Source organism: Alnus glutinosa, chromosome 6 (genome assembly GCF_958979055.1).
Source record: "Alnus glutinosa chromosome 6, dhAlnGlut1.1, whole genome shotgun sequence".
Taxonomy (NCBI): Eukaryota; Viridiplantae; Streptophyta; class Magnoliopsida; order Fagales; family Betulaceae; genus Alnus; species Alnus glutinosa.
Genome location: NC_084891.1, coordinates 17,435,134 through 17,507,222, shown reverse-complemented (window position 1 = coordinate 17,507,222; position 72,089 = coordinate 17,435,134). Strand labels below are relative to the sequence as shown.

Below are 72,089 nucleotides of genomic sequence, written 5' to 3'. Positions count from 1 at the left end.
ACTGGTACGTCGAGTCTAGACGACTCCGTACGTGGATTTTAAATTTATATGAGTTTACCACTCGCAATAGTACGAATCAATTGTACTATAGTAAGAGTTATCGAACCACAACGATTGGGGGGTTGTTTTGCGTAACGGGATACTTAAAGAATGTATTTAACTTAACTTGCAAATAAAAACAAATGTAAAGTTGTAGAGTTGAAGCTACAACAAATCAAGTGATAAAAACAAGAAAATGAAGGCAAACTTAAAAGAAAACTTAGGGTAATGATCTTATCAAATCCTCAACCAATGGAATGCTTCATGTCTATATGGATCTTCCTAATATGCATGATATGAGAGCGTAATGGGCATCAACCATTATGACGACCTCAACATGAAAACACTTTCATTAAGACGTAATAATAAAGCACCTAGTTTCACATTAAACAACTCCACGTAAAAATTTAAACTATAATTGAAAAACGTTTTAAACTACCAACGGTGTGAAGTGATTAATGCTCCCTAGCTTGCTACTCTATAAAACATCCTAATAAGCATACACAATACATGAAAACCCTAATTAGGCCACAATGATAAGGTATCTAATTTCACACCGATCTATTTCACATAAAAATTACACTACAATTGAAAAACGTTTTAAACTACCAAAGGTGTGAAGTGACCGGTGCTCTCTAGCATACCCTATAAGGTGACTCTAATAGGTAAACACACATCATGTCAAATAGAACCATTGCAAAAGACATCGTTCCCTTTCAAGAACGTTGATTTTACTCAAGAAATCTAAGAAAACTCATAGACAAGTTAACTATTTTTTTAAGAATAAATGGATTGGAATATTGAAGACAAAACCTTTTAGCATGGGTTTTGCAATCCTCTAGCCCTTCAAAATCATCAAACACATCTAGAAAATCCTAAGAACATCAAGAACACTCCATGGTTTCGGAAAAGATTTTGATCAAAACCCTAAGGAAAGGCTTTAGCTAGACATGAAATAAACTAATCTAAGCATGAATTCTTTGAAAAACAGTAAAGAAATAAGCTTAAAACAAATAACAACAACTATATTAAACTATGTAAAATTCGGATTACAAAAGAAAGAAAAGGAAATACAAAACTTAAGCTTTGACTTGAAATTTAAAGAAGAAATACAAAGGAAACAAACTCTCTGGAATTAAGCCCAGAAAGCGTGCATCAAAGGAAACTAAAAACACAAGAAATTAAGTGATACACCTGAGAAAATTCAAAACCCCCAAAAGATGAATAAAATAACCTTAAAACATAATCTCATATATATAGAGATTTAATTTACAAAAGGGGACATCAAAGATCAATTTTTGGCCGCACAAGATAGTGTCGACATCCTCTGTGAACCACTCAAATTGGATTAATTTCATCCACACAAAACTTGTCGGCATCCGAAGATTTTCTTGAAAAATATCCAGGTTCGATCGATCGACTTCGTGGTTGTGAAAATAATCGATCGATCGATTGATTTTGGATCGATCGATTTTCTTCGACTGATAATGCGATCGATCGATTTCTTTACTGAAGAAATAATCGATCGATCAATTTGCCTTGGCCGATTTTTCTTATTTTCATGATCAACTTTGAACTCTGGGAATGACCAAATTGCCCTTGATGTATTTTCAAGTCTAATTCAACTGTTTGAACTAGATTTCAACTAAAACCTAAAAATAAGACATAACACAAAACTACAACAAAATGTTATATATATAACATAAACTAGGTCTAACAAATACAAATTAAGGGGTCTTGAATCGAATAATTCAAGGCTTATCACACCCCCAAACTTACATAATGCTAGTCCCTAGCATTACAACTTAAAATTAAAATACAAACAAATAATCTACATTCTCTTTCGTGGGAAACGCGATTGCAATGAGCACATGCAACAAGCCTTTTAAACCCTTAGTCTACCCTGGTGGACGAGTGAAGTCTCGTGAAGGTTTAGCAGAAATGCTACCTACAAACATTCTTTACAAAATATACATGTTACCTAATAAAAAGAAGTATCATCACAACAAGGGTTCAAAATTTATGAACAACTTTAAACTAATAAACTCCATCTTCACATAGTTCAGAAAATCATAATCTACTCACTTATAGATGGCCGACTAAGATCTCACATGTTAGAAATGATGCAGTTTGATATTAACATATAGTTATGGAGCTTTCAAAGAATATAACCTACATACATGCTCCAATGTCTCAAAATTCTTTATATCTCTCACTAGATGAAATAACTAAGGCATAGGCAGAATTTAATATTTATAACTTATTATGGTTGTGCAATGTTTAACTCCTTTAATCTTCTAAATGAACTATGTACCAAGTGTTAGGCCAGTGACTCCTAAACCATATGGCTTCAGGGCACTAGATGTAGAATATCCCTAAGGGCTTAATAACTCAAGTAAAAAAGAACTACGAAGTCAAACTAACCATTTATTATTTACTACTTACATTTTTTGATGCGAACTCTCAATGCTTAATGAGGCAAAAGGTCCAGTTACTCAATGAAGCTCTTATTCCTTCTTCTTCTTTTTTAACTATGCGCACGTCATCCATCTCACAAGTCACTTAATTTTTATCCGAGACACTCAAAACAAATATGAAAGGTATTAATTTAAGCACATACCCCAAAAACAATATGCCAATGTACATCATGATTTTTTTTTATTTTTTTTTTCAAATTTCTACATGTGAAATTCATAGCCAAAAGTAATTAAGAAGACTTAGACTCTCTAATTGTGTGATCATGTGTTCAAAATTTTTAAATTGTCAATGAAAAGCAAATCACAATTATAAATCAACTAATTTCTACAAAACAACATAGATTTTCACAAAGAAATTTGAAAATATTTTTGTACAAAATTCGAATTAAGTGTGCTTCTACACCCCCAAACTTAAAATAACACATTGCCCCTAATGTGTACAATACGAAATTGGTTAAGGGATAAAGAAAACCTGAATGGGGAGGTATGGCTCATAGCATACCCCCAAACTTAGAGGTAAAAACACTTAACCTAAAAAACAAAACTAAAAAGAAAGTGAAAGATAACAAATATTAACAAGCATGAAATATAAACAATGAAACAAAATGAATGGGGTGCCTCCTAGGAGCGCTAAGTTTAACGTCTTCAGCCAGACCCGTCAAAACTCACTGCTAATGAATGGAATTGTGTCTGGCAGTGGTTGGGCAAAATTTATCGTTTCGTGGCCATTCCAATTAGAATCCTTGAGACATAGTGGATATGGCACTTCAGGTTTAAAATGTGTCTCAAGAAACGGTGTGGTGGAGTGTGGTGGTTCGATAAACACTCCCTTACCTTTGGCAAGTTTTGTCCTTTCTAATTGCCTAATTGGTTTAGTCTTTGTCTCTCCCACCTGTGGTTTAATGACTATCCCTCCACTCCTAGGATTAGTAACAGATTGACTAGAACACTTCCCTATCTCTCTCTCATTAAGGGACTTAGCTAGTTGTCCGAGTTGGACTTCTAGCTTTTCTATAGACTGAGAATGGGAATTCAGAATCTGAGTCTGTGACTCAAATTTACTGAGGATGGTCAACACCTTTTCCCTCAAATGTAGAATTTCTAGGAGGTGGAGGGGCTAATTGCTATTGTGGGTTAGGAGGACAACTATTAGGTGGCAGCTGGTAAAATTGATTATTGGACTGCTGATAAGCTTGGTTTTGCAGTCCATTGTATTGTGGAACATTAGGCCACCACATATTACTATTGTTTCTCAAACCTGGGTTATAAGAATTATTAAAATGATCACCACCCGGTCTAGAGAAAGCTGCGTTCATTTGCTCAGTTGGAGGCTCAGAAAACTGTCCAACAATAGGACAATTTTTGGCCTGATGTGATGGGTCGGAGCAAAATGAACATGCATTGTGTGGGTGTGTGTATATGAGATACGGTCGTAGGAACAAAACCAAATGCAAGTAATTGATCTAACTTTCTAGACAAAGCATCTACATTGGCATTCAAGTCCAAAGGTTGGGATACCTCATAGAGAGTTTGGCTCTTAGCGTTTGTCCTACGACCGGATGATGAATGGTGTAAAGATTTTCCGACAAATTTTTAAAAAGTATTCATGCATCATCCTCACTCTTTAACATAAACGTGCCTCCACACGAGGCATCTACCATCTGTCTATGAGGCTTAGTCAAGCCATCATAGAAACCCTGCACTAATTGCCACTTGGGAATAGCATGATGTGGACACTTTCGTAAAAGGTCCTTCATCCTCTCCCAAGTCTCATGAAATGGTTCTTCCTCTATTTGCGAAAAACCAGTTATGACTTTTCGTATTTGATTTGTTTTCCCTATGGTAAAATACTTCTTAAGGAACTCGTGTTGCATCTAAGCCCAAGAAGTAATGGAATTAGTCTCTAGGGAATTCAACCAAAACTTAGCTTTATCTTTCAGAGAGAACGGAAATAGGCACATCCTCTAAAAAATTATGCAACCTTATGGTGGAGCAGATTTCAATAAATTCATCTAAATGCTTATGAGGGTCCTCGGTACTAAGTCCGTAAAATAATGGAAGCATTTGAATGAATAAGGACTTAATTTCAAAATGAGCTGCCGTAATGTCCGGCAACTGAAGGCTTGAAGTAGGTGTGTATGTCGAGGGAACATAGTGGTCCCTCAACAACACAGGCTTTGGTTCTTTAGCCATTGGGTCTTTAGAACGGGCTATTAGACGTGAGTTCTGTTTGGATCTACTTCGTCTAGAAATCCGCTCTAAATTTGGGTCATATGGAAAAATAGGCAATGATAATGAACGATGACCAAACATGCACCAACAAAAATTAATCTATATATACAAGGTGAAATGAAAAAGGCAGAAAAACTAATCGGTTCTACAGTGAGGCAGTGCAGTAGCAGCTGGAGTGCTACTGTAGGAAAAGTCGCTCGATCGACTTTTTTGTCGATCGATCGATTATATAATCGCTCGATCAATTCTCTGCAGAAAAGAAAAATGCAAGAGAAATGTAGAAAAATAAATCTAAACAAAATTAAAGACTAAATATGAAAATTACAGTAAGAAATTCAATGTAGGTTCGGTCTAGAGACAGCGGAAAAGTAGTGCTACTCAAAACAGAAGTTGATCGATCGGATTCTATGTCGATCGATCAAAAATTTTTAGTTCACTGAAATCGATCAATCGATATTTTCTGTAGAAACAGAACTTTGCATAAAACAGGTAGAACCGAATTCAAACACTAAAAAATGCAAAAAATAGTTCACAACAGAAATAAAACCGCTTATGGACAGAATTTACAATATGTACTAAATCATACTAAATACAATCTTAAATATCCCATAAACAACTGTTACAAATCCCCAGCAACAGCACCAAAAATTGGTACGTCGAGTTTAGACGACTCCGTACGTGGATTTTAAATTTATATGAGTTTACCACTCGCAATAGTATGAATAAATTGTACTATAGTAAGGGTTATCGAACCACAGAGATTGGGGGGTTGTTTTGCGCAAAGGGATACTTAAAGAACATATTTAACTTAACTTGCAAATAAAAACAAATGTAAAGTTGTAGAGTTGAAGCTACAACGAATCAAGTGATAAAAACAAGAAAATGAAGGCAAACTTAAAAGAAAACTTAGGGTAATGATCTTATCAAATCCTCAACCAATAGAATGCTTCACGTCTATATGGATCTTCATAATATGCATGATATGAGCACGTAATGAGCATTAACCATTACGACGACCTCGACATGAAAACACTTTCATTAAGACGTAATAATAAAGCACCTAGTTTCACATTAAACAACTCCACGTAAAAATTTAAACTATAATTAAAAAACGTTTTAAACTACCAACGGTGTGAAGTGATTAATGCTCCCTAGCTTGCTACTCTATAAAACATCCTAATAAGCATACACAATACATGAAAACCTAATTAGGCCACAATGATAAGGTATCTAGTTTCTCACCGATCTATTCCACATAAAAATTACACTACGATTGAAAAACGTTTTAAACTACCAAAGGTGTGAAACGACCGGTGCTCTCTAGCATACCCTATAAGGTGAATCTACTAGGTAAACACACATCATGTCAAATAGAACCATTGCAAAAGACATCGTTCCCTTTGAAGAACGTTGATTTTACTCAAGAAATCTATGAAAACTCATAGACAAGTTAACTCTTTTTTTATGAATAAATGGATTGGAATATTGAAGACAAAACCTTTTAGCATGGGCTTTGCAATCCTCTAGCCTTCACAATCATCAAACACATCTAGAAAATCTTAAGAACATCAAGAACACTCCATGGTTTTGGAAAAGATTTTGATCAAAACCCTAAGGAAGGGCTTTAGCTAGACATGAAATAAACTAATCTAAGCATGAATTCTATGAAAACCAGTAAAGAAATAAGCTTAAAACAAAGAACAACAACTATATTAAACTATGTAAAATTCGAATTACAAAAGAAATAAAAGGAAATACAAAACCTAAGCTATAACTTGAAATTTAAATAAGAAAGAAATGCAAAGGAAACAAACTCTCTGAAATTAAGCCCAGAAAACGTGCATCAAAGGAAACTAAAAACACAAGAAATTAAGTGATACACCTGAGAAAATTCGAAACCCCCAAAAGATGCATAAAATAACCCTAAAACCTAATCTCATATATATAGAGATTTAGTTTACAAAAGGGGACATCAAAATATCAATTTTTAGCCGCACAAGATAGTGTCGACATCCTCTGTGAACCATTCAAATTGGATTAATTTCATCCACACAAAACATGTCGACATCCGAAGATTTCCTTGGAAAATATCCAGGTTCGATATATCGACTTCGTGGCTGTGTAAATAATCGATCGATCGATTTCTTTACTAAAGAAATAATCGATCGATCGATCGATTTGCCTTGGCTTATTTTTCTTCTTTTCAAGATCAACTTTGAACTTTGGAAATGACCAAATTGCCCTTGATGTATTTTCAAGTCTAATTCTAGTGTTTTGAACTAGATTTCAACTAAGACCTGAAAATAAGACATAACACAAAACTACAACAAAACTTTATATATACAATATAAACTAGGTCTAACAAATGCAAATTAAGGGGTCTTGAATCAAATAATTCAAGACTTATCAGTTATTTGAAGAAAATTATGATATTGAGATCTCTAAAGTTTTTGTTAAATTGGATAAAATGGTTTCTCCAAAAGAGCTCAAAAAGGTGAAGCAAGAAAAAGAGTCTCTGATTATACAATTATCTTAGTCACATGTTTTGATTGACTCTTTGAAATTTAAGAATACCATGTTGCTTAATATTATTGATGCACTTGAGAATAAATTGGAAAAAATCTCTAGTGATAATTTGAAGACCATGCTTTGTATTCACTCAGATGTTTCTAACAAGCCTGATTTAACTGTTGATGATTTAAGTACTTATACTTCACATGCTTCTGATTCTGAATTAGATATTAAGCATGCTGTAATACCTCGTATTTTAAGATATTGAATAAAATATCTTAACATATGATTTATGACCAAATAATAGGGCAAAAGAATAAATACGAATATTTATGAAAATAAATATTCATTTATTAAGAAGCGTTTTAGTTTAATAAAAGTTTGAATGAACATTAAACTTTGGAATAACAAAAATAGGGTCAAACGAACTTCGTTTTAGTTGATTTAAAAACTAGGAAACTCTATTCGAAGTCGTCTAGCTACCCTCCCAATTTCATAATTTCTAGACTCCGTTAGGGTACAAAACACCCAAGAAAAATACTACTGTTTTGAACGAAAATTTAACATTAATTTTTATGGGCCCATTTTAATTCTTCATGAACCCAGCCCATAAAACTTAGCCTACACAATTGATACCCAACCTAGTCCACATGCATTAAGGCATTGAAGCTTGGTCTTGCTACTGTACCATACACACAAGAACCGGCCCAGCAGAGAAGACAAGAAAAACAAGAAACTAAAGAGAACTCAGTTAGAGGAAAGTTAGAAACTAAAGACCCGTTAGAAGTTGATATGAGAATCTTATCAATTGCATATTTTATTCTACCTACAAACTAGCTCGTAGGACACTTGCCATTACCCCAACCTTTGATCAAGAGCCACCCAGTGGAAATCCAGTCGTCCAAGCAAGGTGCAGCCCCCCTTCTACGTTCCTCTCTCTCTCTCTTTGATTTTCGTTCCTCTCTAAGACAAGTCACCGCCCAGGTGAGATGAATCTTTCCCCAGCCATTGATCACAATCTGCTCAAGTGATCTTGACCATCCAAATAGGTATAAATTGAGGAGAGCAGCCCACTTTCTTCTTCACATTTTCTCTTCTCTTCTTTTCTCGGTTTCCCTCTATTTTTCTCTCTTTATTTCCTTATATCTCTCGATTTTTTTTGGGTGCAAAACAGAAGTAAAGAAAGATAGAAATTAGACTAATACCTACTCAGCCAACCTGTACAAAAAAATAGGAGAAGGAATACCTTTCTTCTCTAATTTTGTGCATCACCGAAAAACAGGGGACTAGCCCGTTATTCTTTGTTGTTTTTCTTCTAAAAACCAGCACTGTACTCTTCCTCTTGACCGAACCAATGGTGACTTCCAGCCCTTGAAAAGCCCTTTAATCTCCTTCAAACTTTGGTCAAAATCATCTCTCACTTTCGGGCTCCTTGAAACAAAAACAGTAAGTTGATCATCTCTCTTCCTCTTATTCGGTTGTTTTTTCTTAGGTTGGTGGTGTTCCTTTAAAACTTATACACTGCCTTTCCAACGTGTTCGGCTGCCATTGAGATAAAAAGAGAAAAAGGAAGCACAAATTAAAGCATAAAGAGAGAACAAGGGTCGGCCCCTGTTTTGCATTCAGTAAAGAAACCAAAAAAAAAATGTTGTAGAACTCTCCCGATGATGGCTTAAGTCTTTCCTTCTTCTTTGTCTCTAGAGAGTTTGGTTACTTAACTTAAGAAAAGACAAATTTAAAAGCTTTAGCTTTTTGTTTCTTTTTAATATGTAGGTCCTTGTCAACCAAATTGGAAAAGAAGAAATTTAAACTTCTTCTAGAAGTTTTCGGTAAACTCCTATACTCTTGGTCCATGTTTTTAAGTCTGTAAGTTTAATATATATATATATATATTAAAAGTATATTTTAAAAAAATGATATATTTTGTGATATACCTTAGTTATTATGATTTTCAAGTTAAAATATTCTAATGTCTTAAGTTGTGTTTTAACAAGGTATTCCAAGTGGCGTCTTTAAATAATAAATCACGTCGTTGTGATACCCAAGTAAAAAGTAATGTTTTACAAAAGTGTTGTTATGCCACCCATAATTCTAAAAGTATTTTTAGGCATTAGTAACACTAATGCCGTTATTCCACCCAAATTTTATAAGATTAAAATAAGGATTATTTATATTGTACCACTTGTGTACTTTTAAAATATAAAACACATTAATTATATTAATGGAGTCACTATGTTGATTTGGTACAAAAATAGATAAGCTTTTATAATGCCGTTTTACTTAAAGGGTATTGTAGATATTAATTAATAAATGATGTAATAATGTTCGCATAAAATATGTGGTAATATAATTACCTATTTTGTGCCGTTATAATATTTGAACGACATTAGAAATTGGGATAAGTGATTTAGAAGTCAAAAGTGATAAACGTGATAAAATAGGTTTCTTAGCAATTTCGTACTAACACACTATCACATGTACAAAATTGTATTGCAATGAGCACTTGTGTGAATATTGTCTAAAGCAGGATAGAACGGTAAGTATTTATTACTTACTGAGGGTGATGCTAAATTTCCATAATGTTATAATTTTTGTTTTATTTAATTGTTTGCACTTGTGAAATTTTCATATTTTGTTATTTTAATTAATGAATTTAATTATAGCAAAGTTGGGAGTGACGTCTGCCAACAGATCAGGGAGTGACATTTGCCTGAGCCAAGGATATTAATAAATAAATGAGTTAGGAGTTACGTCTACCTACGGAACAGGGAGTGACATCTGCCTGTGCCAAAAAGATAACAAATTATTAGAGGAGTGATGTTTCCTTAGAACTCGCTAAACGGGAGTTATGTCTCCTATAACTTGATAAACGGGAGTTACGTCTCCTATAACACGTTCGACATGAGTTACGTCTCCTAGATTCTATTAACTGGAGTGACATCTCCTTGAATCTATTTGTTAGAGTTACGTCTCTATAAGGTGAATGCTAGTAGATAATGGTTATTTAAATAAATAAGATTGTGCATATAAAACTGTCATTGCAATGTGTTCTTTATTTCAAATAAATCAGCAATCATATCATTATTGAAAATAGTGGACTCACTAGGTATTTTTGTATTATTGTTTCTCTTTGTATTATATATTAATACAGGTTATGAAGAAGATAAGTATCAGGATTGTCCAAACCTTAGGTGATCTTGATAGCAGTGTCTGAGGCTAGGATGACTCACATTTTTGTGGACTACTATGTCTAGTCCATTATTATTATTATATTCGAAAAATAATATTTATATTTCTGTTGGTATATAATAATATTATTATGAGTGTTTTGGTTGTAAATTATCCGTGCCATGTGGCACAAATACTATTTTTAATGTGTAATTATTCAATTACACTATTTCTATATATTTTGAAGTATTTTTGTTAAAAGCTCTGATGTGTTATCATTGAAAAAAATATATTCTGCTGCCAATTTATAAATCTGATAATGTCGTAATGTCACGTGAAAATCGAGATTTTCACTTACGCCTTTTTGTAAAAGGCGGGGCGTTACACCTGTGATAGAATATACAACTTGTTTAGATAATTCTTGCTTAACTAATCATGTGATGCTTAACTCCAAAGATTCAAGAACATAAGGTAAGGTTATTCCTATTTGTCATAATTGTGGGAAGATTGGTCGTATTAGACCAAATTGTTATTTGTTGAAATCCCACAGGCCTTGGATTAACCAGGATGCTCTGAGGAAAAGTAAAGTTGAAAATTCTTCCTCATCTAAATATGTCCTTCCTCATTGGAGACATATAAAAGCTGAGGGCAATATTGTGTGTAAGAATGCTAACCATATTTCTGCAGAGAATGTCAAGCAGCATTCTAACAAAAGAAGCCTGCCCACCTGTCATAACTAAGGCATCACCGGTCACATCCTACCCAAATGTCCACATCTCCAGGCTCAGAAGTCGAAGGTTCAAAGGGAGCTACCAGCAAGAGCTACATCAGGCACTCTACCTCCGACAGCACATCAAGCTCCACGACATCAGCAGCAGTTTGTTCCTGCCAATCAAAGTGGCAAACCAAAGAAGAACAAATCAAGTCTCTACAAGAGAAAGCCGCAGAAGCCCATTAGCTACCATGACTATGAAGGGTTTCTGAGTCTGATGCAAAGTATGCTAAGGAGTATGGCCAACATGGACATGACCCGCAAACCTTCTCTACGGGTCAAGGAAGTATGGGTCAAGAATGATGAGACCATTCACCCCTTGAGGAGGAATGGACTCACCTAGTAAAGGTGAAGTCTCACCATGTCTAGGACTTTGGTTCCTAAATCCTAGTGCATGTCAGGTATGTTTGCATTGCATTGTTTATCATATCATATCTTTTTCACGCCTTGCATTCTGTTTGAGGAACCATTTATTCTATCCCCATATTTTCTCTTGTTATCTTGAGAAACTTCTGCAGATATTTTTTTAGTGATGACAATTAAAAGCACGTAAGGCGGCAGTTTTTCTGTCTTTGTATTTCTAAACCTCTCCCCCTGAGGACAGGTTTGATTTTACCTTACATGCTGGGACTAGATGTCATTTCCTTTTCCATAAGTATGTCTTTGTTGTTTTTTTGTTTATTAGTTTTCAACAAAAAAAAAAAAAAAAATTGGGGGAGAAGATGTGGAATTTTTATTTTTTCTTTTGATAGCTTTTCAGATATTGTCTATGTTTTTGCTTGATATCTCAGTTCATTGTGCATTAATTGAATATGCTTATATATGATTGAGAGTTTATGTTTGATATCTGCTAAGTTTTCCTGTTGCATCTTAATGATAGATAGTTACTTTCCTCATGCAATGAAAATGTGCACTATCGAAGGCTCCCCAAAGGTACATCATTTTTCTCTCTGACTTCTTGCTTTTGAAAATTTTAATGAAAGAGATGTTTTTAATTAGATGGTCAAATTGACCAATATGCTAGTTGAACCTAGAGCCTAACAATTCTAGCATTCTCTCTAGGTTGTAGCACCAAAAAACAAGCAGTAATTTTTCTGTTCTTTGTGTTATATACTATATTCACTGCTTTTGTGCTGAATTAGCTTTATGCCTTGTCCTTCATGGTGTAAGTAAAATTTTACCTTGTCCTTCATGGTATAAGTAAAACAATTAGGTGCTATATCTTAGGGGGAGTGTATCAGATGAGGGTGGCTAGGCCCTAATACTTCATAAGGTTTGACTTTTGACTGATCTTTCATTGATTTTCTCTCTTGTCTAGAAAATCTGGTTGTTTTTTGTCATATCAATGAAATTCATACCTTTTAAGAAAGTCTTCACATACACACGCAATGCATGAGTTGAGTAATCTATTTAAATTTTCTATCTACAGGAAAATTTAGTGCTGATTGCACTCTGAACTCTCTTTTATATCTCTGCATAGTTTTGAGATGCTATTTCATTACTTTATCAGTTGATTATACATGCGTGTTCTGAAGCTGACATTAGGAAAAATATTTTCTGCACATTTTCCTTCAGTTTCTGTCTTTTCAGTGTGAAGTGTCCGAACGGGTTGGCTCAGACGGCCGGATTGTAATGTTACACGTTCGTACGCGTGCGGCTCAAATGGTCGGACGGTAAGGTTACACGTCCGGACGCGCGCAGCCTATCGCATGCTTATGTGGCAACGCGCGTTCGAACGGGTTAGTGAGCCGTCCGGACGGGGACCCCACAGGTTTTAAAAACCCTTGCAGCCGCATCTCAAGCATACCCCACTCGTTTTTCTCTTAAAATTTTGTCTTTTTGTGCATTTTTATCGTGGGTTAGTGCAAAATCTCGGGTTATTTTGTCCTCTTGTGCTAATTTCTCTCCATTCCAAGTATCTTTTTCACTCCTCTTTATTATTTTCAGTGTTTTGCTAACTGTTAGAATATTGACTTTTTTGGGAATATGTTTTGAGAATATGAATTGCATATTTGTGATATCTGCTGTGTTGGGACTTTGTGTTTTGATATCATTTTGGACTGTATTGTGACATTTGTTGATTGTAACTTTTGGAAAAGTCCTTTTTACTACCGTTATAATGCTGAATTTTTCTTTGAAACTAACAAGAATCTAATCTTTTTTAGAATATTTTTTTGGAAAATCTTGTTGGTCATTTTTGCAAAATCATGTCTGTTGGCAATCCACAACATAAAGTCTAACAGAGGACAGAAGGAGATAAGGCAACCCTTAGAGCTAAAATTATGGACAAACCAATCATTGCCGAGAGAAATGTGGTTCGTTTAGACATCATGGTGGCTCCTCTGGACAGTATCCACGACATTATCCAGACCTACCACTGGGGTTATCTGCACAACTGTGCATGTGTTGTGTTCACCAGGCTTGTCAGATTATTCTATGCAAACCTCAAGGTTATTCAGACTGATGATCATGGAGTAGTTCTACAGTCTTCTGTGGACCGATATATTATCACTTTTGATCCTCAGATCATTAGTCAGTTCATCGGGGTGCCAGTACTCTAGATTTCTGCCAGTCCATATAATGAAGTAGTTTTGCCTCCTTCTCTGGATGATCTCAGAGAATTCTTTCATGTTGTCCCTCAGGGAGAGGAACATGCCACTTCTATCAGGATTGGTGCCCTGACTACTCCACATCATATGCTTGCCAAGATTGTTCAGCACAACCTCTAGCCTGTTGTTAGGCGCGGTGATTTGATCTTGAAGAGGGCCCAGTTTGTCTATGCCATATGCCTTCGCTTGCCCTTCTGCCTGTGCAAGCATATTTTGGGAGTTATCCTGGAAGCCCGTGATGAGGGCAATACCGATCTCCCGTTTGGCTACCTACTCACACATATTATTTTACAGTCAGGCATCGGTGTAGCTGATGAACCGAAGATGAAGATCCAGGATCCCATCAGCAAACTAACTCTGATGAAGTCCAATGCCCAGCTGCAGCGAGTCGATCCGGATGATGATGTGCCACCACCCCCTCCTATTCCTGTAGCAGTACCTGATATGGCATCATCTTTTCAGACTACTCCGCCACCTCAACAGGATATCAGTTATGCTCAGATTTTGGAGGCATTGGCATCCATACAGGGGGGTATGAGTTCCATGCAGCTAACCATGTCATCTATGCAGCAGTTCATCTTTACCATGCAGTAGGAGGTTCACTCTATTAACCTTCGTGTAGAGTGTCTCAAGTACCATCACCCATCCAGTAGTGATGATGAGGATGATGCGCCTATGGCCGAGGCTGCTTGATTTTTATGTTGTGCTTGGTTTTTATTTTTTTTAAGACAATTTTTTTTTTTTGGATAATTTGTTTAAAAATGTTTAACTCCTAGATATTATTACTTTGTTTACTCTAGTTCTTCTAAGACATTTAGGGGGAGTAATTGTTGTGTGGTTTTTCTCTTTACTCTGTTTTACCCTTTGTCCCTTTGTGACAAAAAGGGGGAGTAATTTTTATTTGGACCGGGATTGTATTTTTAAAACCGGTCAAGTATTTTTGTCCCAGAATGGCCAAAGGGAGAGTTTGTTAGTTTGTGATTGGCTACATTCTGTTGGACAAAATCACTTCTATGTAATGATGCATTTAAACAGGGATTCAGCTATTCAGAGGTCTTCTAGAAGATTCTGAACAGTCTACAAACCAGTGAAATCGGATCCCTTGTAGCCGTCCGGACACTCAACTGTCCAAGCATCATCCATCCGGATGACAAGAACTTTCCGTCCGGACCTTCCTCTATGTTTAGAAGCTTCGAACTGCTCCAGCTTGCATCCATCTGGACGTTACTCAGTGTTTGACCAGCTATGAGATTTTTTTCCAAAACACAGATATGGGAAGACAGTTGCAACTGTCTGGACGATGTGGATTCTCGTCCAGACACGCTCATCCATAAGGTAAGTTGTGCATTCAAAATCAAGACTTCTGAACGCCAGTCTTCATGGTTCGGACGCGCGAGATACGTATATGGAAATTGTGTGCATCAGATCAACCATCCGGACGACATGTTCTATGGTCCACGAAGCCTTGATATGGAAATTGCGTCCAGCTAAGGTGCGACCGTTCGGACGACAGGGCAACACCGTCCGGACGCGGCTTAATTCAGGAAAGAATTTCTGCGAAATTTTGGAAAGTCGATTGCACAGTTGTTTCTTTTGGACGCCTTAGTCTACCGTCTAGGTGGCGCCTAGGCTTGTCAAGTCAAACGTTCATTTGAACCTACAGCCTATAAATAGAGGTACATAGGCTTGAGAACTGCAAGAATTCAGTATTGAATTTTGTAGAGCTTAAAGAGTTATATCTTAGAGTTGTTGTGCTGAGTTGATCTCTTTCAAGCCGTTGCCAAGTGCTGTTGTTGTGCTAAAACTGAAGTCTATCTTGGGGGTTGGCCCTAAGGTAAATGATTCCATTAAAGACCCCTTCAAGTAGGTGACTTGGTTGGGAGGCGTTCATGTTGGGTTACACATTAGAGTTCAAGGTACGACCATTACATAAGGGTATGTGAGTGCTACTGCTTTGTAACTAGCTTTGTCTTCTGAATAATGGATATCCTGAGTTTGGCTGCCTCGGAGTGGTTTTTCTCTTAATTGAGTTTTCACTTCGTCAACAAAATATCTATCTCTTTATTTTCCGCGTTGTGATATTTTGTTGCACACTATTGCACACACTTGATAAATTAGAAGTCATTTATTTTTCACAAAACATCATTTTCATCATCTTATTAATTCATCCCTCATTTTCACGAAGCAGAGTTTACAGTTGCTTAAAGGTATTTCATGTGAGTTGTAAATATGCATGTCTGATATATAAAAAATAATCATACTTATCCAAAAAATATAATACCAAGTATTCATGTAGGTTTAACTCACTTGTATCATAAGGCTCCTCCACAAAATCTTCTTGAGGCTCCACAACCTCGAAATCTGTAAAAAGATCTATCATTAGTCCTAATCCTGAGCCAAAACTAGTCCTAAGTTCTAATATGCTCAAAATAGGTCTTTTGCCTGACCATTGAACGTTCGGGCCAAGAGGATCAAATGTTCGGCCACGACTTCCAATGTTTGGTCAGGGAGGGTTAAACGTTTGGTGTTGGGCAAAAACCTATTTTCAAACCACAACTCAACCAAATCACTTCTAGGCAAGTCCTAAGGTCTTAATATGATACCGAACAAAGTCTAAAGCCACAATAATGCCTCCATGCAAAACTTCGAATGTCAAACCTCATCAAGTCACTAATATTCCATCTTTAAGCTAATTTTAAGGCCAAAACCAAGCAAAAATGTAAAACTAGCTAGAGCAATTATCAAAACAGTAAGTAAACAACATAACAACTCTACTAAAATGAACTAAGCTAAGAAAGTCACTTCCTTGGTGTGAACAAAGCTCATTCCTCCTTTAAAGCACTCTCGCACACTCATAAGGAATACACGAGAAAGAGAGGGTGGAAATAGGCTGAAGGGGCTTAAGGGGTGGGGTATTTATAGGCCTGGAAGTCTGAAAATAAGGAAAAGTTATTCTTACACAATTTTGCCAAATGTCGAACGTTCGGCTTCTTATGGTCGAACATCCGGTGTACCTTTCGACACAAAGCTTGCAGCATGATCAATGACATACGATATAAGATCGAACGTTCATGATGTAAGCCTCGAAAGTTCGATGTACTATTTTATTGAACATTCAGCATCCCTCGTCAAACATTAGAAAATAAAAAATAACTTCCTTAACCAACCCTAATACCTTATTATCATTAATTAAGGCTTTTTTAACACTAATTAATAGTCGGAGTATTACAACAATCGCATAGATCATATGGTTGATGCAAGTACTGAGGACATCGATGAGGATCCAGTTGCCTTATACTTAGGCTTCTACAACTGAGGCCTTGGATGTCGAGTATTTTGTTTAGGCTATAATTCTAGCCTATCTTTTGTAGTTGTAAATCATTATGTTATGTACATGAATACTTATGATGTATATGGCATTGTGTCGCAACAACACTTTTGTATAGCCATTCTTTTGTATGTGGTAGTTACAATGTTTAAGCTTTTAAAAATATAGATGTTGATGTCAGCTCTGTGTGATCTGCAAGGATATTGTTTAAATGTTTCTGCTGCAATGTTATTTCTATGATATGATATGCTTATGTTACAAAATGCTATTAGGTATGCACAAGTTATTGTGATGATTTTTTATTAAAAAAAAATAGGAAAAAATGCAGGGAATTTTATTTTCTCTTTTCTTGGCATGTCAGATATTGTTTGTATTTTTGCCTGATATCTCAGTTCATTGTGCATTAATTGCCTATATTTAGATATGATTGAGAGTTTATGTCTGTATTTTCCAAGTTTTTCCTATGCATGTAAAAGCTGGATAGTTACTTTCCTCATGCGATGAAAATGTGCACTATCCAAGGCTTCTCTAAGGTACATCATTTTCCTCTCTGACTTATTGCTTCTGGAAATTCTTATGAGAGAGATGTTTTTGATAAAATGGTCAAATTGACCAATATGCTAGTTGAACCTAGAGCCTAAAAATTCTAGCATTCTCTCTAGGTTTCAGCACCAAAAAGAAAAAAGTAGTTATTCTTCTGAATTTCTTGTTATATGCTTATATTCACTACTTCTGTGCTGAGTTATCTTTATATCTTGTCCTTCATGGTGCAAGTAAAATTTTATCTTGTCCTTCATGGTACAAGTAAAACAATTAGGTGTTGTATCTTAGAGGGAGTGCATCAGATGAGGGTGGCTAGGCTCCAGTAAGGTTTGACTTTTGATTGATCTTTCCTTGAATTTATCTCTTGTTTTAGAAAATTTGGTTGCTTTTTGTCATATCAGTGAACTTCATACCTTATTGAGAAAGTCTTCAGACACACACGCATTGCATGAGTTGAGTAATCTATTTGATATTTCTGTCTGCAGGAAATTTTAGTGCTGATTGAACTCTAAAACTCTCTTTTATATCTCTGCATATTTTTTAGATGCTTTTTGACTGCTTTATCAGTTGATTATACATGCGTGTTCTGAATTTGACATTAGGGAAAATATTTTTTCTACAAATTTTCCTTCAATTTTTGTTTTTTCAGTGTGAAGCGTCCAGACGGTCTCTCCTTGCGTCCGGACGGGTGTGGCTCAGGCGGCCAGACAGTATGGTTACACATCCGAGCACGCGCGGCTTGTCGCATGCTTATGTGGCAACGCGCGTCAAGACGGGGACCCCACAGGGTTATAGCATCGCTTTCTCACCTAGCCGCCATATCCCTTTTCTTTATCTCTTAGTTTTTGTCTCATTTGGGTGCATTTTTCTCAAGTTTTCTCACGATTTCTCTGTGATTTTTGTCCTCTTGTGCATTTTTCTCTCCATTCCATGTACTTTTCTTGTTCTTTTTATTCTTTTCAGTGTTTTATTAACTGTTAGAATATTAAAATCTTTTGGGGAATATGTTTGAACTTATGAATGCAAATTTGTGATATCTGTTGTGTTGGGATTATCTGTTTTGGCATTCTTTTGGACTATATTTGGTTATTTGCTAGTTGTAATTTTTGGAAAAGTTCATTTTACAACCGTTATAATGCCAGATTTTTTTGGGAACTAACAAGAATCTAATATTTTTGAAATATTCTTGGCATATCTTGTTGGTTATTTTTGTAGAATCATGTCTGCTAGCAGTCCACAACGCAGGCTGGGTCAAAGGACAAAAGAAGATGTTGCAGCCCTTAGAGCCAAAATTATGATCAGGCCCGTTATTGCAGAGCGAAATGTTGTTTAAGCATACATTATGGTGGCTCTACTGGATAGTATTCATGAGATTATACAGACATATGGATGGGGCTATCTCCACAACTGCGCCTGCATTGTACTTACCAGGCTGGTCCGAGAGTTTTATGCTCATCTCGAGGTAGTTCAGGTTGATGACCACGTGATTGTTCTTCAGTCCTCCTTTGCAGGGCTTGTTATCACTGTTGATCCTCAGATCATCAGTCAGTTCATCGGGGTGCTTGTGCTCCAGATTTCTGCCAGCCCATACAATGAGGTTATATTGCCTCCTTATCTAGATAAGCTCAGAGAATTTTTCCATGATGCCCCTCAGGGTGAGGAGCATGCCACTACCATCAAGATCGGTGCCTTGTCTGCCCCGCACCGCATGCTTGCCAAGATCATCCAGCATAATCTCTGGCCTGTGGTTAGGCGCAGTGATCTCATTTTGAAGAGGGCACAGTTTGTTTATGCCATTTGTCTGCGCTTGCCTTTTTGCTTATGCAAGCATATTATGGGAGTGATGTTGGAGGCTCGTTATGAGAATAATACCGGTCTTCCCTTCGGCTGCCTACTTATTTAGATTATCTTGCAGTCAGGAGTTAGTGTGACTGGAGAGCCGAAGATGAAGATTCAGGATCCCATTAGCAAGCAAACACTGATGAAGTCCAATGCCTAGCTGAGGCGAGATGATCAGGATGATGCTCTACAGCCCCCTCCTATTCATGTTGAGGTTTCTGACATAGCATCTTCCTCCCAGACTACTCCGCCGCCTCCACAGCAGGATGCCGGTTATGCTTAGATTTTGGAGGCTTTAGCATCTCTACAAGGGGGCATGAGCTCTATGCAGCTGGCGATTTCATCATTGCAGCAAGGGTTTACATCTATGCAGCAGGAGGTTTACTCTATTAACCTCCATGTGGAGCAGAGTCAGTTAGACATCTAGGAATGTCTCAAGCACCACCATCCGTCCAGCAGTGATGATGCACCTATGGCTAAGGCTGCTTGATCTTTTTTGCATGCTTGGTTTTTATTTATTTTGAGACATTTTATCGTTCTATTTTTGGATAATTTGTTAAACATTTTAACTCTTGGATATTTATGACGCTAGTTACCCTTGTCCTGCTGAGACATTTAGGGGGAGTAATTGTTTTGTGGTTTTTCTAATACTCTGTTTTACCCTTTGTCCTTTTGTGACAAAAATGGAGAGTATTTTTTGATTTGGACTGGGGTTGTATTTTTAACCGGTCAAGTGTTTTTTTCCCAGAATAGCCAAAAGGGGAGTTTGTTGGTTTGTAATTGGCTGCATTCTGTTGGACAAAATCACTTTCATGTAATGATGCTGTTTATTAGGGATTCAATCTTTTTCAGAAGTCTTCTTATTCAGAGTTATGGTTCTAGAAGATTCTGCTCAGATTCCAAGTCAGAGAAATCGGATCCCTTGCATCCATCCGAACGGCATGATATTCCATCCGGACGCTTAACTGTCCAAGCATCATCCGTCCAGATGACGAGAACTTTTCGTTCGGACCTTCCTCTGTGCCAAGAAGCTTCAACTGTTCCAAGTTGCATCCGTCTGGACGTCTCAGCAATACGTCTGGACGCCGTTCAGTGTTCAACTAGCTATGGGATTTCTTTCCAAAACACAGATATGGGAAGATAGCTGCAAACGTCCAGACGATGTGTGTTCCAGTCTGGATGCTTTCCTTCATAAGGCAAGTCGTGCATTCAAAGTTCAACCGTTCCGACACCAAACTTTATGGTCCGGATGCTCAAGCTTCATATATGGAAATTGTGTGCATCAATTTAACCGTCCGGACGACAGTCTTCATGGTCCGGATGCTCCAAGCCTTGATATAGAAATTGCGTGCAGCTAAAGTGCAACTGTCCAGACGCTAGGGCAACACCGTCCGAACGCGACTCTATTCAGGAAAGAATATCGTGTTAATTTGGAAAGCCAGTTGCACAGTTGTCCGCCCGGGCGTCTTATGTCTACCGTCCCGACGACGCCTAGGTAATTCAAGTCAGACACGAATTTGGATTCCTTAGCCTATAAATAGAGGCCCCCAAGCATGTTGTTTGTAAGAATTCGGTAGTGAATTCTATAGAAGCTTAGAGAGTTTATTGTGAGAATTATTGTGCTGTAGCGGTCTCTCTCAAGCCGTTGCCAAGTGCTGTTGCTATGCTAAACTGAAGTCTATCTTAGGGGTTGGCCCTAAGGTAAAGAATTCCATTGAAGACCCCTTCAAGTAGATGACTTGGTTGGGAAGCATTCATGTTTGGTTACACGTTAGAGTGCTAGATACGATCGCTGCATCGGGTATGTGAGTGTTACTGTCTATGTACTAGCTTTGTCTTCTGAATAGTGGATATCCTAGGTATGGCTGCCCCGAAGTGGTTTTCCTCTTAATTGAGTTTCCACTTCATCAACAAAATATCTGTCTCCTTATTTTCCGCATTGTGATATTTTATTGCACACTATTACACACATTTGTTAAATTAGAAGTCCTTTAATTTTCACTAGCCTATCTTTTGTAGTTGTAAATCATTCTGTTATGTACATGAATACTTATGATGTATATGGCATTGTGTCGTTGCAACACTTTTGTATAGCCATTCTTTTATATGTAATAGTTACAATGTTTAAGCTTTTAAAAATATAGATGTTGATGTCAGCTCTGTGTGATATGTAAGGATATTGTTTAAATGTTTCTGCTGCGATGTTATTTCTCTGATATGATATGCTCATGTTACAAAATGCTATTAGGTATTCACAAGTTATTGTGATGATTTTTTATTAAAAAAAAAAAAACAAAAAACCGAAATAAGTATTCAACCGGATTGTCATAATAATTCTACACTTACAACTCTTTTACAACTTGATGACACATATCATTATGCGATTATAGTCGCGCAAGGATGGAACTAGCATTTTAGGTTTGGAGGGTAAAACTAAAAAAATAAAAAAATAAAAAATGGGGGGGGGGGGGGGGTAAAAATTTAATTTTAAAAGGATTGTAAGGGAATTTTTTTTTTTTTTTGTTAAAAAAAAAAAAAAAAAAAAAATTAGGGAAGGCATCGTGGCTTGGGGGGGAGGAGGCACCAAAAGCCCCCAAGCCACTATTATAAAGTCCAAGATATTAAATTAGTGTTTAAAACACAAATTAGATTAATTAATTGAGTAATTAGGTTAAGAATGAAGAAGAACACTTAGAAAATTGCTCAAGTATGAATTTCTGGGGTGTGTGTCTGGACAGGGCAATCTCTGTGTTCGGCCAGACCAATTAGTAGGTCTCATGTTCCCTCTGTGTTCTGACGGCTTGCGGCGGAATAGACGGTAGGTTTAGGTCTGTTGGTGTGTCTAGGCAGACTTCGCAGTAGGTTGTGTGTCCCCTCCGTGTTTGGATGGGGTGTGGACAAGCGATTTCACACTTAGCGTGTCTAGACGGCTTACTAACCTGTCCAGACATGCCTGGATATAAATTGAGTTGGACGCATTTTCGACTCATTTTTCCCTTCCTTCCTCTTCTAAATTTCAAAAATCTCTCTTCTCTCTCTTAGGGTTTGCGCCTAAATCTTATATCCAAGCATTTTTTAGCTTCTAAACTCAAATCTGACATCGAAAACGCAATTATTGGCACGAAAATCGTTGTTTTCGCCGATTAGTCTAAGGTAAATCTACAAATCCTAGGTTTTCTTATATTTTGTGTTAATCCTTAGAGTTTAAACTTAATCTCTCAAATTTCTCTAGGTATTTTGTGTTTAGAGGTGTTCTAGACAACTTCCAAACACCGGGTTCATCTTTGGTGAAAAAAATCAAGGTAAGACCTAAACCCTAGATTTTGTGTAAGTATTGTAAATTGATGATTTTGGTGTCTAACCCTAAGATTTTCTTATGGGTTAGTGTTATTAGTTATAGGATTGTCAAATGGAACCCTAGAAATTTTATGGGTTTCCATGGGTTATGGATCTTGAAGCAAATCAAGAACCTAAGTGGAATTTAGAGTTAGAAATATTTTGGGTTAGTTGTAATGTGTTATTGCAATGTGTAATGCAGTGGTACATTGCAAGGCTTATGTTGGAAATTTCTTCTTAAGTCGGCAATCAAGCAGCCAAGTGAGTATTTAACTCACTGAGAAAAGATATCATGTTTTCATGGTTTTCTGTTAATACAAAAATGTTATAAATGTCTGAATTCGAATCAACAATATTTTGTGATGATATATGCTTTACGAATGCTTTCAATACCTTGAATTATGTTGAGATGTGATTTGACGATGGTTTATGAGTTTTAAAGTATGTCCTATAGAAATTGAGAATTGAGATATGTTTTATGGGCTTTATGATGAGTTAAGGATTTCATGATGTGCTAGAAAATGTTATGAAAAGCATATAATGTTAAATGATGCATAGGTGTATGATAGCATGATCATGATGAATATGTGGCATTATGGCATGAATATGGAACAAAATCATGAACGCTGAATGTAAGACTGAGGGTTAGAGTCCCGTCGGCATCACAAGTGTAATACTAGGGGTTAGAGTCCCATCGACATCAGCAACAAGACTGGGTGTTAGAGTCCCACTAGCACCATGCAACTTAAGACCGGGGGTTAGAGTCCCGAAAGCATCAACAACAAAACAAGGAAAACGGATGAAAGACAAACATGACATGATGATGATGTGTGACATGTTTTATTATGGATTTCATGCTAGATGTATCAATATGTATATGAGTTTGAATGGAAAAGAACTTATATATATTGTTACAGCTAAATTACATAGAATGATTTATGTAGTATTTCATGTTAGACGTATCAATATACTTATGAGTTTGAATGGAACAAAAGATATGTATATTATAACGATTGGATTGCATATGATAATTTATAAGGCTTCATGCTTAGACATGCATATTTGTGTTTTTCGAATGATTGGAAAGCTTCCATATGAGTATAGTTGAGTATGATGTTGTTTGCTTCTTGCTTAGACATATGTGTATGCTTGTATTTCCCAAAAGTTTGGAAAGCTAGTATACATGTATAGCTGAGTCGCATCATATATTTATATATATAGTATGATGTAGATGAGTTTGTAAGTGCGTGCTTTTAAACGGGGGATTGGAACATGTGTTTATAAAGACGTGTACTTGTGGATAGTCCTCTTTCGCATAGTTTTGTATTTTGCAATGTGTCGCATGTGACACATCTTTTTGTATGACCATTCTTTTGATATGTAAACAATATTTGATCAAACCTTAAACAAATAGACAACTAAATGAATATGATGTTATAATTACTCTATTCTAGTTAATGTTAGAAGTTCTCATGCTACAAGTTTATTCTCTAATATGTTATGCATATGTTATGAGATGTGTTGTGTCGATGTTGACTTATGACTAATCGTCATACCACTTATCCATTTTATAAAAATAAAAATAAAAATGAGTCCTCACAACTATGCAGTTCGTTTTTAAGACCCACTGGCCATTAGACTAATTTAATAAAAAATAACGCTAAAGAAAGCCATATTACAAAGGACACCTTATAACGGATAATTAAATATGCAAATCAGTGTCATTTATTAGGCAGTACATGATTTTTTTTAATTTTTTTTTTTTTGGGGCAAAAAGGGGCAATTCCTGAATCCATGGAGAAAGCAGAGTCTAGAGTTTAGACCCTCTGTGAAAGCCCCACAATTTGGCAGGCATGCTGGTGCAGGCCAAGTCTCTCCCACTCGCCCTACGTCCCCCACGGTTAGCTCTTGACCAACGACCAAACAAAGAATATCCCATTTAAAAGAAAGGGTATCTCAGAGCCAGAGGGTGTGCTGGAAATGGAATATTATCAGGTTTCTCAAATTCTTTTCGAGTATAATAATATATAAATGTGTAAAATAGAATAATAAGAAGGAAAAATAAAAAAGCGAAGATGGAGGGGTCCACAAAAACTCAATTCTATACTTTTTAGTCCCAAAAAGAAGCCCCACCTTAGGCTTTATGGCAATCCATGAATGATGGGCGGTGACCGACCATTCCTCACTGTCACAGCATCTCTCTCCTTTTCCCCAAAATCCAAACCTCACAAACCGGAAGTCAGCCCTCGCCCTCGCCCTCGCCCTCGCCACCAACCATATACCTTTCTTCTCTCGACTTAGTTTTTTTTTTTTTTTTTTTTTTTTTTTTTTTTAAATAAAATAAAAAATCTAAATAAAATACTTCTAAAAGAAAGAATCGCAATCTCACAAAATACCAAAAAAAAAAAAAAAAAAAAAAGAAAAAGAAAAAAGAAAAGACAGAACAAAATGTACCTGTAAAGGTACCCCAACCTTTTCAGTAACTCCCTTTTTACTGTTATTCTCATTTTTCACCTTCAAATTTGAAAGAAGAAGAAGAAGAACCAACACATTTCACCTGAGAGAGGATTAGGATTGGGATTAGGGTTGGGATTAGGATTGGGATTGGGATTGGGATTTTAACGCGAGGCGGCTGAAAATGGTGTTGCAGTTGCCATGGAAATAAGCAATGGCAGAGGCCTAAAATCATTGCTAAAACCAGCAAGAAAAAGGCTATAAATAATAGGAATTAAATAGCCCAAAAAAAGAAAATAACAGTTAATGAGTTGAGGTGGTGAGCTGGGAACTTTAGCTGTTGTTATTGCCGTTAGTGATAAGCACGCCTGGCACTCCCATCATCATCATCATTCCCTCCAACTCCTTTCATTTCTCTCTCTCCTTTTTCTTTCTCTCTCTCTACAATTCTTCCTCTTCTCCAGCCCCACTTTTTTTTTCTTTTCTTTTCTCTCTCTCTCTCTCTCTCTCTCTCTCACTTTCTTTCTTCTCCTCTCCCAAGCTTTTTTCTCTGCTCTCATCCGCCAAAATTTTCGTTCTTTTATTTTCCTTCCTTAGACTGGATCTGGGTGGCTGCTTCTTTCCCATTTTCCTCTTCATTTCCAGGTACTCTCATCTCAACATTCGGATTTTTCAAGTTTTTTTTTTTTTTTTTTTTTTTTATTTTTATGAAAAAAGATTATTGGGTTTGTGAATGTTATCTTTTTGATTTCCTAAATCCAATGTATTAAACCCATTCGTATGCCAGAACGTGTGAATTTTTTTTTTTTTGCCTGCGAATTGTTATCGAAACTAGCGAAAATTGATGTCTTTTGCATTGTTTTATTTGTTATTAGTGGTGGCCGGTGGGTTTGATCTGATTCTTGGATTTGTCTGCTATGGTTGGATTTTACTGATCTGGGTTGAATTTGCTGGCTCTGTTGCCTGATTTGCTCAAAGTACACAGCAGTGGGGTAAATGATTAAGCTGAAGGTGTTTGAATTTCTGTGAAATATAGTGCTTCGCAAACCACACGGTGTCCAAGTTCGGAATTTTGGTATTCGTAATATGTTATAAGAACTTGGGTTTTCGAGATCAGCTTAATTTTGGAATCCGTGACATGTTATTATTGAAATTTGGTGTTTTCTGTAAACCTTAATATCTGTGACATGTTGTTAGAATGTTATTGGTGACCGTGATAAGTGCTTACTTGTAAGAATATGGTCTTCGATGCCTTATATTTTTTTTTTTTTTTTTTTTTATTTTGTTTCCAATGGGATATCTATTAGTAATGTGGGTGCTATGTAGTGGGTGCGCGCTGAATTTCCTTATGTGGATTTGGTCTCTGTTCGTGTCTCTTATTTTTAACTTGCACTGCTGGCATGTTGACTTCTGTGGTTAAACGTAGAAGGAAGACACGACCCCTCTGAAATAAAATTCAAGTCCTATATTATTTGAGCTGTGTTTCTATATTATTTGAACTTTTCTCTTAAATAACTCTGCGTCCACCTCCTTTGCTGCAAGCAATTCCTTGCTTCTGTTGTTATAAATAGATGAACTTTTTTATGTTACTTCATTTTTATATATTTTCAATGTCGCAGACTCCAGTTATCCTTGATTTTTTTGGATAGTCATATATCTTTAAAGAACTACGACAGTGTATGCATTTATTCCGATGTGTATAAGTACTGTGGCTTACATATTTCATGTTTTGATTTGGATGGTCAGCTGGGTAGTTAGCTTATTTCAGATGAGCTGAAGAAGTTGGTGGGTGGTGGTTGGCATTTCTTTTGAATCTATGTTGCGATAGTGCTCTTGCATGTTATGCCTAATTACCAAAGGTGCAGTTCTAAAAGTTGAACTGTAGCTTTTTTAAGTTTGTTGCTTAATGTGTTCAGCTGACCCGAGCACTTCCTCATAGCTGTTGAAACTAAGCACTTTAGGAAGAAACCAAAGGCCGAGAAGAAACAGAAGGCATTTGAGGTCACTTGAAAACATGTTGGGTTACGATTTTCCAATCTCTAGGTAGCTGCAAGGTTTGAATGGTAATTTGTTGATTATTTTTCTAGAGGCTCCTTACCAAATTTCTTTTAGCTAGCCTTTTATGCCTTCTTTGCAAATACACTATAATAAGTTGGTTAAGTATCAAAGGATATGAACCAAAATAAAATTCCAACCAAAACATAGTTCTTGGAGAGATCTTGGGAAATATAAGTTCAAACTGCAGCAACAAAACAGTTACATGGGATGAGAAATTGGTCTTGAGACTACTTTGTATCTTCTGGTGAATCATGATGAGAAACTTTTATTGGTGATTATGATGGATATTGTGTCAAAAAATTTGTGAATTAATAAGATAGTATATAAAAGCCCAGATGCGATGGCTTTCTACTTAAATCTGATGAAAACATTAGAGTAAATCTCATGGAAACACTTCCCATGTAGCGTATGACATTATTGGAGCTATCTGATGGTAAGAGATGAGTTTAATCATTTAATTTGTATTCTAACACTCCTCATCACGTGTGAGTTCAAACTCTCACTTAATAAGTGATATCCAACATATAGAATATTTTAATTGAAATGAGAGGTGAATTGACGGAGACAAAGTTTAAACTCAGGACCTTTGCTCTTGTATCAAGTAGAAAAAAAGAACGAAGGAGGAGAGGAAGAGAAAATAGTATTATTCGATGATGATCCTTCATACGAGTTACATAGGTTTAAATAAGAGAGAATACAGAGCTTATAGAAAGCAAATATTAGGAGATTAAAATCAGAATAAATCAGGGAGAGAATAAAATAGTTTCCATCTTCAACATCATTCAGTGTTGGTTGAAGATTTACTGTGAGCATGTGTATTGTTTCTTTGTAATTATGCTAATATGTTGCAAAATTATATGGTGGTAAGCTTGTGTATTCGCGTGCACTGCTAAGAAACTTCATGTCTACCTGAAAGAAAGTTAAGTGCTATTCAAATTTTCCCGCCATAAATAAGTTCATGACACATGTACCATGGCCAAATCCATGGTGGGATTTTTTGCTCCTCCGTTGTTTAATTTATTTTGGAAGTTCATGTTTGCCTTGTTTAAAGTATTGATAAATTTCATTCAGTTTGTTCACCTCTTCATGGTGATAGTATGAAATTTCTGCTGCCATGCTATCTCCTGTGAAAGAGTAGTTACCCGAAATATTTGGTTGTTTCTGTTTCTTTTAGTAATTTGTCAATTTTGTTTACCTTTCCCTACTCATTGCAAGTTGTGAATCATGTCTCAGGTTATTCTGTTTCTATCTTCAAACCAAAAGTGTGAAACCAAATATTTAAAGCTGCAAAAACAGTATGTCTGTTTCCATGAGAGATCTGGATCCAGCTTTTCAGGGAGCTGGACAAAAGGCGTATCCTTTATCTTATGAATACTTTACATTTTAAGATTTATAATCTGCAATTTCCAATTCTATACTAAACTTAGTTGCAAGTTTGGATAAACATGTGAAAATTTTAAAAAGACAACTGTTATGGCTGGTGCTGTTGCTTGTGCTACTGCTATTCTTTTTATCTTGGATATGGGTGTTGAATTTGATCTCTTCCTTTGGAAGGTTTCCATGTTATTCTCCTTGACAGTACATAGTGGACTTGAAATATGGCGCATTGAAAACTTTCGTCCTGTTCCCGTGCCAAAGTCTGCTTATGGTAAATTTTTTACGGGCGACTCCTATGTGATCTTGAAGGTAAGCAGTGACTGGATTCTGATCCAAATTCAGAACTCATGTATTATATTATTTACCTAGCACAATATGACCTATAATACTTCTTAGTCAGTTATTTTTGTTATTCTGATGGGGTGGAATATTTCTTCCTTTATCATTGTGGTACGCCTAGTCATTTTCCTGAACAACCTTACTTGTGACTGGCTGAAACAAATTATGCAACATGGGCATATTATGGGATATTTGCTCAATCTCAATCTCAATCATCTTTACTATTTTGGTTGAAGTTCATGGTAGATCTTGTATGTGCTCAGATCCTCAAATACTTCCAATATCAATGGGGTTCTCTAAAATGGTTAGAAGTGATATTTCCTTGCATATCTTTATAGTGCTAGTTAAACGACTACATTTTGACTTTTACATGATGCTGTTATTGCTTTAGATAACAGTTGCATCATTTTGTTTTGTTGGTTATCATTTATGAAATGCATATATAGATAGCTTCAACTTGTGAGCCTAAGTTATTAAATCCGAATTGGACCTTGACCTGGTGAGGATTTTGGGTTATCAGGTTGGTAGTTCAACTAGTGGGTGACGCGTTGGAGTGAAATGTCATTTAAATATTAATTTGGGAAAACTACATTTAAGCCCCCTAAACTATCAGCCGTTTTTGAATTAACCCCCTAAACTACCAACCCTCGTACTATAGCCCCCCAAACTATCAAAAAGTGCCATAAAGACCCAATTTGTCAATATAGTCCTATGATACCCATGGCCACGTGTTATATTTTCAATTAAAAAATAAAAAAAATTAAATTTAAAAATCAAAGAAAAAAACTAAATATGGAGGTGGTCGGCCACCCCCATATATATATTTTTTTAATATTATTTTTAAATTTAATTTTTATTATCTTTTAATTGAAAATATGACATGTGGCAAGGGTGTTATAGGAATATTTCGACAAATGGGGTCTTTTTAGCACTTTTTGGTAGTTAGGGGGCCATAGTGCGATGGTTGGTAGTTTAGAGGACTGCTTAAAAAACGGCTGGTAGTTTGGGAGGCTTAAATATAGGTTTTCCTATTAATTGAAAATTAATCATATTTATAAAAATAGAAAAAACTAAAAAATAAACTTATAATTATAAAACAATTTTATATAACATATATGAAATAACAATATATAAACACATAATATCATACTTCATACAATATTAATTATTAAGCTTGCTTTATGCAAGATAAACATAAAAGGAGCTTAATTAAATATTTAATAATCAAATATTTAAATCATTGTTGAGTATACATGTGTGAGTCTAAACTCATAGGCTTAAACTTTTGGGTTGAGTAGTGTCAAAATATGCTATATTATGGTCTCACTAGAAGACTCCTCCAGATGCTAATTTTCCCCCGCAAGTGGTATCAAAGTTGATGGTGGTGTGCAATTTGTGGATGTGGTACGAACGAGTGTTTCTGGAGTAAGGGGAAAGGAGCATGATGCGGGCAAGCCCGCATAGCACACAAATGATTTTGCAGATGACCCATAAGATTGATAAAGGATCTATTTGAGGGAGACTGTAGTGATGTGGTGATGGATTCAAACTTGAGGGGGAGATTGTTGAATATACACGTGTGAGTGTAAAATTGTTAAGTCCCACATAGGAAAGATGTTACAAGTATAAATGGTCAATATAGCATGGTTCAAGGCTTTTGGATTAATGGTGTTCCATTATACTATATTATGGTTTCACTAGAAGAATTCTCAATGTATCAATCTCCCTAACAATTACAATATAAAAATAGTATGAAGTCTGTGTACAAATATACATATAAGTGGTGAGTCATAAAGGAAATTGGGTTTAGCTTATTAAAGAAATAAATCAAAAGATACAATCATAAAAAAGAAATGTCAGGCATATATCAAGAAAGTCAATGCAATAAAAAAAAAAAAAAAAAAAGTGAAATTCATATAAGCAAAAAAATTATGAAACAATGTCAACATTTTTGAAATGGGAGCTATCAAACCATTTTCCAATTTTTATGATTTTTCTTTGTAATTATTTTACACAAATCTAGAACTACTATAATTGGAAGAATTAATAATAAATCATGGAAGATGTTGTGTTTCTTGATTTCTTTCTTTAATATAGCCTTTTACCTTTATCAAAGGACCAAAATGCCAAACTTATTACAAAAACACATTTAAAGAATTAAATAGATTTGCAATTTGGAGTAAACGAAAAAAGGTGGTTCTGCAATACTGGCTGGGTTGCAAGGGTGTCTCGAAAATCCCAGCGGGCTTGGTCAAGTCATACACGCTTAATTAAATGATCTAATTAAAGACCCAAATCAGTCTAGTCACTGGTTCACTGGCCCAACCAGTGTGTAACCACCACCCCCCCCCACCCCCCCTTTTTTTTTGACAAATGATTCGCACCTCTACTGACCTGGGTCTTCATATTGCTAGTTTTATTAATCAGATATATCTAGTTTTGATCATGTGCCTCTGCCCAGTACCTGCACAAAATTAATACAGAAGCATTCTAGCCTTCTTTTTCCTCTCTCTGGTACTGATTTGGCTTTCTTTAATCATTATGTGGAGCCAGAGGATTATTCCTGAGTATTTGAACTTTGAATGGCTGCATAATAATTCAAGTGTTGTCTGCAGTTTTCCTTTTTTGTTTTCACGGTGTGTGTCCTATGTAATTGAAACATTTTTATTAATGGGTGCTTGAAAGTTCATTTGTCTTTGCTGTTAACTTACTAGCTGTCTAAGAATCAAGCTATGCAGTGTTATCGTTTTCTTTTGTACTTGTCTGCAGAAAAACACCTTAAAAAGTGTTGTCTCGCATCATGATGTCAATAAGTCCATATGCTAATTTATTAACTTTTGAAACCAATACACTTTTCTGTGCAGACAACTGCTTTAAAAAGTGGTGCCTTGCGTAATGATATCCATTATTGGCTTGGTAAAGATACCTCGCAGGTAAGCTATTGTCACATAGTTCTGTTTCATGTCCATCCTCTATTCCCAGGGTACAATTTTTTATTTGGTGACCACAACATTGTTAAAAAAGGACGAAGCTGGTACGGCAGCCATCAAGACAGTTGAACTTGATGCAGCTCTTGGAGGGCGTGCTGTTCAGTATCGTGAAGTACAGGGCCATGAAACTGAAAGGTTCCTATCCTATTTTAAGCCATGTATTATACCTCAAGAAGGTGGAGTTTCATCAGGATTCAAACATGCTGAGCCTGAAGAGCACAAGACACGGTTATATGTATGCAAAGGAAAACATGTTGTCCATGTAAAAGAGGTGAGTCTAAGGACAACTCTGTTGATGAGAGATTAGTCTTAGCATCTGATTGGTGTATCTACACACATAAGTATGTTTGTGTGTATGTATACAATTTAATGTAATATAATGTATCTTTTCTCCTTGTTGAGTTGTTTTTGTCGGTGATAGGTTCCCTTTGCTCGAGCTTCACTCAACCATGATGACATTTTTATTCTGGATACCAAATCAAAGATCTTCCAATTTAATGGTTCCAACTCATCCATTCAAGAGAGGGCTAAAGCATTAGAAGTTGTTCAGTACATTAAAGATTCTTATCATGATGGGAAATGTGAGGTAGCTGCCATTGGTAGGTGGAGTATTACATTCGAAAGTTCAAAGATGATGGTTGATTAATATCACTTGTTTGAGTCAATGTACTTATCTTTCCATGCAGAGGATGGAAAATTGATGGCTGATGCTGAAACTGGAGAATTTTGGGGTTTCTTTGGTGGCTTTGCTCCACTTCCTAGGAAAACAGTTAGCGACGAGGATAAAACTGTTGATTCTCATCCTACTAAGCTACTCTGGTAATATGATTTTAGGATCTCTACCACAAGTGCATCCCATTATTTCTATATCGACCCAACATATTTTTATTTTAGCAACTCATACAAGTACATTGTGCATGTATTCCTTTTATTTTTAATTTTTTTTTTTTGGATAGGTAAGTGCACAACTCATGCACCCACAGAAATTTTTTTGATAAGTTTTTCTATTTTTGATAAGTAGAAAATTGAGCCTGTTACTTCACTAGAGCCTCTTACGTATGGGGGAGGAGATGCCATCTGGTATAAGAACCTGGCATATGTGTGAATGCTTCCTCTACATTTTTTTTAAACAACTTTTCAAACTTTTCTGAAATTTTCCAAAATAAAATGACGATTACAGAACTAGTTCAATTTTTTTAAGTGAAAAATAATCTATGATCATAACCATTTCATACAATAAGATGAAGTTTCATTTTTTAGTAAAAATTATGGCATCCAATGATATTGTAGTTCTATACTTAGGGGTGCCTTATGCTTTCAATGAAATTAGTTTTTTACTAATCAAAAAAATTATATTGTAGTTCTGACAGATACATATTTATCTTTGAAGCATTGAAAAGGGGCAGGCAGAACCTGTTGAGGCTGATTCTTTGGCGAGGGACTTGCTAGACACAAATAAATGCTATCTACTAGATTGTGGGATAGAAGTGTTTGTATGGATGGGGAGAAACACCTCTCTTGATGAAAGAAAGAGTGCAAGCAGAGCTGCAGAAGTAATGCTCAATGCTTTTTCTTATCCAATATAAGCTATGCACTTTTGATGAAGGATTTCGATGATACTAATACTTTTTTTTATTGCACCAATCAGGAGCTAGTCCATGGCTCAGATCGACCAAAGTCTCACATTATTCGTGTAATTGAGGGATTTGAGACAGTGATGTTCCGGTCCAAGTTTGATTCATGGCCTCAGACAACTGATGTAGCTGTGTCAGAGGATGGTAGAGGCAAAGTTGCAGGTCAGTTATTTTTTTTGATAAGTAATAAATCCAATCTCAGTCAATTAAATGTTTTCTGGATGAATTTTCCCTTTCCATAGTTTATCCTTCCGTAAGAGCATGATATTATCATGATTACAGCAGCAGTCTCAGCATTATAATCATCACCTTATGAAATTCTTATTTTTTCTCTTTCGCAATGATTTTGTAGCACTGCTAAAACGCCAAGGGGTTAACGTGAAGGGTTTGTTGAAAGCTGATACAGTTAAAGAAGAACCCCAACCATACATCGACTGCACTGGGAATCTACAGGTTCTGTATCAATATCTTCACCTATATCTATAATAGTCAACCAGAATGGCTGTTAGGTCAGGATCTTGAAATTGGAAGTGGTGTTCTCGTTTTCTCGTTTTCATTGCCAAGTAAACGTACTGTTTCTTTTTGGATGAATTAGTATTTCATTTCACGAAACAAAGATACAACAACTCCAGCCTTAAAGCTAGAATACTACCATAGCAAAGCTATAACAGCTCTAGCACAACCAATACAACTGAAACTATCTATACAAAATACACCAGAACCAATCTGTACTGCCAATCTACAAAACTCTAACCAAAAAGCTAGATTACAAACAAGCAAAGCAATACCAGCTCTAGAAAAAGAAACTGACTATACTAGCTGTTCTGTTCTTATCCAAAACTGTTTCTGAACAAGAGTTTTGCTACATGTACGATTTATCTTGAAACTCCAAAAAGCTGCCTGCCGAATCTTCATATTGATCTGGAGGGAAGTGGATGCGAAAAAAGGCATGGGAAGAAGCTGGAAATATGGTTCAAAACATATATGGATATCTGAACTGGAACTCGGAATTTTAGGAAATACAAGCTAAATGACTGAGAATTCGTAAAATGTATTGGCGACTAAGCAGGAAATTAGTTACCAAAAAAGAAGCTTAAGGGTTGAAAGGTTCTGCAAGAAATATTCTCTTACTTATCATAGAAAGGGCTCTGGAAACATCTAAGAAGCCTGAGATAACTATTGATTCTTTTAGGTTCTTGAATGACTGCAGTTGTTATTTTAGCCAATCTTTTTGCAATGTGCCCTAGGAATTTGCAGAATGCATCATATGATAGGTTCACTACCTACTTCCCACTTCTTCCATGGGGAAATACTGTGACGTATGTTTTCAAGCCATTAGTCAATATGTACCTGCTTTATGCTTGTGTTGCTAATGGTAGCTCAATCCTGGTTGCAGGTTTGGCGTGTGAGCGGCCAGGAAAAGATTCTCCTTCCAGCTTCTGATCAGTCAAAATTTTATAGTGGAGACTGCTATATCTTTCAGTATTCATATCCAGGAGAAGACAAAGAGGAGTACCTTATAGGAACATGGTTTGGAAAGCAGAGTGCTGAGGTGAAATTTTTTTAAGCATTGATTCCTTTTTCTAATTTTATTTTAACACCATGTTGAGAAGATTATTGAGCATTAGAACCTTACAACATTTCCATAAGAAAGGCATGGGGACTTTGAAGGGTTATATGATTAAGAGTGGGAACCTTCAATATTTTCAATTGCAAGAGTACATAGCAGCTAACGTAACTGTTTTAGTTCTACTCTTTTTTTCCCCTCGCATATGTTTTATCATTGTAAAGGTTGTGCAATTCTGATCTGATTGAAGAAGTGTCTAATTCCCCAATGTCACTTTTTTAAGTTTGGAGGCGTAAATGAAGATGTGGTTATAGTTTTAGAGGGGTAAAGTATATTTTCGCCATAAAATATTTATTTTATAATGATTGCATATAATAGGTTCATGTTTACACTTCTAAGGTGATGCAGACAACCAAGAACATAAGAGTTATCTTGTGATATTGAACGGAATTATTGGCCTCATGTATCTTTTGATGTTGATCATCTTGCCTTGTTAATATAAATGCATTTAGAGGTCTTCTTCTATGGCTTGCGTAGATTAATTATTTATCTTTTAGGTTCTATATGCTTCATTGTAAAATAAGCATTAGAGAACTTTTAAAATTTTGTACAGTATGGTGTATACAACTCAACTCAATCCCACAATACTATGATCCAACTATGTGGGTTTGGCTATATTTACTGTTTTACTTCTCTGCTCTATGTAGAGCCAAATTATCCGTCAATTTTTTTGCCAAATATATCTTTCTTCACCATTACCATACATGTCGTTTTGGCCCTCCTTTTATACCATTATGCTCTTTGTAGATCCAAGTTATCTATCACATTTTTGCCAATTATGTCTTTCTCTACCATTGCTATACATGCCCTTTTGGGCTTTCTTGTTAACAGAGGGAAATGGGAGCTTATGGAAACATTGAGTGCCACTTTTTCTAGCTTTAATACTCTACTGTTTTGTACCTATAACCATTGGTCAGCGCAATAACTAGTGTTGATCCTCTGACTACATTGTTCACATTATTAATTAATTGAAATTACTGTTGCAAATATGCTTCAAATATTAATAATGGATCTACTTGTAGTTCCAATATGGAATCATTACTCATTGTAGAGAGACAATTGTTTGGTAATGCATATATGCCTCATTACAACTATCTTCTCTGGATGGGGGTGAAGGCTTGCTGAATTTATTTTTATGATACCAATCTTGTAATTGATCTATCTAAGTTTCTTTATTCCATCTATCATGTGTCTGATTATTTTTATCCATCTATCGTGTTTGAGATGGTAAAAGGTTTTATTTGATTTTGGCTTTAGATGCATTTGGATGACTAAATTTTATGTTAAAATTGATCCTTTTTTTCTCGAGTTAATCAAAAGAGATTAATTACATGAGTTTCAAACTTTAATTTTGATTAATAATTTAATTAGTTTTAGTTTTATATTTTTTTTCCACCTTTAGAAGAATAAAGCATAGACATTTTCAGTGTCATTAGAATTTTCGTAAAGGTAACTATCTCGGTTTCATATATAAATTTCTATAGAATCTTTGAATTAGACTTTCTTTCATTAGAAAGAAAAGAATTAATTTCTATGGGATCTGATTCTACACCATTGCTCAGTACCTTAGGGATTGACTCTATTACATAAGTTGATTCTTAACTTTTATCTCATATCGTGACATAAGTAGTACTTATTGAATCGACCCAAAACCTTACTAATTGATCTTTACAGTGCTTATTCTATCAATTAAATCATTTCTTTATCCATAGAGTTAAGGATCTAGGCATACCTACTTCATATTTGGACTTCTATGAAGTATCTTTCTTTTTCTTTGCTACAACTGATAAAAATCATTGTTTTAGACACAGTAGGTATGACATGTAGAAAGCCTATTTTCTAGTAATTATTAGCAGATTTGCTCTTTCTTTCTTTCCTTTTTTTTTTTTTTTTTATTTATTTTTCTATAGTGGAGATCGTCGCATGTACTAACATATTACAACCATATTATTTAAAGCTTGTGGTAAGAACGGTTTCATTCTAGTGCCCTAAAATGCTCTTTGTTTGAATACCATAACGAAGTTGAGTTTTAATTATTATTATTATTAGTATATTAATTAAATGATTAAAGTCACTATTTTTTATCAGCTTGAGTTTTTTAGATTTCTTTTTCTTCATTCCAATCTTGGGGCGTACTACCATGATTCTCAATATTAATTAAATGATTAAATTCACTATTTTTTACCAGCTTAAGTTTTTAAAACATCTTATGGATTAACATGGTATCAGCGTGTAGGATTTGACAAAAGGTCCCATCTATTTCCTTTCCTTTCCGTTCCCCTTTTTTCTATTTTCTTTCCTCTTTCATTTTCCTTGGTTGGTTTTGCAACAGAACTGGTATAGTAATCTTCTGTTTCACCCGTAGCTTGTGGTTGAAGCATATGGCAGCACGATCACCGTAATCGTTGTGATGTCTCCATCACGTCGTGATTCAGGGTTGTTGAGTACTTGTTGCAATGGCTGGCGATGTGTGTTTGGTATGGTGGTCTCTTTTTCAATGACCGATGATCGTGGTGGTTTTTGACCTCCTTAGTAGCCGTTTTTGAATTCATTAGGCTTCTTAGTTCTCTTTGTTCTTGCATCTGTGATGGTCATTAGCAAGATCTGATTGTCGCTGGCGAATCTCCAGCAAACCTTAAAGAAGAAGACTCCTGTTAGGCTATGGGTGAACTGTGTCCATTATCTGGGATAGGGTTATCCCTGGTTCACTTTTATCTCATTTCTGGATAAGGTTATTCCTATTCCATGTTTGTGTCAGAGTCCGGCTCAGCCCGAATCAGATACAACTAAAGTCCGATTCAATCTACTCAAGTCAAGCCCACTCATTAACCTAGATCAGGCACAATCAAAGTCAGGATTGACCTATATACGAATCAGGCTAACCAGGCCAAGTCCATATCAAAGCTCAGACCCAATCCAAGCCCAGGACCTGTTTTTATTAGAACCGGATCAACTTGAGTATGAGTCGACCCGGTCGGCGTCATTTTAATTTTATTTATTATTATTATTTTGGCAAACCTCGGCCACTTTCGGTGTTTTCTAGCAAGTTTTGACCGGTTTAAGAGTTTTTCGACATTCAGGGTTTTTCTACAAATTTTTTAATTGTTTTCAGTGGATTGGGCCATTGCATTCTGTTTCTTACTTTTCCATGTTACGAGATTTCCTCCTAGAAAGGTACAATATCCCGTAGTTGACCTTCTGTCTGATGGTGATCCTGCCCAATCAACATCAATGAAGCTTTCTACCTTGATATGACCACTCTTCCTAAACAATATGCATCGGCCTGGGGTCTCTTCAAATATCGAACAATACGAATAGTAGTGTCCCAATGTGAGAGTCTCGGGAACCTCTATGAATTGGCTCACCACACTAACTGCATATGAGATATCTGTCTTGTGATATTTAGATCATTGAGCTCTCCAACTGATCAACAGTATCTGCTAGGATTTTAAAATAGTTCTCCTTCATCTCTTAAGAGTTTCTTATTCAAATCCATATGAGTGTCCACGGGCCAAGTACCTAATAATCCATTCTTTTCAAGGATATCGTACTTTCTCTTAGATAAATTGATACCTTTCTTAGAGCTTGCAACTTCGATTCTCAAGAAGTACCAAAGTTTCCCCAAATCTTTGGTGAGGAAGAGCTGCTGCAAAATCTGTTTTAATCTAGTGATTCCCTCAAAGTCACTTCCCTGATTTCTCTAAAGTTGGGTCAGATTCCTTTGGTGCCTCTTCTTCGGGGGCAGCTGTGCTGGGAGAAAGGCTCCACTTCTCTCTTCCGGTAATGTCGGAGTGTGGGATTCCAAATCGGTGCTGAGATATCATCGGAGATCGAAGGTAGGCAGAGGTGCTCAGATGGATGTTTCTTTGTTTGACGAGGCTGTGATGGCGATCAGTGATCCGACAGCGCTGTATTTAGGTGCTTCTTCTCAAGCCTTGGTCGGGATGGTGGTCCAGTCCTCGCCAAAGCTAGGTGGGGGAGTTGTCGGAAAGTTTCCTCCGTCTAGCCTTCTTCAGAAAGGCTTTCTTCTCCCAAGCGCTCATGGGGTAGCTCCTCATCTCTTGCCTAAAGATGGGGTGGAAAGGTTCCTTCCCTTTTGGGTGGTTGCGTTACTCCAACCGCTGAAAAGGGTGTCGATGTCAGGTTGAATGGTTTGATCCAATCTCGAAAGTGGCTGGTATGTTTTGGTCCATCTGGGGAGATTGTTGTGCAGAATCAGGGCGACGAGGTTTGGGTTGGGGAGGATGGAGACTCCCCTCAGCCTTTGGGTGTTTATCCTCTTCAATGCCCTTGGATTGGGTGTTGGACGGTGATGAGGACGAGGACCCGTCCTTGGCAATTTTGGATGCCATTGAGGCAATCAACGGAACAATATGGATGAAACTTGAAATTATACACCCATTTACAACCAACAATACATTTCCCAGGAAGCAAAGGAACAAGATCCTACATCCCATTCTGATGTAAAGTTTCATCTCCAGTTTCATGGTTTTCCGCAAACCTTGGTCAAACAGTGTATGTTGAAGGGTCTTAGGAATGGAAACACTAGAAAGTGTGGAAGTAAAACAAGAAAGAGAAGGAGACAAAGGCTGACAAGAAACAAAATTACCAATGGAATGCTTAGTGACACAGGAACGAGTACCTTTCCGGAGAGCAATGCAAAGTGAATAAGAGGCAGGAGATGATGCAGGATTTGTAGATGGTGAGGATGATGAGAGGGGCATCGGAGGCAGAGACGCAATGGGAGGTGTAGCAACAAAAGAGAAAGGAATTGGTAAAGTGCTGGTGTTCAAAAACAGGATAGAAGAAGTAGGAGACTCGTATTGATAGTCCCCGGAAGAACTAACACCAAGAAAATAGGACTGAGACTCAACAAAGGTAACATCAGCACTTGAAAAGTAGCGCTATAAGGCTGGAGAGTAACATCGATATCCCATTTGAGTCCGTGAATAACCAAAAAAGACACTTAGTAGAGTGAGGATCAAGTTTGTTGAAACCATGTCCAAGATTGTGGACAACAAACACATCCGAAGACTCAAGCAGGCAAAGAAAAGGCTGGAGAGGAAGGGAATAAGATGGAGTTGGGAGATGCTCGATCAAGGACAGTGGAAGTCATGCGGTAGATGAGATAACAAGCAGTGAGGACTGCATCACTCCAAAAACGTTTGGGCACATGCATATGAAATAGGAGAGCTCGGGCAACATCAATTAGGTGTTGATTGTTGTGCTTAGCAACACCGTTCTATTGTGGTGTGAGGACAAGTGGTCTGGTGGATAAATAGGGCTGAATATAGAAAAATCAGCTCCTTTGCTATTCATTCCATGTATATATGACAATAGACTAGGAATATCCTTGAGAAGACAGCTAGTTCTAGGACACCTATTCTGGACACCTCATCCTTCTAGAATTCTACAACTTATTGCAGTCTGCATTCTGACAACTTTGTTCCAGTGCAGTATTATCTCTTTATTTGAGTAGTTTCTGCTTGTTGGTTAGTTTTCTTTGGTTACTTTCTCTTGTTTGTGTGTTATCTAGGAGAGTAACATGGCTGATAAACCTGAACTCGTTCTTTCATCATTGATGTTAAATTCTCCAAATAACTTCCATTAAGTTCAATGTAAAGAACTATAGTTGTTGAGCTAGATATGCATTAGTGTTTTTGAGAGGCAAAGGCCTGTTTGATCCCCTAGTTTTAGAGAAGTCGAGAAACACTAATTTCTCGTCTTTGGGACCAGGAAGATAATCAAATCATGTCCCCATATGCTTAGAAGTATTGAACCAAGTATCTGCTCTTCTCTGTTGCATCTTCACTCTGCCAGAACTATTTGGGAGCACCTTGAGCTTATATATTCTGGATCTGAATGCTACTACGTGGATGTATGAGGTATGCAAACAATATTTTGCGCTCGAATAGGGTACTCAGAATTTGGAGGAATTTATTCTCAGGTCATGCATGTGGTGGAAGAAAGGCATATTTTACAAACACATCAAATCTTGCATGAATGGAAAAACAAAGTTAGGATGTGGATGTTGTTTGCTTTCTTATTGGCTTGAAACCAGAGTATGAACTGGCTCGTGCACAGATTTTGTGTAGTTTTGAGCTTTCCCTCTCTGCATGAGGTTTTGTTTTAGGCTCTAGCGTTCTACACTCTAAGGTTATGAGTTTAGTGGTCAACAGTGGAGATTGATTACCTTTTGTTGTATCCTGTGGTGGTTCATGTGGAGAACCTGGTAGTAGAGGCTGCCGTGGTTCATGTGGTGGTCGAGATTCTAAGGGAGGTGGTCGTCTGGTGGTCGTGAATCCCGCAAATGCACTCATGGTGGCCTTAACAATCTCACGATGGATTATTGTCGGGATCTACATGGTAAACCATCTGGGTCAGTCAATCAAGTCTCATCTCAAGAGGATCTCTATCAATCATTTGGACCTCCTACTAGCTGTGGTCCCACATCCTATTCTGATTTGATTACTATCTAAAGAGATGAGTATTCAATTTTTAGCTCATAAGCAGACCACTTCCTCATTGACGGCTACTCTTGTTCAGTATGGTGTTGTACCTAATTGTCTTCTCTCCTCCACTCATGATCCATGGGTTATCAATTCTGGAGCATCTGGCCATATTACTGGTCCATCTACTACCCTTTCTAATTGTCACCTTGCTAATTCATCTCAGAGTGTTACTAATGTTTCCCTAGCTAAAGTTGCAGGCTTGGGAAACACGCACTTTAGTGTTGACCTTAAATTATTATGTGTTATATGTACCTGGTATTCCTGTTAATTTACTATCCGTTAGCAAGATTACTAAAACTCTTCAGTGTTGTATCAGATTTTACCCGTCTTTAAGTATATTTCAGGGTTTCAATGATTGGTATGGGGGACGAATTTGGTGCCTTTATTATGTTGACTTTTCACATATCTTTTTACCTCTAGCACTCCAAACTCATTATCTCTCTTTCAGTGGCATTGTTGTTTCAGTCACCCTTTTATTCCAGTTTTAAAGCGTCTACTTATCAGTCTTACTCATATGTCAACTTTTCATTGTGAGTCTTGTAAACTTAGCAAACATCATCATGTGTCCTCCCATTCTAGGGTTCCTAGTCCTTTTGAGTTAGTTCATTTTTTTGTATAGGGACCACTAAATGTTGCTTCAAATAAATTTCACTATTTTATGATATTTGTGAATCATTCTCGTATGACTTGGTTATTTTTTTTCTACAAAATTGATATGAGTGATTCTCAATATTTCAGATTTTCCATAGTGAAATTAAAACTCAATTTGGATGAAAAGCTCATATTTTTCAATCTAATAATGTCAATGAATATGAATGTAATTCTTTGATACGTATTTGCCTAACAAAGGCATAATCCATTGTTAGAAAATCAGCGTAATATTGTAATAAAAAGGGAAAGGGCCAGGTGTCCCTATTTAGGAGTCTCATTATCCCAGGTATCCCTATTTCTAGAATATTGTACCAACTGTCCTTTCCTTCAGAATGATGTATTTTGCTTCTATAAATAGTAACATATGGTGAGAGCCAGGAATAAACTAAGCCTCTCTTTTGTAAATCCATATGCTTGACATGGTATTAAAGTGGAAGTCTTGAGTTCAAAACCCAACTCTATGCTTTACCCCATATTTAAGTTAAATAGTCCATGTGTTGGTTTTCACTTGTTGAGGAAAAGTTTGAACTCTCACATGAGGATGAGTATTAGAATATTAATTAAATGGTTAAATTCATCTTTTCTTATGAGGTTAAGCTTTTGGAACGGCTGACGATTTAACAATCATAAAATGACAAAAAAAAAGAAGAAGAAGAAGAAGAAGAAGAAGAAGAAAAGACAAACCCCTCTTGATTCAAACATGAAATTAGACCAGGAGGCGTATGTATACTATTAAATCATCACTCATCCCAAAAGCTTAAGTTGATAGGAAATTATTAAATTCACATTTTCTTATCATTTTAAGCTTTTGGGACAATTGGATTTAACGTGATACCAAAGTAATGGTCGTGAGTTTGAACCCTGACTCTCCCTGTATACTCTCATTTCAATTAAAATATTTCACGTGTTTTTTCGTCCCACACCTGAGGGAGAATATTAAAATATTAATTAAATAATCAAATTCACCATTTCTTATCAGCGTAAGCTTTTGGGACAAATAATAATTTAACATAGTATGGCTTAATCCTGCGGACAACCTAGGCTGTTTTGCTTGTTCTGTGGTCTTTGGAAACTGTTATTGCTTTCTATTTTGCTCTATACCTAGTTTTTGTTTTAGCAGTTATCTTTTTGGATAATCACACATACTTGAAATTATGATTATGTAGAGCCTGCTATAAATATAACATAATGCTGCTATTATCTATCCATTGGTTGGTTACTTATAATGCATTTACTACTGAAAATAGGGTGAAAGGGCTTCAGCTATTTCACTGGCAAGCAAGATGGTTGAGTCATTGAAGTTTCTGCCTGCTCAGGTAGTTTTCTTTATTTGATGAGATTATTTGCCTTTATTCCTTTCATTTGCCTCACCTGATGATATTTGTTACTTAATGCTAGGCCCGCATGTACGAGGGAAATGAACCAATTCAGTTTTATTCAATCTTCCAGAGCTTTATTGTTTTAAAGGTTTGTAGAATCCTGAGATACCACGGAAGGAACATAAATTAAGAAACTGATGTTTCTTTATTAAATATTACTAAGTAGTTTTCTTATATTTATTGTTAATTTTTTATTTCAAATGACTGCAATAACAAATTGTAAAATTATCAGGGTGGTCTTAGTGATGGCTACAAAAATTACATTGTGGAGAGGGGAATTCCAGATGGGACATATAAAGAGGACGGTATTGCATTATTTCGAGTCCAGGGCACTGGGCCTGATAATATGCAAGCAATACAAGTTGAAGCCGTATGTCTTTTTCCTGCTTTTTTTTTTTTTTGGTTAACCCAATCATATCTGCTAGATATTTGTGGGTATGCCCCACTTTTTGGTGGTCATAGACCACCTCCGTATAATAAAATAATTTCACATCTTTTCATTTCTTTTTCTCTCTTTTCTTGAATCAGGTTGCATCATCTTTGAATTCTTCCTACTGTTATATTTTACATAGTGACTCCACCATCTTTACATGGTATGGAAGCCTCACAACCTCGGATAACCAGGAGCTGGTTGAGAGGCAGCTCGATCTGATAAAGGTCTGACGTGTGTATGTTTTATGTTTCTCCAAAATATAAGAAGAATGATTCAACATATATAGATTCTTTGCATGTTACATATTCAGCAACATTTCAATATGAACAGAGCAGGTATTAGGAATGATATTTAACCATTTATATATATATATAAATGGTATATTAATGCATATATTTAAATCTGATCAACCAAGTCGCTGGTGAATTACTTTAGAGCCGATGTGGCTGATCAATTCATGTGAATATCGATTTTATTTTAAGCAGAATCTTTACGTTTCCTTTTACTACTTTTTGTTCTGTGCATCGGGATTTCCTTGCTGAATATTCATGTTATCTTTGTAAGGTAATTTCTCTATGTCTATGTACTTCTCATATGCATATTAATTGTCTGCAGCCAAACTTACAGTCCAAAACACAAAAGGAAGGTGCTGAATCTGACCAGTTTTGGGCTTTGCTTGGAGGAAAATCTGAATACCCCAGCCAAAAGATTGTCAGGGATGCTGAAAGTGATTCTCATCTATTTTCTTGCAATTTCTCAAAAGGTTTGGATGATTAAACACGTTGGTTGGTAAAACTTATTCATTTTCTCTAATTTTGTTTCTTTCACATAGTTTAAATTTTAATTGACTCTTTTTTTTCCATGGTTTTAATTACTTCCACCAAATTGCAAACCGATCTTCAGGAAATTTGAAGGTGTGTATATCTTTTGGTCTATCATTTCTCATCCTATAATTGACTGTATATGTGATCCTGAAATTTATTTTCAGTTTTCCTTGCTAAAAAGAATGCAGGCATTTTGGTGAAGTGCTTTTCTTTTGCTTATGTTTCATGTGTTTCTATAGTTTGTCTTAGTGTAGCTCATCATGGCTAGATGCTTTGTTATATTTTATCCTATGAGATTGTTTGGGTAACTTAATGATGAGGAAGCATATTATTCTCTTTACATGATGTATTAAATCATATTTATATGAAAATAATTTCATAAAGGTCATTACCCAGTACTAGTCCCACTTAAGTAGGGTCATGGGTCATGAGAGAGGCGGTTTGGTTGTGGTTCTACCCTTTAGAATTTTGGTATGAAAGTCATGCTATTTGGTTATAATTTATTTTGCACCATGAGTTTAATTGGATTCATTCTTGCAGGTGACAGAGATATATAACTTCACCCAGGACGATTTGATGACTGAAGATATATTCATCCTGGATTGTTACTCAGAGATCTTTGTCTGGGTTGGCCAACAGGTCGACTCCAAGAGTAGAGTGCATGCTTTAACTATAGGGGAGGTAAGACTAATTTGGCTGTTGTTCGAAGCAATTCTTGGGCTTGTTTGGTAAAGAACAGAACAGAGTAGTAGGTTGTTAATTTTGAAATTTGTAAAAAGTGATGATGTGATATAAAATAAAAAGAATTTGTATAAAAAAGTGAAAAAATTTTGTATTGTAGTGAATTTTTTTATTTGAATAGTAATAAAAAATTATTGATGTGATATAAAAAGTGAAAAAAGTAGAAATATTTTGATATGAATTGTTGTTGAAAAAAATAAAAAAGTAAAAAAAAGTACAGTGAATAGTGCCAAGCACTATCCTGTTCTGTAACCATGCTTATCAAACAAGGCCCTTGTTTCTTGACCACTTGTTAAAATACTTATATGTCTTTGTCTTTGGCCTGATAGGCACCTTGTGGAGGCTGGATGCCAGTAAACTTAAGTCTGCTCATTTAAATCCCTCTTTGTTAGTCACGGAGATAGTCCTCTCCCTTTTCTTAAACACCCCCCCACTGCTGGTTTATGGGATTCAATCCTAGGTTCCTCTTACAACAATAAGAGACTTAACCACCTGAGCTAGCTGCATCCCACCTGCCCATTTAAGCTGTCAGTTAAATGCAGCATGACTTTTTTCCTGGACCACAGCTAGATTTGACTTGCATGTTCAGAATATTGTATAGCATATATCAGTATTCTCTTAAGATTTCTATTTCCCGAAAACTTTGATTGCGTGTTCCTAACTTTTGCTTCTCACTTTGAACAGAGTTTTCTTGAGCATGATTTTCTTCTAGAAAAGTTATCTCATGAAGCTCCAATATATATTGTCATGGAAGGGAGTGAGCCGCCTTTCTTCACGCGCTTCTTCAAATGGGAGTCTGCAAAATCTGCAGTAAGTGATTTTGTAACTGTAGTGAAATCATCTACATGACTTCAAATATTTGTATAAAAATCTGTTCATTTGGGTGCAGATGCTTGGTAACTCATTCCAAAGGAAACTTACCTTGGTGAAAAATGGGGGTACTCCAACTGTTGATGTAAGACCTACTTAATCATTTCCAATTCCTTAAACTTGTCTTTGATCTTGATCTTGAGTTACTACTTTCTGAGGACTTCATTTACATTGTTGGCAACTGGAATTCTCTATCGGCCTGTGTTGATTTCAGCTGGGAATTGATTCACATCTTTCTGTCTCTGTCTTTGATAAGTGTTGCCTAAATGTGTGATATAAGGAATTCTCATTTACCATAGCATGATGAATTCACAATTTTACCACATAAAAATGCATTTGCTTTTGGTAATATTCTTTTTTTCTTAGTCTCTGGGTTTTGTGGGCTGGTTTTGTAGGGGTTTTTTGGGTTTCCTTCTGTTTTGGATTTTTCGGGTGTTTTTCCCCTTCCCCTCTCTTTCCTGTTTTGGTGTCCTTTTGTATACTTCCTGTATGCTTAGGGGCGTCTTTACACTTTTTATAAAATTCTCTACTTACTTATCAAAAAAAAAAATATTCTTTTTTTCTTCTTATAAGAATATTACCAAAAACAAAAAGAATATTACCGAAAGCATAGTGTGGATAAATACATACTTGAGGTAATTTGTTTTTTTTTTTAAGTTGCTGCACTTCATTTTTGCTTTAGTTTTCTTCAGGATTTCACAATTTACTAACATTTTGAAGTATTAAAAGTTTTTTGGGTATTTCAAGTGTCATGTTGATCAAAACTACAACTGCTTTGGTTGTGTTTTAATCAATCTTTCAACCAAGATTGAAAATTTGTTGCAATTCTTAAGAAATCAGAAACTATTGGTTTCCTTTCTGAATAAATCTGCGTGATCATTCCAGAATTTCAATGAAGCCTCTGAAGAAAGGGTATTGTACATATGACTGAACCTTATTTTAATGTTAGAGAAGCCGCAAGTCTGAGATAGGGATAATTTTTCTTCATTTACAAGAAATATTATGTAGGTTAGGAAGATTTTTTTTTTTTTTTCTTTTTGGGGGGGGGGCAAGACTTGATTTGGGGAGGGGGGTTGATCAGGGGATGAGTTAACATAGTTTAGTGATTGAGTAGGAAGGTCTAAACGTCAGTATACAGGGTCATAAAACCTTAAACATATCTTGTTTCTTGTTGAAAGTTAACGCACTAAAGAGTTGGCATATTTAGCAGATAAATATGTCAGCTTAACATACTAATCAGCTAACTAATACTTTAAGCTCAGTCTTCATATTATGTTGGAACACCTTGATATTACTTGTAGGGCAACATAGGAACTGCTACATTTGACACATCTCATGCATTTTCTGGTTTCTTGTTGCCACTTTTTTGTTTAGTATTTTCTGATGAGATACCTGATGCATGATTAGAAACCCAAAAGGAGAACACCTGTATCTTATGGAGGTAGGTCTAGTGTCCCAGAAAAATCACAGCGTTCCAGAAGCATGTCTTTCAGTCCTGACCGAGTTCGTGTGAGGGGCAGGTCTCCAGCTTTCAATGCACTAGCAGCTACTTTTGAGAACCCTAATACCAGAAACCTTTCAACTCCACCCCCAGTTGTGAGAAAGCTCTACCCAAGATCTGTGACCCCGGATTCAGGAAGTTTGGCCTCCAAATCTGCTGCCTCCAAATCTGCTGCTATAGCAGCACTAACTGCCAGTTTTGAACAGCCGCCACCTGCACGAGAAGCTATTATACCTCGATCTCTCAAGGGTATGAATTGTTGAGTTTCTTGAACACAAAATTTATCACTAGTGCACTTTAGTCTATAAAGTTTCTTAAATTTGAAGTGCTTTCTTTTGTCAACGGTGAAGTGAGCCCGCAGGCCCCAAAACCAAAACCAGAGACAAATGATAAGGAGAATTTTATGAGCATCAGAATAGAATCCCTTACTATTCAGGAAGATGTGAAAGAGGGTGAAGCTGAAGATGAGGAAGGTCTCCCTATATACCCATATGAACGCCTGAAAATAGCATCAACAGATCCTGTCTCAGAAATTGACGTGACCAAGCGAGAGGTAAATAATTGATATGGCATTATGTCATCATATTTGCATTCTGTCATTCTCATTTCAGTTCTGAATTCTTTTAATTCAATGCATGCAGACTTATCTGTCATCGGAGGAATTCAGGGAGAAATTTGGGATGACAAAGGAAGCCTTTTACAAGTTACCCAAATGGAAACAGAACAAGCTCAAAATGGCCCTTCAATTATTCTGAGTCTCCTTTGTTCCCTGCCTTTTCTTTGGCTCCCTGCGGTTTAGGTTGCAGGTGGATGAAAGCTTGCTTGCGAATATGTACATATTCTTTCCTTGTTAAAATTTCACTTTACTATCGTTATTACATCTCAGTAAGCATTTTAACTGTAGTGCTTTTTTCTGCAGTGGGGGAACTCGATTCTGAGGAGTGAAAGGGACAGTATCAGTGCATTTTTAGCTGTTTCTGCTCCCAAGAGGCTTGTTTCAATGATTGATGGACAGTATCAGAGATCCCCCCCCCCCCCCCCCCTTTTCTGGTGGTTTGAACATCTAGCTTTGTTTCTTTCTTGAGTTAGATGCTTGGTATTCTTTTTGGTCACAGGTTTGTTGTGAGCTTGCATTTTTGTTTTTCATCTTCGTTTTCATTTTTTCAAATTCAAAATTTCTTTTGGTAGAGCAATTAGGGCTTGCAAATGCAGTCTACTTAGGTTGTATTGAAAAATGAGGATGGAAGTGTGTACAGCAGAGTATAAGCACCAGTCCACTTGTTAATTTGTTTTGACAATAAAAGGTGTGATTTTTTTTTTTTTTTTTTTTTTTGTTCTTCTTCCCTTCTCTGTCTCTCCCCCCAAGCCCAAAAAAAAAGAAACAAAAACAAGAACACCCACATACAAAAATACATGTTCCTTTCACTTCAATCTTATTTTTGAGCGCTCGGAGCTTTTGTGACTGTATATCAAATCTTACCAGTTCCCTCCATCAGAAGATAGGGATATTTACTCGTGAATGTTTGATATTTGTACAAATTCTTGGGCGTTTAATTTAATTTGATTTGTTGTTATTTTTTTTCACACTTAGTGTGGTTCTTTAAGTAGCCATCATAACTCTCTATGATATTCACATATGCCGAATTGGAATAGGATCCTCTCAATTTCATTTAAAATAGTTATATTTATGGTCAGGATTTAAAGTTGGTATGTCTAACGGTGTACATGATGTTAATGTTGGCTCGTCTTTTAAAAAATTTAAATAATGTAGCATTATATAAACCGTTAGATGCACAAACTTTATATCTTGACCATGAAATGGATACTGTCCAAAAGAATCCAAGTTAATACTTAAAGCTTTGATGATATTTGTTCAAGTTAATGAATTTGGATTTTGTTTTTAATTATATTATTAGCCAATTTTTCCTGATAGATTTATTCGGAGAAAAAAATGTTTGTTTTCATTCTCCTACACATAAATGGACAAGTCTAATAATCCCATGAAATACTCCGATAAGAGATATTGTATCTCTGGTGTTTTAATGGGATAATCATGGCGGTGAATCGGGAGTAGTTGTACATGTACATTAAGTATTCATCAACTGTCCATCAAAAAATGAGGTGGCATTTAAAATCACCATTGGGCATGTGATTGATTAATGTTGATTTTGATCGAATTGTGATTTTAAAAGTCACTTCATTTTTTTATGGACACTTAATATACTATTAGAATTACTCAAATCAACGATATTGTCAAGAATTCCCGGAAGAGATACGATTATTAACACTTTTGGAAACTAAAAAAACATACTAAAAAGATAACTCCATCCTTTGCAGCCTACACAACCCTTTGGAGAAAGTGAGGGAAAGTTGCCAATTGTGCTGTTTGTAGCTGACCAAACTGAAAATTGTGGGTGTAATTAATGTTTAAGGCGTTTTTGAAGATTTAGGGAAAATATTTATGAACATCCTTGTATTTTTTTGGATTTTGCCTTTTAGATCCAAGTTTTCAATATGGCCAAGTAAGACTCGAGTTTGCAAAGATTTTTAAATCTAGGACTTTCGTCTAGTTTTTTCATTTAAATAATTAAAATATTTTTATTGAAAAATATAATTATGTCTCTTTTATTAAGGAATTAAAAAATTATTTAAAAAGAGAAAAGAAAAAAGAAGAAGAAAAAAAAAAAAGCAAGGTGATAGCCAGCCGCCACCTCTGTTGGGGGCTACTCATCTGTTGCAAGGTGGCTGTGAGCAACATGTAGTGAAATTTAATAGGAATAACATAATTGTATTATTATATCATGTGTTATTTATTTGAGAAAAAATGAAAGTTTTAGGCTCCGTTTGTTTCGGTATAAAATATTTTTTGAAAAATGTTTTCTATATTTTCAAGTGTTTCATACAACCGGAAATAGTTGTAAAACCAAAAACAGTTTTAGTTTAACCAAAAAAGCTTTTTTAGTTTTGAAAAATGATTTCTATTTTCAAATTTTGTAAATCATTTTCTGAGTTTGAATTCCTGTTCAAACCGTTGGACCATCACTAAGCTCGCACCGGGCCATCGCTGAACCACTATCGAGCCACAATGGACCAGCACCTACCCAACCCTAGACCACCGTTGGAACACTATCAAGCCACCACAAACTACCACCGAGCCACTTTGGAACACCACCGAGCAACCCCCAAACCAACCCCCGAGCCACCATCGGACCACCGTCGAACCACAATTGATTCATCGCAGGACCACCACCAAGCCAGCACTTGGCCATCACCTGACCACCACCGAGTCACCTCCAGACCAGCATCGAGCCACCTTGAAACACTCCCGAGCCACCCCAAGACCACCACCTAGCCACCCTCAAACCAACTCCAAACCACTATCTAGCCACTGCCAGACCACCACTTGGCAACGCCAGAGCCCCACTAAGCTAACCCCAGTCGAACCACCATCAGGCAACCGCTAGACCACTGCCAGAACTCAAATTATTAGGTTAATTTTTTAAAATTTAATATTTTTTATGTTGTGAATAAAAATTGATTTTTATAGGTTAATATGAGTGAATTAAAAAACAATTTTATATATATATATATATATGTGGGTGTGTGTGTGTGTGCGCGCGCGAGCGCGCGGGTTTGCGTGTATGTGTGTGTGTGATTTTTTGTACGCGCTAACATTTTTGGACAGAAAACATTTTATGCGGAAACAAACAAAGCTTATATTTAAAATTTTTGTAAACTTGGTTTTTAAATTGGCCATATTGAAAACTCATCAAAGCTCTAGTTTGGAGGAAATTTCTCTCTTGGAACTGTCTCCGAGGTCCCATCTTAGATAAGAATTTTGCATTTCCAAATGATATGTAGAATATTTACTGCTTTTTTTTTTTAATCAATTCATCTCTCATGTAAGACAACCTTGTGCCCCAAGATGTCCAGGAGTAAATCAATGAAGCTTTTCTAAACATGGGATGAGCTTAAAGAAAGACATTGTATGTTAGCAAACAAAGGCTGCTGCTTCTCATAAACCTGACGGGAGGGCCATGTTCATTTTGGGATAAATCATTGAATCAACTCATTAAGAACAATAATACCATCTCAACTTTGACCATGTAGAAAATAGCATTTTAAAAAAGGTTTAGGTTGGAGGCACGGGCTTAAGCCAGAATTGTTTAAGAGTTTGTTGAGGGTCGCTCATGGCATGGCAATTTTATTGTGTCTTAAAGCTCTCGGACAGCAGGAGTTTATAAATGGTTTCAGTTGACAAGAGATTTCGAGCTTATATGAACTGAGGATCTTGCACACACATGAATCTAACAGATGGGATGTGTGATTAATGTGAAATATTTGTTTTGGTCCATGTTAGTTTGTAATTGGCCACATTCTGTTGAACAAAATCACTTCTATGTAAAGATGTTTTTTAACAGGGATCCCCCTATTCAGAGTGCTTCCAGAAGATTCTGTACAATTTACAAGTTAGAAAAATCCGGTTCCCTGCCAACCGTCCGGACGACGTATCATACCGTCTAGACACCCATCTGTCCAAAGTGCCAGCCGTCCGGACGACGCATCATACCGTCCGAACGCTCTTCTGTCTACAACATCATCCATCCAGACAACGAGAACTTTCCGTCCGGACCTTCCTCTGTGTTGAGAAGCTTCGAAATGCTCTAGCTTGCATCCGTCCGGACAATTCAGCAGCACGTCAGGACGACACTCAGTGTTCGACCAAAGATTCAGGATTTCTTTCCAAAATACAGATATGGGAAGATTGCTGCCACCATCCGGACGACGTGGATTTCTGTCCGGACGCACTCATCCATAAGGCAAGTATCGCAATTCAAATCCAGACGTCCCGACGCCAGTCATCATGGTCCGGACGCGTGAAGCATCAGATATGAAAATTGCGTGCATCAGATCAGCCGTTCGGACGACCATCATTCTGGTCCAGACGGGCGAAGCCTCTATATGGAAATTACTTGCAGCGGACGTGCGACCGTCCGGACGACAGGGCACCATCGTCCAGACGCGGCTCATTTCAGGAAAGATTTTCAACGAAATTTTCAGAATTTCGGTCGCACAGTTGTCCGTCCAGACGGCCTATGACTTCCGTCCGGACGGCGCCCAATTTTTATCAAGCCAGATGCTCATTTGAACCGTCAGCCTATAAATAGAGGTCCTAAGCTTGAGAACAGCAAGAATTCGGTATTGAATTCCATTAGTGATTAGAGAGCTATATTGTGAGATTATTGAGTTGAGTTGATCTCTCTGAAGCCGTTGATGTGAGTGATGTTGCTGCGCTTAATCTGAAGTCTATCTTAGGGGTTGGCCATAAGGTAAAGGATTCCATTGAAGACCTCTTCAGGTAGGAGACCTGGTTGGGAGGCATTCGTGTTGGGTTACATGTTAAAGTGTAAGGTACGACCACTGCATCAGGGGTATGTGAGTGCTATTACTTTGTAACTAGTCTTGTCTTCTGAATAGTGGATATCATGGGTTTGGCTGCTCCGGATTGGTTTTTCTTATATTGAGTTTTCCACTTCATTAACAAAAATTCTTGTGTTATTTAATTTTCGCACTGTTATTATCTTGTTAACACTTTGTGCACACACACACTTAGAAGTCAATTCAATTTTTCAATTGGTATCAGAGCTTGGTACACTCTGTTGAGATTTATTTCTTGAGTGCTATTTTTTGACTTCTAACTATTAATATGTCTCAAACTCTTAATGTTGTTCCTACCTTCTACGCCACGAACTATAGCTATTGGAAAGCTCGTATGCGATTCTTTTTAAAATCTATTGACTGTTGGAGTATTGTTGAAACTGGTTGGACTAAACCAGTGGATGCAACGCTTGAACTAGTCCCTCAAAAAAACGCACCACTTTCTAATGACAAAGCCCTCCATGCTCTATGTCAAGCACTTTCACCGTCTGAATTTGCAAAAATTTCAAACTGTGAATCTGCTCAAGAAGCGTGGCAAATCTTGGAGACACCATATGAAGGCACCAAACTTGTAAAATCTGCCGAACTTCAAATGTTGATTTTCAGATTTGAAGAAATTAAGATGTTGGAAGAAGAGACATTTGGAGAGTTTTACTCCAAAATGAGTGACCTAAGAAACTCCATGGTGAGTCTTGGGAAGCCCGTCTCGGATGTAAAACTCATCCGAAAAAATTTAAGATCTTTGCCTGAGCGTTTCAGGATCAAGGTAACGACAATTGAAGAAAACAAAGATCTTGAAGAAATGAAGATTGAAGAGTTGGTGGGATCTCTTCAAACTTATGAGCTGTCTCTGCCCCCGGTCAACAAGCCGAAGACCATTGCCCTAAAGGCTTCCAAGAAAAAGGTAGAAGCCACATCTGAAGATGACTCTGAGGAGGAAGGAAAAGAAGTGGCTATGCTGGCCAAAAATTTCAAAAGACTAATGAGAGATGACAGGTTTAAGAAGAAGTTTTCTGAAAAGATTAAGAATGCTCCTAGAGAAGCTGAACCTGAGGAAGTAGAGAAGAAAGATCCCAGAGGTCCGAGATGCTTTGAGTGCTCAGGATTCGGGCATATACGAGCTAATTGTGGGAACCTCAAGAAGGGTAAGGGGAAGGCTTACAATGTGACTCTTAGTGATGAGTCAGAAGAAGAAGCTCCTGAGTCTGAAAAATTTCTATCCTTTGTAGCTCCACATGTAGAAGAGGAGGATTCTTATTACTCAGAGCACAGTGACAATGGGGATGAACTCAAGGAGGCATACAAAACTCTCTATGTAGAGTATGAAAAGCTGAGGGAAGGACGTAAGCAGCACCTTCATGATCTGAACAATTTGCAGACTAAGAAGAGTTCATTGCTACTCAAAATACAAGAGCTCGAGGAAAAGATACTAGAGACGCAGGTCCAATTAGAAAGAGTCACTGATGAAAAACTGACTCGCATGCTGTCCATTCAGAAGAGCCCAACCGACAAGTTTGGGCTCGGGTAGGGGTGTAAACGAGCCGATCCTGAGCGGGTATTGGCTGTTCGGGATCGGCTCGTTTATGTAACAGTGAAGCTCGAGCTCGAGCTCGAGCTCGAGACGAGCCTAATTTTGGTGTGCGAGATCGGCTCGCTAAGAAAGAATTACTGATCGAGCTCGAGCTCGAGCTCGATCATTTTGGTCGATTCCGAGCTCGAGTACTCGGCTCGAGCTCGACTGGAGTGAAAAAAATCCTAGCACAAACAAGTAGATCGAGAACCTTAAAATCAAAACCAATCTACCAACAAATCCGACTTAAAAAAATAAAAAATAAAAAATTAACCAACAAATTTCACACACAAAATCCAGAAAAGCAAATGACAAGAAAGTAGAAAACAAACCAGTTGGAACGGAGTTGAAGCTAGAAGCGCCATTCTCAATCTTAAAAGCTTGGAAATAAATGATTTTGGAGCAAGTCCTTTTTCAGAGTTGTGGATCGTTGTAGCTGAGATTCATGAGTCATACCGAGATTTTGTTAGTTTTTCAGGTGATTTTGTCAAATCGTTAAAACTTGAAAGCAAAAAAATAAGCAAGAGAGGTTGAAGAAGATGCACCTTGAACTTGAAGGAAAGACGAGACAATGTCGACCATGATAAAATTTTTCGTTGAGGGGTAAATGTGAAGAGTCAGTAGAGAGAAAATGCGAGATTTGTTGAGGAGAAATTTGGAATAAAAGTGGCTGATGGAGTTTGGAGGGAAATGTTTACGTTAGGCATCATTATTACAAGTGATAGGCGCACTGCTCAAAACATATCTTCACGTTTTTTTCCTTGACACGCGGATGATTGTGTACAAAAGACTATCCAACGCCCAGACTTTTTGACAGATAGCCTGTCCTTTTTTTGAGCGTGTTGAACAAGCTTGGAGAACTTGCTTGTTCTCGTGTTTTCACTTCCCATTTTACCACTGCAATGATGAAAAATCATCCGTCTTTACCCTTAAAGACCTGCAGCTTTGATTTTTATGTTTGCCAGGGGTAAAATTGAAAGTGAAAATAGGAGAACAAGCAAGCTTGTTCAACACGCTCAAACCGAGAGACAGGCCGAGCCTGCTGCCTGGGCGCTGGACAGTCTTCGTACAAGATGCAGGAGAGATCTTGGGGGAGGGAGGGGGAAAAGACAAGATAGCCAAGACAGACAAGACAGCCAATACGGTGAAGCCGATGTCGGCTTCTTCAAGAAGCTTCAGTTGATTGAATTCCTATTTTACCCTCCACTCAAAAACAACACCCCTGAAAAAAAAAATAATAATAATAATTCATGCACAGTACCTAGACCCCTTACCCCCCAAAAAATCCGAAATCTCTTGTACCTGACTGTGCATGAAATATTTTTTTGAAGCGTTGCTTTTGGATATTTTTATTATTTTTTATTTTTTCATGGGTTGTATTTAATGTTTTGACAATGAAACCGTGAATTGATTTCAAGCCCATATTAAAAAGTAAAAAACTTTATTAAAAGTTAGTCCAGATTTGAGGTTAGATGTCAAAAATCATCATTATTATTATTATTTTATAAATTTAACTATAGTTCAATTAAATTATTATTTTTCATAATTTCATACAACTATAATTATATATAAAAACTATATATATTTATAAACAATTAAATATAAAATATCTACGGATATAAATAAAGAATAAATAATCATATTTACAGTGTATTTGAAAAGTCATTAGTTAAAATAGAAAAATAATTTTTAATTAACTATTTTAAATAAAAATATATAAAGGTCATTTGAAATTTTAAAATAATATAACAATAAATTCACCATTTATAGGCACTGTGCATGGAATAGTTTTTTTGCAAGAGTGCTGTTTTTGGGTTGGGGGCAAAATGGGAATTCAATAATTTGAAGCTTTTTGAAGAAGCCAACAGCTGCTGCAATTATTGAATCTTTTTGAAGAAGCCAACAGCTGCTGCACCGTACTGACAGGGCAGAGTGCGAAAGTGGGAGAGGGGAGGGGAAGTAGGTTAGTAAACAGGGCCTTGTTTGACTTGACAAAGGACAATCTTTTTATCATTCATCAGAAAGAAAAAAAAAAAAAAAACAAAACCAAAAAAACAAAACCAAAAAAAAAAAAAAAAAAAAAAAAAGGAGGAGAAACACGTTTTCCTTTAAATCAAGAGTTTAGATGTGAATTGTTTTTTTGTTTTTATTTATATTAGTTGAAAGGTGGGTCGGAGAAGTTAAAAAAGAAATATGTTGTTATAGTACACGGTCATAGTAATATAAAGGAAAATGTTTTATATATATATATATATATATATATATATATATATATAAAGGGGAGTGTTTGAAGGGATGGTAAGTGTATAGTCTGTAACTGAGTAATTTTTTTTTTATCATTTTCCTAATATAATACTCTCTTTACACAAGACAATGAGAAATGTAATACTAGACATATCTTTCTTCTTTTTCTTTTTTATCTTTTTTTTTTTTTAAAAAAAAAAGTTCTTAACAGACTAAGACTTAGGTTAAGTTAAATAGGAAATTATGAATAGGTGAGACTTGTCTAAATGACTAAGAGCATTTTTAAAGTCTTATGTAAATTTTTATATAAAATAGCTAACTAAATCTCAATTTAAAATAGCTAATTAAATCTCACTTTATCTAGTTTAACTAATAACTTTTAAAAGCATCATACATCCGATTATCTATTTTTAATTTTATTTATTTCTTTATTCTTTTTTTATAATGATAATACTTTTTTTTGAAGTCGATTGATAATACTAATTAGATCATATCTAACGACTAACAGTTATATAGCACAATGTTAAATAATATGATCTAAATTATAATGAATAATTCATAACTTGTGAATTGTGATTATAATTAATATATAAGTAATTTCAATTCTAATAACTTAATTTGGAATTGTATAAATCACATTATTATTATATATGAATAATATGATTAAGTTTCATAAGTGTCATTATATCATATGAATAATGTGAATTCATACTTGCCGTAACTTACATATGTAATTTATATACATAGTCACTGCAACTAAATATTACTAATAATTATTAAATATTTAAAATCATAAATCATACTTATTAAGTGTATGAGTGTATCTAAATACTAAACTATTATATTAATATGAATTTGTATACTATACTCAATATCATATATGACACTATGTAGCTATAATTATATATGTTACTAATATGTATATATATTTATGATTATGAATTATGAATCGTATCATATCATTTGATTTATGAGATTATCTATGAATCTATAATAAGTAATTAAGTATGATCATTATAAATTTATGACGTATAAATTATAATTATCAAATTTATCATAATTCATAACTACCTACTAATAATACTAATATTATATGATCATATGATTTAAGTATTATCATATGATAGTATATTTAACATATTAACATGATCTAACAATCCGTATGTAATGATTATTAAATAGTTAATGATAATACTCATAACATATAATAAGGTGATTGCATATTTTATATTTACATGTCATATGGTAGTATGGAACAATGTTATATTATTATATGATCATATAGTCTTATAAATTATAATCCTATTATATTACATGAATAATTTGATTAAGTATTTGGATTGTCATTATATCCTATGACTAACAATTAATTATTGATATTATTCACTTTTACTATTTATATACATATGACCAATTAATATATATTGATTAATAACTATTGTTATTTATTACTTAATTTATGCTTACATAATACACATAGTATATTATTCATTAATATATATATATATATATATATATATATATATATATATATATATATATATATATATATATATATATATATATATATATATATATATTAACGAGTCGAGCCTTAATAAACGAGTCGATCCTTATACGAGCGAGTTCACGAGCTTTAGTCGAGTCGAGCCGAGTTTATACGAGTTTGCATCATTTAATAATCGAGTTTGATTTTCGTGTTCACGAATAGCTCATTTAATAATCGATTCGAGCACGAGTCGAGTTTATTCGAGCCGATCTCGAGTAAGCTCACGAGTAGCTCAGCTCGTTTACACCCCTAGGCTCGGGTATGTAGCTCCCTCCTCTGATACTCCCTCTACTTCCAAGACTATATTTGTCAAACCTGCAGTCCCAGAGCCTCCCCCCATTGCTGAAGATAAAGGGAAGGACAAGATTAATGATGATGTTCCAGGCACTCAGAAGCCTCTTTCCATTATAAGATCTTCTATATGCCATCACTACGGTCTAAGTGGGCATGTCCGACCCCAGTGCTCCCTCCTTAAAGCACAAAAGGTGAAGGCCAAGAAACAAGTGCCCAGACAAGCTAATCATGGCACTAGACCTTTGACCCAGCATCAGACTCCATGGTATCAGGCTCCTTATCATCAAGCACCAAGATATCAAGCTCCTTAGTCTCATGCACCAGGATACCAGGCATCTCAGCATCAGCAACCTCAGCAGCGAATTGAACCTGCCAATCACAATGGCAAATCCAAGATCAAATCCAAGCACTCTAAAAGGTCGCAGAAGGTGGAAGAGGATCAATACTACAGAGAGCCACTTATTTGGATGCTAAGCATGATGGAGTGGATGGGTCAAAAGATAAAGTCCTGCCAGCAACCACCCACTAGAAGGCAGGCTTGGGTCATGAAGAAGAATAACATTCACCCCATGAAGGGGAATGGACGCACCTAGCAGGAAAATGTGTTCATGCCTAGGATTTGGTTCCTAATCCTACGGCATCAGGTTTGATTGCTTGACTTTTACTTGCTATATTTTGTATGCAATCTAGGGAACCAGTTTTGTTTTGCCCCCTATTTCTCTTGAAAGAGCATTGCAGGTACTTGTTGGGGAAGACAGAAAAAGCAGGTCGAGCGACTTTTTTTCTGTAGTGGCAGCATCAAGCTTACCCAGGTTTGATCATGCCTTGCATATAATGTCATCTCCATATAGCATTTTTTTTAATTAAAAAAAAAGAAGGAGAAATTGCAGGAAACTTTCCTTTCTTGGCAGATCAGATATTGCATGTGTTTGCACCTGATATCTCAATTCTTTATGCATTAATCTACTTTGCTTAGATATGATTGAGAGTTCATGACTATATCTGCCAAATGCTTTCCTGTATATGCAAAAGTTGGATAGCTTCTTTCCTCATGCGATGAAAATGTACACTATCCAAAACTTCCCTAAAGGTACATCTTTCCTTCTCTGACTTTTTGCTTTTAGAAATTCTGGATAAGAGAAGAGATTTTTGATGAGATGGCCAAATTGACCAAATGCTAGTTGAACCTAGAACCTAAAAATTCTGGCACTCTCTCTCGGTTGCATCATCAAATGAATCAAGCAGTAATTCTTCAGTTTTCTGTGCTATATGCTTACACTCACTGCTTTTGTGCTGAAATAAGCATTTTCCTTCATGGTGCAAGTAAAATTTTACCTTGTCCTTCATGGTACAAGTAAACCAATTGGGTGCTGCATCTTAGGGGGAGTGTATCAGATGAGAGTGGCTAGGCCCTAGTAAGTTATAAGGTTTGACTTTTGACTAATCTTTCACTAATTTTCTCTCTTGTTTAGAAAATCTGGTTGCTCTTTGTCATATTAGTGAAAGTCATACCTTATGGGAAAAGTCTTCACACACACACACATTACATAAGTTGAGTTGTCTATTTAAATTTTCTGTCTACAGAAAAATCTTTGTGCTGATTGAAATCTGAACTCTCTCTTATATCTCTGCTTAGTTTTGAGATGCTATTTGATTGTGTTATCAGTTGATTATACATGTGTGTTCTGCAGCTGACTTTAGGAAAATTAATTTCTGCAAATTTTTCCTCAGTTTTCTGCATTTTCAGTGTGAAGTGTCCGAACGGCCTTTCTTTTCGTCCGGACGGGTGTAGCTCAGACGGCCGGACGGTACTTCTGTACGTCCGGACGTGCGCGGCTCCGATGGTCGGACAGTAGGGTTAGACGTCCGGACACGCTCGACCTGTCCGCATGTTTTCGAGGCAGTGCGCATCTAGACGATGTTAATGAGCCGTCCGGACGGGGACCCCACAGCCTCTATAAAAACAAGCCGCCGCATTTCAAGAGCTATCCCACACAAAATCTTTCTTTTGGCTTCTAGTGAGTGATTTCTTGCAAGTTTTTGCATCATCTCGCCCTTTCTTGTCTTTTTGTGCATTAATCTCTCATTCCAGGTATTTTTTTAGCCAATCTCTTTCCAGTTTATTTTAAATTGTTAAAATTTTGATTATTTTGGGAATGTTTTTGACATTATAACATGCATAGTTATGATATATACTGTATTGGGATTCTTTGGTTTGGTATTTTTGTGGACTGTACTTTCTGCCTATTTTATAAGTCCTTTTTACTACTGTTATACTGCCGGATTTTCTATGTGCATTAACAAGATTATTCCTTTTTGGATTATTTTTGGCAAATCTTGTTGGTTTCTTTTGCAGAATCATGTTTGCAGGCAGTCCACAGTACAGGGTTCGTCAGAGGATAGAGGGAGATAGAGCAGCCCTTAGAGCTAAGATCATAGACCGCCCAGTCATTACAGAGAGGAATGTGGTCCGTTCCGACATTATGGTGGCTCATCTGGATAGTATCCATGACACTATCCAGACCTATCATTGGGGATATCTTCACAGCTGCACCTGTGTTGTTTACACCAGGCTGGTTCGACTATTCTATGCTAACCTCGAAGTGGTTCAGGATGATGATCGAGGGTTGGTGCTTCAGTCCACTGTTGGAGGGCATACTATCACTATTGATCCCTAGATCATCAGTCAGTTCATTGGAGTTCCGATTCTCCAGATGTCTGGAAGCCCTTACAATGAGGTGGTACTTCCTTCGTCTATGGATGATCTCCGGGAGTTTTTCCACACAGTTCCACAAGGAGAGGAGCGCGCCACCACCATCAGGATCGGTGCCTTATCCGCCCCTAACCGCATGCTGGCCAAGATTGTTCAGCACAACCTATGGCCTGTTGTCAGACGCAGTGACCTGATTCTAAAGAGGGCCCAGCTCGTCTATGCTATCCATCTTTGCTTGCCTTTTTGCCTGTGCAAGCATATTTTGGGCATTATTCTAGAGGCCCGTGATGAGAGCAATACTGGTCTTCCATTTGGCTGCCTGCTCACATAGATTATACTACAGTCAAGCATCAGTATTGCTAGCGAGCCTAAGATGAAGATCCAGGATCCACTCAACAAGCAGACGCTATGAAGTCAAATGCTCAGCTGTGGAGAGATGATCCGGATGACGATGATGTGCCCCCGCCTCCTCCTATTCCTGTAGGCATACCGAGTGTGGCTTCCTCTTCTTAGACTGTCCCGCCATCCCAGCCGGAAGTCAACTAATCTCAGATCATGGAGGCATTGGCCGCTATTCAGGGGGGCATGAGCTCCATGCAGCTCTCGATGTCATCAATGCAGCAGTCCATCTCTACTATGCAGTAGGAGGTTCACTCCATTAACCTCTGGGTAGAGAAGAACCAACTGGACCTCCGGGAGTGCCTCAAGTTCCATCATCCTTCCAGCAGTGACGATGAGGATGATGCGCCGATGGCCAAGGTCACTTGAGCTTCTTTTCTTATTGCTTTACTTATTTGAGACATTTGTTTTATATTTTGATACTCTTGTTAAACTCCTGGATAATATTACTCTGTTTACCCTGGTCCTTCTGAGACCTATAGGGGGAGTAATTTTTGTTGTGTTTTTTATTACTTTATTTACCCTTTATCCCTTTGTAACAAAAAGGAGGAGTAATTTTTATTTTTTGGACCGGGATTGTATTTTTAACCGGTCAAGTGATTTTTGTTCCAGAATGACCAAATGGGGAGTTTGTTAGTTTGTAATTGGCCACATTCTGTTGGACAAAATCACTTCTATGTAATGATGCTTTTTAACAGGGATTCCGCTATTCAGAGTGCTTCCAGAAGATTCTGTACAATTTACAAGTCAGAAAAATCTGGTTCCCTGCCAGCTGTCCGGATGACGTATCATACCGTCCGGACGCCCATCTGTCCAAAGTGCCAACCGTCCGGACGACACGTCATACCGTCCGGACGCTCTTCTGTCTACAGCATCATCCGTCAGGACAACGAGAACTTTCCGTCTGGACCTTCCTCTGTGTCAAGAAGCTTCGAACTGCTCCAGCTTGCATCCGTCCTGACGATTCAGCAGCACGTCCGGACGACACTCAGTGTTCGATCAAAGCTTCAGCATTTCTTTTCCAAAACACAGATATGGGAAGATTGCTACCACCATCCAAACGACGTCGATTTCCTTCCGGACGCGCTCATCCATAAGGCAAGTATCGCAATTCAAATCCAGACGTCCGAACGCAAGTCATCATGGTCCAGACGCGCGAAGCATCATATATGGAAATTGCATGCATCAGATCAGCCGTCCAGAAGACCATCCTCCTGGTCTGGACGCACGAAGCCTCTATATGGAAATTACTTGTAGCGGACGTGCGACCGTCTGGACGACAGGGCACCACCATACGGATGCAGCTCATTTCAGGAAAGATTTTCAGCAAAATTTTCAAAATTTCAGTCGCACAGTTGTCCGTCCGAATGGCCTATGACTTCCGTCCGGACGGCGCCCAGTTTTTATCAAGCCAGACGCTCATTTGAACCGTTAGCCTATAAATAGAGTTTCCTAGGCTTGAGAACAGCAAGAATTCGGTATTGAATTCCATTAGTGATTAGAGAGCTATACTGTGAGATTATTAAGCTGAGTTGATCTCTCTGAAGCCGTTGTTGTGTGTGTTGTTGCTACGCTTGATCTGAAGTCTATCTTAGGGGTTGGCCCTAAGGTAAATGATTCCATTGAAGACCCTTTCAGGTAGAAGACCTAGTTGGGAGGCGTTCGTGTTGGGTTATACGGTAGAGTGCAAGGTACGACCACTGCATCAGGGGTATGTGAATGCTACTACTTTGTAATTAGTCTTGTCTTCTGAATAGTGGATATCCTGGGTTTGGCTGCCCCAGAGTGGTTTTTCTCATATTGAGTTTTCCACTTCGTTAACAAAAATTCTTGTGTTATTTAATTTCCGCACTGTTATTATCTTGTTAACACTTTGTACACACACACTTAGAAGTCAATTCAATTTTTCAGTCCATATGAGGAGCGTTACTCATTCGAACGAGATTGAATCTCCACATGTCGACTGATGACTGGAGCAACGAGACGTTGTTAGGAGTTGAATTTATTTCTTTTGACTCAAGTCCGTTCGGACAACCCGAATAACGCGTCTAGGTGAGTTTGCACAGTAGGCATGATATTTCTTATTTAAATGATTTCAACTAGAAGGCAAAACATTTCATTCGGTTCAAAACAAGAGAAAAGAGATGAGAGATTTGAGAGGGTTGGAGAAGCTTGAGGAAGTTCTTGAGTAATATTTGGAGCAAGGGAAGAGTGTGAGAGACTGTGGAGGAGAAAAACCACCCCAAAGGTAAGCATAGCTTGGTGTTGTTATAGTGTGTGTTGATGGTTTTGTAATGTTTAAGGGTTGTTGAAGAAATACTTTGGAAATTGAGGGAAAACTAGGTTTTCCCCTAAAATGATGGAATTTTATGTATGGAGTTAGTGTATTTTTCTGTGCATGTGTCGAGGTTTAAGTGGTGTGCTATGAAAATGAGTTTTGGAGTTGGAATCACATGTAGAGGTGATTTTTGAATGTTAGTTTAATTTCTGCACTTTGGTGTTCAAATGACAATAGTCATGTTCGGACAAACATGTGAAAGTGACTCTCAAAATGGGGGACCCGAGGTACTCGTGTGGTACTGGTCCGGAAGAGGTCTTAAAAGGGCTATATAAGGGGGTGATCCGAGAGGCTCGTTTAGTAGCCTAGTTCGGTGCATGTCCGAATGAGTTTAAAACAGTAACTCGTTTGGAGTTTGTCTGAACGAGTTTTGGTCGGAATGGGCCATTTGGTACCTTGTTCGGTATGTGTCCATACGAGTCTCAAGCATAACAACTCGTTTGGTGTTTCGTTCGGACAAGCATGTTCTAGGTTGAAAAATAGGGTTTCTAGCGAGAAAAATGGGATTGTCTATAGTCTAGTAAGGTCTTAGTGTAATGCCCCAAGGACAAGTAATTAGTAATTGATTCCATGATGTGTCACCCCATTACCATTCATAGGAAATTGAAACACAGGCAGACATTTCACTCTCGTCAAAGAGCATACAAAAGAAGACTTCACTTACCAAAAGCAAGATAGCCATCAATCATACCACAATAGATAATCACCAGAGAGAAACTAAAAACATCTAGTCATAACATAAATATCCATACAGTGTTGCGATCTAAGACCAATCATCAAGTCAAAAGGAAAAATATTACAAACCAAGTCTAAAGGTACTAAAGCATTAAACAAGTTCAACTAGACCAAAAGTTAAGCTCATCAAAGTCATCATAAGGTGATCATAGTCTTTAATAACCCCAACAACATGTTCACAGATAATCTAAGGGCCTTTACACGAAACACATTGAATTATATAAACACCATGTAGGTAATCTAAAAAACAATCGATTTCCCGCACTCGCTCCGTCATCGAAAGATTGGACAATCCAAGGTCTAACTCCTAAAAAATAAGCTGGGCCAAGTCCTCCAAGACTTTTGGGAAAAAGGGTTTCATCTCTTCTGTGACCTTCATCATCAAACAAACCAACTATAAAACAACACATGTTTTATAAGTTAAAAGATACAAGCGTAAGTCCACGAATTAGTAAGTGCAATACATATGGTGTACAAGTTATCATGCAAAGAACTCAGTTGTTAGCAAAAGGGTTTACAAATCACAAGCAATAATAAAGTAAGCAAACATGTCATAGTTTAACTCCATATGATCTATCCAAGCCCTTAACCCCTTCTTGGTAAGGTTGGCACTGTACCGAGGGACCTATAGTACAATATCGATATCTCGGATATTGTCGCGTACCATTTTCGTTTGTGGCCCCACCAGATTTAAAGCCCAGGTGATCCAAATCACTATCGAAGCTGTATTTGTGACCTTCATCCATACATGGTGCGCCGGTCACCTGTAAAACCATTGGATCCAAGGTCAAACAATAAAAATAAATCTTTTTGACCATTGGGCTAAATCATATAATAGTAGCCATTGGTCGTCCCGTTACATAGTGTACCATGTCATATGATGCAATTCTTCACAGTCTTTTACATGCATGCATTTACAACTCATATTTTTTTATCTTTTCATTAATCATCAATCATTTTCACAAAGTAGAGATCACATCATTCTAAAATATATTTCATGTAAGTTGTAAGCATGCAAATATTATACGTAAAATAATAATGTCATAAATAATTGAAATAACAAGTATGCATGGGAGTGTTACTCGCTTTGCTCGTGCAATTCCACTGGGCAATCCATCAGACAGTCACCAACCTCCAAATCTTTGAAATGATCTATTGTGAGTCTTCGATCTAGAAAAAAATACCTTTAAATCTTTACTAGTGGCAAAATGGTCATTCTTCTTGACCATCGAACGTTTAGTTATCATGTTGATCGTTCGGTAATCAAGCAAAATCTTCATTTCTAACAAAGGTTCAAACTTTTCCTACTTTATAACAACCTAAGGCTCTTCTAAGGCACTAACCACGATCCTAAACCACAATAACACCTCCATGCATAATGAAAGTATGTCCAACATTAAGGAGAGACTAACCATCACTAATCTTGTCTTAGGACTTAACACAACCTTATAAGAGTAAACCCAAAACCTAGATCTACAAGATAGAGTTATCTAAACCACCAAAACAAGACTAACAAAAACTAATCATGCTGATAACATCAAACAAAACGAGTTTAATTGTAGGATATTACCTCTTAAAGAAGATAAGACCAAAGACAAACTCCTTCTCTCTCCAAACCTCCACTCTCTCTCCCTCTAGGGTTCTCTTAGCTCAAAAGGGAGAAACTGGACTTAAGGGGGGTAAGACCTTTATTTATAAGCTCCCACGTGCATCCAAAAGAATGGGGTGTCTTAAAAAAAAAACATTCAGATAGGCATCGAACATTCAAAATCTAACTTCAATTGTTCGAAGTCCAACGTTGATCGTTCGGGGTCCAACTTCGAACGTTCGACATCTAGCATTCAAGAGCCAACTTCAAACGTTCGGCATCGAGCATTCGAGAGCCAAATTCGAATGTTCGGGAGACACACGAATCATTTAAAGTCCAAAATTCTGTCTCTTAACACTTGCAATATCCCCTAATACTCAATTATACCAATTAGAGCGTACTTTATCCAGATTAAATGTCGTGGTATTACATTTCTCCCTCCTTATAAAATCTTTGTCCTCGGAATTTCAAAACTTACTAAACTTTTATAAGAAGGAATAGCAGTGTAATTCAAACTTTCTTCTTAGTTCTCAACACTTGCTCCTTGTGATCCAAAATTCGAATTGACATCCCCTTGTAAGTCAATCCTTCTTGAATCTCCAATGGCTCGTATTCCACCACTAAATCTGGATTGGGAATAAATTTCCTAAGCATCGTAGCATTGAAGACATCGTGCGTACCTACAAGGTCCGATGGTAGAGCTACTTTGTAACCTAATTTTCCTACCCTCTTAATTACTGCAAAAGGTCCATAAAGCGAGGGCTCAACTTACCCTTCTTCTCAAATCTCATCACACCCTTCATCGAGGATATCTTCAAAATACTCAGTTGTCTACTTTAAATTCCAAATTTCATCTTCGATTGTCGGCGTAACTCTTTTGTCCACTCTGGTGTAATACCCTGGAAAGTACTACACTTAGGTTGATAAAGCATAGACAAGAAATATGTGCATATGCATATATATATATATATATATATATATATATATATATATATATATATATATATATATATATATATATGTGTGTGTGTGTGTGTGTGTGTGTGTGTATATATATGTATATACATATATATCTATATATACATATATAGATATATATGTATACAACTGTGTTATCTTCTTTTACCCACTTTTCCTTAGAGACGGTTTGGACCTGGTTTTCTACCGGGTAAAACTCATCTACAAAATCGAAATAAGAGATATGCATCTCTATTTCACTTATGTGTTTCTTAAAGTGACTTAAGATTCCTTTCTTCTGCTCAAGATTGAATTTTTCCTTATAGGCTAATCTTCTTTCGAGATTTGCCTCTGACATAAAATCCTTGTTGAGTAGATCTGAATCCATCTCAAAAGGTTTTCTTATGGTGCATAGTTGGGGGTCTACAGCCGTTTCAACTATGAAATCAGATTCCGTAGGAGAGGCATTGCCTTCCTGGGATTCTTCATCTTCTAGCTGTGTGTCAGCTGTGTAACATGGATGACTCACTAGCTTTCTTAGTTCTTTTTCCAAATCTAGATCTCGCCGCTTTAGTTCTTCCGTGGAGGTAGAACCAGCAAACGAATGCCTAGCTGGAGTCTTATCCTTAGGTTGTCTAGAAGATCTAGACCTTGGCACTTCAGATCTAGATGCACTAGATCTTGCAACTTCTTCTATGAGAAGATTTGGCTTAGGGGTCGACTAGGAACCTCGATCGAAACTTATCTTAACAGTACCATCCAAGTACTGCTGGATGTAATCTAGGTCTCCTCAGCCAGAGTAACGCGAATATTCACGTTCCTCGAACTATCCATTGGACTGATATTGAGTTACCCAAAGAATGGAGTTTGACCAATGAAAGTTTTAAGCCCAATCTTATAGGTCATAATCTAGGAGACCTAGATTACATCCAGCAGTACTTTGACAATTCTCCAGAGATTCATAGGAACTGTGCTCCAGATTCTTAGGATAATAGGACTATTGATCGTCCTTGTTCTCAGATGTTCATCCTGGATGACTTTGACAGTATCACGGACTATCTTGGGAAAGTCACGTAATTCTTCCAGGTGCTTAACTGGGTAGTAAGACAGAAATCCTTCTTCAAAGAGCTGAGCTCCTAGTTCAGGACATCCAATCTCAAAGTGATCCCAGTCACCATTCCACAGTTGTCTTGAAAGACCATATTCTTTGTCAGGGACATAAATTAACCCTGGAAACTCACAGTGAGGCTCAAAAACTCGAAGAGTCTTTATACCAAAGACTTTCTTGTACTCAAAATTCTTTCCATTAGAAATCAGCATCATTCTCTGAATCCACCTGTCAAAGTATTCAGTATATGCTGGACTTAGAAAAATTAAGTTTTGGATCTCGCCAGGAAGGTCGAGAACCCTTTGTCGGATTTTTCCCATTTCCTTAGGACCGCTACAAGTTTAGGGTTACCTGGCTTAGACTTCTACTGTTCCGGTCTCTCTACCGCGGGACATCTCTCTACCACACTTCATCTCTGTTCTCCAACTAGGTCTCCTAGGTCATACGCCTGTGTCCTATCCGTGTGTCCTCCCGACTTACCTGGCCCTTCTCTCGGCTCTCAACTGCGCTGACGGCACGTTGACGGCAGTGTCCTTCCTATTCACCCTAGAATCTTAACAGAGAGTGGTGTAATAGACAAACTTGGAACAATATAAGAACAAGCTTAATAACCAGCCACTTGGGCGGATGCTCAGATTATAACAGGAACAAACTCAACAACACTTATGGCTCTGATACCAAAAGGGGGGGCGGAAGCACGGAATGGGGGCTTAATAGTAAGAAGTGGTGACAGAGGTGTGGATGGAGTAGTGGTTAGCATATGAAAACATAAAAACATGCATAGTAATTTCAATATCAAAATCAGAATACAAAATGAAAGAGTATTCAGTAATGATCATGAAATTAAACTCAAAGTAATGCTTAGATTCAAAATAACTTAAATGTAAAAACTTACAAATAAACTCAGGCCAGAACGCAGCTGGCGATTACAAGCTTAGACTTAGAAACACAAGAATGAAACATTACAAGTGTTTGGCTTATGAGAGGTTCAGGGTATAAGCTCTAAATGGCTTAAACAAGCTCTGCCTTGAACTTCAGACTTCTGCTCCTTAAGTAGGCTTCAGGAGGGAATCCCAGGAAGGCAATGCCTCTCCGACGGAATCTGATTTCATAGTTGAAACGGCTGTAGACCCCCAACTATGCACCATAAGGAAACCTTTTGAGATGGATTCAGATCTGCTCAACAAGGATTTTATGTCAGAGGCAAATCTCGAAAGAAGATTGGCCTATAAGGAAAGATTCAATCTTGAGCAGAAGAAAGGAATCTTAAGTCACTTTAAGAAACACATAAGTGAAATAGAGATGCATATCTCTTATTTCAATTTTGTAGATGAGTTTTACCCGGTAGAAAACCAGGTTCAAACTGTCTCTAAGGAAAAGTGGGTAATCAACAGTATCTTATTAGTACTCGCACCGAAAGCAGGGTAAACTCATGATGAACAGTGAAAAAGTCACTATTCATGAATAGTACTATGTCGGGTGACCGACTGAGTACTGTTCACTTATGTCATCTAGTGTCGGCGACACTATTTGCTTCTGGCTTATTATACCGATGGTGAAAATGCGCTGCATTTAGTCATCATTGGCGTACTCATCATCAAAATGATCATAATGGGTAAGGGAACCCCATTCCTCTTCTTCAACAAAGTCACATTCATTGTGACCCCATTCCTCACAGGTGGTACAGTAGTCCAGATGCCATGTTCCGTCAGAACCTGAAAACTGATTGTGATCAATCAGTTCCTTTGGATCTTTATCTGTCTTGCTCCACCATTGCCCATTGCTGTAGCGGTAATTGCTTACTTTGAGGCGTTTGCCCCAAATACCTAAAACAGCCATATCTTCGCCAAAAATAATAATTCTATTATTTTTTGCTAAGACTGGTCTATTTCTTAATTCTTGGACCGCGTTCATCATAAATCCCTTTTTGACAATTCTCCAGAGATTCATAATGCTCAGGGGATCTTCAAACTTAAGAGGGATTCTTCCCATTCTTAGTTCTGCAGCATAATCATTAACTGAAGGATTAATGAGGATGCAATGTTTAGCAGGCTTAACTTCCATGAAATTAGATAACACAGTTGTGTCTTCAAGTCACCCTCCACAAGAAACCATAGTGTTCCAGCATAGAACCACTACGGTTAAGGCCTCACCCTTTAAGGTTGCATCTGAAAATTCAGATGTTAAGAAAGTCATTGAGCAAGCCAATTACACCAACCAGTACCTAAACTCCATAGGAAACCAGTTGGATAAGATTGAGGACAAGCTCGATAGTAAGCCTCTCCCAAAAGAGAAACATAAGCCTTTTGAGAAACCAATAGTCAAGTTTCCAGATCTCAAATCAGGAACTAGCCTAAAGGTTAATAAGGAAAAGCCCTTTATTGATAAGATAGAGGATATGCTTAAGGATTTGGTTAAACCCAAATTAGAACAGCCCAGTAGTTCCAAAACTCTGTCTGTTACTAAGATCCCTAAGTCTTCTGAGAATTCATCTGAAACAGAATCCTCTTCGGAGTCTGAATCTGATAAAAACGTCAGAAAAGTTGAGAAAGCCTTTTCAGCCTTAGAACTAAATAGGATCCATAAGCCGAAGTTCTCTCCCATGAGTCTCACTAAGAATTGGTATCCCAGACCTACCCCTCCGGATATCCAGTTTGAGGAAAGAAACTTCCAAAGTCAATTTGCAGTTTCTGCTGATAAACTATACGAATGGAACATCGATGGTTTAGCAGAGCAGCAAATCCTTGATAAGTTAACCCATATGACCATGGTCTCTAGCAGTTATGTTATGAACCATGATTTAAGCCAACCAGAGGTTGTTGACCTCTTGGTTAAGGGTTTCACAGGAACCCTTCAAGCCTGGTGGGAAAAGCATCTCACCGATGAGTCTAGAGATAGCATTAGAAGTGCT

At 36.9% G+C, this 72,089-nt stretch overlaps 1 protein-coding gene and 1 pseudogene across 5 annotated transcripts; both read left to right on the top strand.

Moving 5' to 3' along the window:
* The first annotated feature begins 4,235 nt into the window (after positions 1–4,235).
* LOC133872100 (small nucleolar RNA R71) lies at positions 4,236–4,333 on the top strand (annotated as a pseudogene).
* Positions 4,334–25,604: 21,271 nt separating this feature from the next.
* On the top strand, positions 25,605–49,566 carry LOC133870499 (villin-4). Of its 5 annotated transcripts, XM_062307654.1 has the most exons (25): positions 25,606–25,953; positions 26,184–26,300; positions 28,600–28,719; positions 28,953–29,052; positions 31,947–32,015; positions 32,107–32,343; positions 32,494–32,671; positions 32,759–32,891; positions 33,463–33,625; positions 33,721–33,868; positions 34,059–34,159; positions 35,103–35,258; positions 43,744–43,812; positions 43,895–43,963; positions 44,108–44,245; positions 44,404–44,532; positions 44,924–45,071; positions 45,212–45,222; positions 45,673–45,813; positions 46,558–46,683; positions 46,763–46,828; positions 48,151–48,493; positions 48,595–48,797; positions 48,886–49,076; positions 49,164–49,566. In XM_062307654.1, exons 3-24 carry the CDS (start codon positions 28,664–28,666, stop codon positions 48,997–48,999), a joined length of 2,898 nt encoding a protein of 965 aa, XP_062163638.1. In that variant the 5' UTR covers positions 25,606–25,953; positions 26,184–26,300; positions 28,600–28,663; the 3' UTR covers positions 49,000–49,076; positions 49,164–49,566. The 5 variants fall into 5 exon arrangements, with proteins under 5 accessions (XP_062163640.1, XP_062163638.1, XP_062163636.1 ...); XM_062307656.1 differs by lacking the exon at positions 26,184–26,300 and having other exon boundaries at positions 25,605–25,953; positions 48,886–49,050; XM_062307652.1 differs by lacking the exon at positions 26,184–26,300.
* Positions 49,567–72,089: the final 22,523 nt, after the last annotated feature.

What these genes read in the sequence shown, in the direction of transcription:
- LOC133870499 (XM_062307656.1), top strand. Translation starts at nt 28,664, where the DNA reads ATGTCTGTTTCCATGAGAGATCTGGATCCAGCTTTTCAGGGAGCTGGA. An exon ending in ATGTGAGGTAGCTGCCATTG is followed by an intron (nt 32,672 to 32,758) that starts GTAGGTGGAGTA and finishes CTTTCCATGCAG; the next exon opens with AGGATGGAAAATTGATGGCT. An exon ending in TATACCTCGATCTCTCAAGG is followed by an intron (nt 48,494 to 48,594) that starts GTATGAATTGTT and finishes TCAACGGTGAAG; the next exon opens with TGAGCCCGCAGGCCCCAAAA.